General features: G+C 38.2%; 3 protein-coding genes and 1 long non-coding RNA gene across 5 annotated transcripts; 1 reads left to right on the forward strand and 3 right to left on the reverse strand.

Moving 5' to 3' along the window:
• Positions 1 to 25,770: 25,770 nt before the first annotated feature.
• Positions 25,771 to 29,204, reverse strand: LOC132644588 (uncharacterized). Of its 2 annotated transcripts, none has more exons than XM_060361186.1 (5): positions 28,819 to 29,204; positions 27,704 to 28,344; positions 26,703 to 27,568; positions 26,211 to 26,617; positions 25,771 to 26,136 (listed from the first exon to the last, which is right to left on the reverse strand). In XM_060361186.1, exons 3-4 carry the CDS (start codon positions 27,285 to 27,287, stop codon positions 26,219 to 26,221), a joined length of 984 nt encoding a protein of 327 aa, XP_060217169.1. In that variant the 5' UTR covers positions 27,288 to 27,568; positions 27,704 to 28,344; positions 28,819 to 29,204; the 3' UTR covers positions 25,771 to 26,136; positions 26,211 to 26,218. The 2 variants fall into 2 exon arrangements, with proteins under 2 accessions (XP_060217169.1, XP_060217170.1); XM_060361187.1 differs by having other exon boundaries at positions 27,669 to 28,344.
• A 258-nt stretch (positions 29,205 to 29,462) lies between these two features.
• Positions 29,463 to 30,384, forward strand: LOC132644589 (thylakoid lumenal 19 kDa protein, chloroplastic). Its single transcript, XM_060361188.1, has one exon. It carries the CDS (start codon positions 29,518 to 29,520, stop codon positions 30,259 to 30,261), a length of 744 nt encoding a protein of 247 aa, XP_060217171.1. The 5' UTR covers positions 29,463 to 29,517; the 3' UTR covers positions 30,262 to 30,384.
• Positions 30,385 to 34,164: 3,780 nt separating this feature from the next.
• On the reverse strand, positions 34,165 to 34,917 carry LOC132599781 (uncharacterized). Its single transcript, XR_009567010.1, has 3 exons — positions 34,646 to 34,917; positions 34,455 to 34,489; positions 34,165 to 34,304 (listed from the first exon to the last, which is right to left on the reverse strand). It is a non-coding gene; the product is annotated as an uncharacterized LOC132599781 (long non-coding RNA).
• Positions 34,918 to 50,518: 15,601 nt separating this feature from the next.
• Positions 50,519 to 51,660, reverse strand: LOC132644152 (uncharacterized). The gene is made up of 2 exons (XM_060360729.1): positions 51,515 to 51,660; positions 50,519 to 51,095 (listed from the first exon to the last, which is right to left on the reverse strand). Exons 1-2 carry the CDS (start codon positions 51,658 to 51,660, stop codon positions 50,519 to 50,521), a joined length of 723 nt encoding a protein of 240 aa, XP_060216712.1.
• Between the last annotated feature and the right edge of the window lie 20,429 nt (positions 51,661 to 72,089).

Here is a 72,089-nt window from a genome sequence, read left to right on the forward strand (position 1 = left end):
GAGAATTATAGACGTTACAAGTTTGGCTGACAGAGCAGAAACGCGTGCTACAGTAACCGACATGCTACAGTAAACTGCTACAGTGAACCCGACCCGAATTTGACCCTTATATAAAGGGTAATAACTCCTTTTTTAATCAGATTTCCCCAAAAAATTCCAGAAATTTAAAGAGAGAGAGAGAGAGGGAATAAAAAAGTGAGCAATTTTCAAGTAGCGGAGTAGTAGTTTAGGTCCGGGTAACGCATGGTTGTGATTCTAGTGTTGTTTTGCGGTGAATTTTAGTGTGGATACTGAGGATATTGCGGTCTTAACAAGAAATAATGTATGAATCTTTCTCTTTTGGTATTATTTAAGACTTAATTACGGAGATAAAGTCATTAAATAATTGTGTAGTAAGTTGGTTAGTTATGGAAGTTGGAAAACAGCGTGTGAGCTGTTTATGGTACATATTGGTGTTGGAAATGATGTTATTGATGTTGGTATTGTTGTTGTTGTTGTTGGTTGCTGAACTGAGATTCCGGGCTAGGCATATAAACAGGGGAAATGCTGCCCGATTTTTAGCAGGATATAAAATAGTTTGACTTGAGAGCTTAGCACAAATATACTACGATGAGTCTAACGATTGTGTGAATCCTCTTAAATGTAGACTTGCGAGCTCGGACGAATAAGTGTAGATAATTGGAGGCTGAACAGGTATGATAAGGCTCGTCCCTTTCTTTCAAAGACATGATTCCTATGGTATGATTTCATAAATGTTTCCGTAACCTTCTTGTTTTCAAAAACTAAAAGTCCATGGTTCTTAAAGCTTCTCATGATGTGGAGGATAAGAATGAATCTATGATGGTGACAACGATAATGATGATTTCGTGTTTTAAGAACTCAAATTTATGATTTCAAAGCGAATATGAGAATGTGGAGCTACTTCTAGATTTTCTCAATTTTACTCATTGATGATGACTCTACTTCTAAAGGCTCCAAAGTGTATGTAAATCTATCCCTTCTTTCTTTATGGCATGAACTACATAAAGTGAGCGAACGACGAATATACATGACTCCAATGAACTCTAATTCTCAGTGGTACTTAACATGATAATTGTCTTTGATTCTCAAGTGTTGGTTTATTCTAATTATTCTATTGAGTCTCAGATGATGATTTAGTTTGCATATGGTTGCTCATGATATTCTACTCGTGCATACCGTTAATATATCATTCACCGAGTCCCAGACCGGGTACGTAATCGTGCACAGTTTCATTGCATTGTTCACCGAGTCCCTCACTAGAGGGCCGGGTATGTATATTATATATTTCACCGAGTCCCTCACTAGAGGGCCGGACACGTATTACATTTCACCGAGTCCCTCACTATAGGGCCGGGTACGTATTACATTTCACCGAGTCCCTCACTAGAGGGCCGGGTACGTATTATATTTCACTGAGTCCCTCACTAGAGGGCCGGGTACGGTATATGTATGATTATTTCACCGAGTCCCTCACTAGGGGGCCGGGTACGATATATTATATATGCATGCATGACTCATCTTATAAGGCACAGATGCATTGGTATCTTTGATTATCATACTTGTCTCCTGTCATCTTCTACTCAGACATGATCTTCATTATTGTACTTCATGCTTTACATACTCAGTACATTTTCTGTACTGACCCCCTTTCTTCGGGGGCTGCGTTTCATGCCCGTTGGTACAAACACTCAGTTTGGTGATGCTCCGGCTTCGGACTTCTGCCCAGCTGCTTGGAGAGCTCCGTTGTTCTGGAGCTTGAGTTATTTTGGTACAGACCCTTTTGACGTAGACTTTGTTACACTCTTAGAGGTCTGTAGACATATGTGGGTTGTGTATATACGGTTTGGTCAGCTATATTGATGTAGTTCGTCTTGGACGTCCCCGTGTATAGCGGCAGCCTTGTCGGCTTGCATATTTGTTATGTTTTGGTTAACTGTGACTTCTGAGGAGACAGGTTCTTTCTGATGTATGATATGATGAGTTCACAGCATGCTTTTACAGAGTGCCATATTGTTTTCAGTTTCAATCTGATTATATCTAGCGGGTCGTATATGGGTGCCCAGCTCGGGCACTAGTCATGGCCCATCGGTTTGGGTCGTGACAGCTTGATCCCTCCAGAATTCTTCGGGTCAAAGCCGGATGAGGACTCTCAGAATTTTATTGATGGGATGTTGAGGACACTTCGGTTAATGCATGCTTCGGACATTGAATCGGTGGAGCTAGCGTCCTATAGATTACGAGATGTCGCGGTTCATTGGTAAACGGTTTGGATGGCTTCAAGGGGAGTTAATGCACCTCACCCGATATGGTAAAAATTTGTGGATGCCTTCCTCCGACATTACTTGCCTCCAGAGGTTCGGCGGGATAGAGCCGATAAATTCTTAAATCTTAGGCAAGGAAGTATGAGTGCCTTAGAGTATAGTCTCCGCTTCAACTCTTTGGCTAGGTATGCTCCAGCCATAGTAACAGACATGGATGGCCGAGTGCACCGATTTGTGAGAGGCCTAGGGCCACATTTGATGGATAGGTGCTTGACTGCGTCCCTTCAGGACAACATGGATATTTCACACGTTCAAGACCATGCCCAGAATTTAGAGGAAATCCAACAACTGCAAAAAAGTGAGTGTGAGCATGACAAAGGGTATAGCAAGAGGGCTAGATCTTCAGGTCTGACGAGTGAGTTTAGAGGAGGGCAAAGAGAGCAGTTTTCTAGGCATTCAGGCCATTCTATGACTAGTGCGCCTCCACAGTTTACAGGCCAGAGATTTGATAGATTTACTCATTCTGGGCCGAGTCAAAGTTTCAGGGCTTCATGTTTTCAATTCAGAGGCGATTTGGGTCAGGAAAGTCCACCCGTGCCATGATGTTCCCAGTGCGGAAAGTTACATTGGGGCCAGTATCGACTAGGTTCAGAGGTTTGCTATGCATGCGGTCGGCCAGGCCATATCATGCGTGACTGCCCCTCGGTTGGTGGAAGGGGTAGAGTCCAGCCTTCAGGATCGGCAGTCGGGTCTTCATCATCTATACGCCTTATGGTGCCAGGTTCACATGCGCCAGTCAGCCATGGTAGTGGCAGAGGGAGAGCCCCCAGTTCTAGTGGCCCTCAGCACCGTATTTATGCTTTGGCTGGATGCCAAGATCTTGAGTCTTCCCCCGATGTCATCACAGGTATATTATCGGTATTTTCTCATGATGTATATGCTTTGATAGATCCGGGCTCCACATTGTCATATGTTACTCCATATATTGCGGGTCGGTTAGGGATCAAACCGGAGTCGATCAAACCTTTTGAGGTATCTACACCCATTGGTGAGCCGGTAATAGCTAGCCGTGTCTATAAGAATTGTGTAGTTGTGATTTGTAACCATCGTACTATGGTTGATTTAAATGAGTTAAAGATGGTGTACTTTGATGTTATCATGGGCATGGATTGGTTGGCTTCTTTTTATGCCAATGTTGATTATACAATGAAAATGGTTCGCTTCCAGTTTCCGGGAGAACCAGTTTTAGAATGGAAAGGAAATAATGCGTCCCCGAAAGGTAGGTTTATTTCCTATCTCAAGGCATGTAAAATGATCACAAAAGTTTGTATTTACCATCTAGTTCGGGTTCAAGATGTAGAGGCTGAACCACCAAATTTTCAGTTTGTCCCCGTGGTGAATGAGTTTCTGGATATATTCCCGGAAGAGCTTCCAGGCCTCCCTCCAGAGCGGGAGATTGATTTCTCTATTGATGTCCTACCGGATACCAAGCCCATATCTATTCCTCCCTATTGGATGGCTCCCGCAGAGTTGAAAGAGTTGAAGGAGCAATTGAAGGACTTGCTTGAAAAAGGTTTTATTAGGCCTAGTTCTTCGCCGTGGGGAGCACCCGTGTTGTTTGTGGGAAAGAAAGATGGCTCCTTACGAATGTGTATTGACTATCGACAACTGAATAAAGTAACGATCAAGAATAAATACCCTCTCCCAAGGATTGATGACTTATTTGATCAATTACAAGGCACCAAATGGTTTTCAAAGATAGATTTGAGATCCGGATACCATCAGGTGAGAGTTAAGGAGAAAGATATTCCTAAGACGGCCTTCAGAACCAGGTATGGCCATTTCGAGTTTCGGGTAATGTCATTTGGGCTAACCTATGTGCCGACAATATTTATGGAATTGATGAACAATGTGTTCAGATCTTTCCTAGATTTGTTTGTGATCTTGTTCATTGACAATATCCTGGTATATTCTAGGTCTGAGGTGGAACATGCGGATCATTTACGTACCGTTCTTAGAGTTCTTCAAACTCGAGAGTTATTTGCCAAATTTTCTAAGTGTGAATTTTGGTTAAATTTAGTGACCTTTTTGGGGCATATCATTTCAGTCGATGGTATTCGGGCAGATACCCAAAAGATTGAGGCCGTGAAGACTTGGCCAAGGCCTACAACACCTACGGAGGTTCGTAGTTTTCTGGGCTTAGCAGGTTGTTACAAGATATTTGTAGAAGGTTTTTCTTCTATTTCTGCACCACTCACGAAGCTGACCCAGAAATCAGCTAAATTTCAATGGGCGGATGCTTGAGAACGTAGTTTCCAAGAGCTAAAGGATAGATTAACTTCTGCCCCAGTCCTGACACTTCCAGAAGGATCGAAAGGTTATGTTGCCTATTGCGATGCTTCAGGCGTTGGGTTAGGCTGTGTGTTAATGCAATATGGTAAGGTGATTGCGTATGCTTCAAAACAGTTACGAAAACATGAGAAAAATTATCCAACCCATGATCTTGAATTGGTTGCAATGATTCATGCATTGAAGATGTGGAGACATTATTTGTATGGTGTTCACATTGATATTTATACAGATCATAAGAGCCTCCAGTATATTTTCAAGCAGAAGGAATTGAATTTACCGCAACGGCGATGGTGGAGTTGTTGAAAGATTATGAAGTTAACATCCTATATCATCCCGGGAAAGCAAACGTTGTGGCTAGGGGTGGGCGTTTGGTTCTTCGGTTTGGTTTTATCAAACTTCGATTTGGCTATTTCGGTTTTGGTTTTTTGAAGATGGACACCGAACACCAAACCAAACTAGTTCAGTTCGGTTTTTTCGGTTTCGGTTTTTTGAAGTTTGGTTCGGTTTGGTTTCGGTTTTTTCAATTCGATTTTTTGATATGATATTAGAAGCGATTCCATTTATACTAATTCATATTCTCAAAAGCAACAAAACATAAAACTAACAAATTAAAATCAAAATCAAACAAACAGGATACACAAGAACAGAAAATCATAACCATAATATAGGATTACTAGGTGATACTGTAAGAATAATTAAGAAAACACATAAAGGACATACATTAATCCTAAAGACACATCCTAGTCACCTTTCTTTGTTAAGGATATTTGATTTTCTCAACTGAAGTAGAAAATTAGGGATACAAAAGCAAAAGAGAGCTTATTACAATTGGGTTTCTTTGGGGCTTAAACTTAATGGGTCTGGATTATTTTAATTTTTTTGGGTAATGTATAAATTTCTGTTTAAATTTCGATTCTTCGGTTCAGTTTCATCAAAGTTCGGTTCGGCTATTTCAGTTTTGGTTTTTTAAAGATGAACACCAAACACCGAACCAAACTAGTTCGGTTCGGTCCGGTTTTCGGTATTTATGCCCAGCCCTAGTTGTGGCTGATGCTCTTAGCCGTAGATCCATGGAAAGTTTATGCAATGTTCAGCCAGAGAAAAGAGAGATAGCTCGTGAGCTCCAACAGTTAGCTAGCCTAGGAGTTCGAGTAGTGGAATCAGGTAGTGCGGGAGCAACCATTCAAAATTTAGCGGTCTCGTCGCTAGTAGTTGAAGTGAAACAACATCAATACGAAGATCCCATGCTAGTTCATTACAGAAATACACTCGTTCAAAAGGAGAAGTCATCATTTGAGATTTTTGGAGATGGAGTTCTCCGATGCCAAAACAGGTTATGTGTTCCTGATGTTGCAAGTTTACGCCACCAAATATTGAGAGAAGCCCATTGTTCCCATTATTCCGTTCACCCCGGAGCAACGAAAATGTATCGTGATCTTAAATCTATCTATTGGTGGAATGGAATGAAGAAGGATATAGCGGAATTTGTAGCTCAATGTCCTAACTGTCAGCAAGTGAAAATTGAACATCAAAATCCTGGCGGATTAATGCAGCCTATAGAAATTCCAACTTGGAAATGGGAAGTAATTAACATGTACTTCATTACAGGCTTACCCCGTTGTCGACGTAAGTATGATTCTATATGGGTGACTGTAGATAGACTTACGAACTCAGCTCATTTCTTATCGGTCAGAACTACGTATGTAGCAGAAGATTACACAAAGCTTTATGTTAAAGAGATAGTGCGACTTCATGGTGTTCCAGTTCTATTATGTCCGATAGAGGGACTCAATTTACACCCAATTTTTGGAAAACTTTCTAGGAAGGTTTGAGGACTCAGGTGAATCTGAGCACGACATTTCACCCACAGACAGATGGGTAAGCTGAGCGTACCATTCAGACCCTTGAGGATATGCTACGGGCATGTATATTGGATTTTGGGGGTAGCTGGGATGATCACTTACCACTTATTGAATTTGCCTATAACAACTGTTATCATTCTAGTATCCAAATGGCCCCGTATGAGGCTTTATATGGGCGAAAGTGCAGATCGCTAATTACTGTCACGACCCAGCTAGGGGCCGCAACGGGTACCCGGGGCTAGCCACCGAGCACCACTCGTTCTTCTACTCACCTTACCCATTTAATGCTCTTTTATCAATTCATGCTTAGGACATAAGAAAATCATCTTTTCATTTGAGAACATAAAAATTCTTTTATATACATAAGCCTCTCGGCCATCAAAATAATATATACATATACATAAAAGCCTCTCGTGAGACCATCTACCCCATCTACCCACACTGCGCATCTACGAGCCTCTACTGACATACTATACATATAGGTGGAACAAGACTCCACCATGCCCAAAATATACATATACCAAGAGAATAATCATGAGCACCTCCGGACAATGGAGTGATCGCAATCAGCTGGCAGCTACTAAGAATCTGGATCGAGCTCACCTCCTTGTCTACCTGTGGGCATGAACACAACGTCCAAAGAAAACGGACGTCAGTAAGAATATTGTACTGAGTATGAGAGGCATGAACAATAATAATACATCAAGGAAACAAAAGACATCAAGTATGAAGCAACTGTACCTGACTGGGGATTACATGCAAAGTAATGCATGCTGACTTACTTTTAAGCTTATCATCATCTCATGTATGCATATCATATATATATAATCTGCTCGACCATATAGGTGCGGTGTGATAATCAGTAACATTAGCCCGCGTCCGGGGTACCATCTCATGCCGCCCACTAGTGGTGTCTGCCCATGCTAACTGGCCATAGTGTATAAGCTGCCCGCCTTAGCAGTGACTGCCCGGCCAACTAGGCGCGGTGTAATATCATCATACATGCTCATTATAATATTCTCATTATAATATGCTCATCATAACATATGCATAAAGACTCTAAGACAATCATACTTTATCGAGGTGACGTAAGGTCGTGAACCCTCGATTTCATTATGAACATTTATAAACATTCTGCCTCACCTTCAAGGAATTAGTATGTAAGGTGAGTGTAAGCAAGGAATTCCATCATATCACTACTAAACTTATGACATTGCTCTTATCTCATATCATTATTCATGATCTTACACTCTTAGCTTTTAGGAGCATAGGAGAGTCGTGAAGAAGAAAGAAGAATCATGTCATAGGATTCATGCCATAGAAAGAAAGGACTAGCCTCACATACCTTTGTCGTTTAGCTAAGCTATCGTTCACGTTTTCTCCTCCAATATCACGTCGCTACCTTCACGAGAGAGTTCGCATTAACGTTAGTTAATCGATTACGAGAACGTATCGTTATTTCGAGGAAAAATTGGGCAGCATTTCCTTTGTTTTTACTACTTTTCCCACGTTCTATTTGAACTCCTAAACATTTACAACAACATTTCACAATATCGTATCAACAATCGTCATTCATATACGTTGAGCAAAATCCACCATTTTTCTCCATTTTCTCCACATTTATGGTTATAGTTCGTTATCGCGTTTTCTCATATATAATGCTTATTTCCTGGTCTAAACATCATTTACAACATATTCATAATCATGGCACATCACGTTTATGGTTCCATTCGACTACCATTCAATTATGACACTATTCTTCCATTTAAGACCCATTTTCCATGTCTTTCTACAATTCAAGCATCTTAGCTTTCCAATACCTTAAACAACATGATAAATTCATGAAACTTACCTTAGATGGTGGTGGAACAAGCCTAGAGTGGAGTTCTTCCTTTAGCACTAAAACCCTACTTCACCTCTTTTGGAATTTCTTGGTTTGGATGAACTTCACTTGAGTTTCACACACTTTGTTTCATGGATTTAATGTGGTTGATCTTGATATCCCTTTGATTCTCTTAAATTCTTGTGGATGAAGTGTTTTGGATTACTCTAGAGAGTTCTTGAACCGTGAAGGTGAGAAATGAAATAAAATGAGCTTAGGGTCCCTTTTTAATGACTCAAAATCTGATTTTTAATGAACAGCAGTCGGGGTGTACAGTGGTCGTAAACCCCACTTTACGGGCCGTATACTGGTTTACGGTCCGTCCTCCACGACCGTATTTCAGCATATCAAAACCAGAAAGGTAGGCTGAAGATCATGGCAGTTTACGGGCCGTATTTCAATTTACGGTCCGTATTCCAAGTCGTGTTTAACCATTTGATGCATTTGACAGAAAGTTGAAATTTTGGAATGTTGAAGGACGATGGCACTTTACGGTCCGTAAATCACTTTACGGGCCGTATTCCATTTTACGACCACTGGGCTGAAATGAAATTCTGCAACTTTCTTATTTCTAAAGTTCATAAATAGTCACCCCCTACTTAGTAAAACATCGCACACTCATGCCCTTCATTGGTCTATTCATTGTTGGCTCACGAAATATTTCTGAGGTGTAACAATTACGTGGTTCAAAGTTGGAGAGACCAAATTGATAGGGCCAGACTTGGTCCAGCAAGCTATAGAGAAAGTCAAGCTTATACAGGATCGACTATTAACAGCTCGGAGCCGTAAGAAGTCCTATGCAAATAATCATCGAAGGGACTTAGAGTTCCAAGTGAAAGATTGGGTATTCTTGAAGGTGTGTCTCCAATGAAGGGCGTCATGAGATTTGGCAAGAAGGGCAAGCTCCTCCGTACATTGGACCTTATGAGATTATACGCAAGGTAGGCCCAGTGGCTTACGAATTAGATCTACCTCCTGACTTGGAGTCAGTTCACCCAGTTGTTCATGTATCGATGCTTCATAAGTGCATTGGAGATCCTTCTAGAATTGTACCAATAGATGATTTCCAAGTTACTAAACAATTATCTTATGAAAAAGTACCCATTGCCATTTTAGATAGGCAAGTACGGAAGCTCGGAACCAAAAAGGTAGCTTCAGTAAAAGTTTTATGGAGAAATAATAATAGAGAGGAAATGACTTGGGAAGACGAAGCAGACATGATGTTAAGGTACCCGCATTTATTTTCACCCCCAGAGGAGACTAAGGCTGAGACGCCATTATCGTCAGGTATGTAGTGCTTTCCTTGATGCTTTCCTGGTCGTGTGTGGCCATGGTTATTGATGTTGTTGTTGTAGCCCTGTGAGGCGATGTATTTTGGCTTGCTGTTGCAGGATGGTAGTGTCATATTATAGGGGAAAATCTGGTGAAATTTTTATAGAACCCCACGGACCTAATATTCGAGGACGAATGTTCCTAAGGGGGGAAGAATGTTACCCCTCGGAAATTCCGGATTTGTTGCCTTGTGAATAGGATAATGTGAGCTTAAGGTGATTATGAAATCCTTACAAGATTAAGGGAAGTATTAGATAGCTTAAAGTGCACACTATAAGATTTTGAAGTCATGTGAATATGTTAAGTTTAGTTTGTTGAAGGAAGTGAAATGTAAGTCGTGTTCGGAAAGGTTTCTGCTATGATTGAACTAATGTTTATTTGGTGATGTCTTGAGGGGTTGCTATAGGGCCTATTGTACGGCTAATGAAGTGTTATGTAAGTGCCAAGAAGGTTCCACAAGGATTGGAAGTCAAACGAATCAACGAGAGAAAGTTTCGCATAACTGAAGTTATACGACCACTTATACGGTCCGTATAACTTTATACGGTCCGTATAAAGGGGTCTGTAAAACTTGACATTTACATAAAGGGTCTTTTTCTTGGAGGTGTTATACGGTCCACTTATACTGACCGTATAAGTGGTCCGTATAAGTCCATCGGGCTGATTTTTATAATTTTGTATAAATAGAGGGCTCTTGTTCTTTTATTTCATTTTTCATTTTCCACAAGTCTTGAGAGCTCCAAACCCTTCTCCAATCATATTCCACTCCAACCCAAGAGAAAAAAAAGATCAAGAGGCAAGAATCAAAGTGTTCAAGTGTTAGAAGGCTTCCTAGGGTTAGTAGACTACAAGAGATTCTTGAGCATTGAAGCTAGGGTTTTCACATAAGTTGGTAGCTGCTCCAAAGCTCATTCCCATGAGATAAAAGGTTAGTTTTCATGATCATTTCATGTTATCATGGATGCTTGGTTGTTGAGCAACTTGGGTAGAAGAAGAAAGTAGAAAATGAGGGCTAAATGTAACTTTTATGATGTTTTTGAGTAGTAAGCTGACTCGAGTCATGATTCTTAAAATGATATGGGTATGATATTGTTATGGAAAGTAGTAATAGTAATAAGGAAGCATTGTATGAAAATGAGCTAAGGTTGGGTGTGAAGTTGTTAGTATAAGTTGAACATAAGGATGAATTTTGAAGGCTTAATGGAATGTGATTACTTGATTATGATATTGTGGATGTTATTGTGGTTTTTAGGAGTAGTTTTTTAATATGGTGGGAGTTGACAAAATAGGGGAAATGCTGCCCAATTTTCATTAGGTCATGCATTATTCTAGTTTGAATTTAAGAGTATCATTGAGGCTTAACTATGGTATGAATCCTTCTAAATGTAGATTGTCCAAGCTCCGACGGTGAACGTTAAGTAGTTAAGAAGACAAAGAGGTATGTAAGGCTAACTCTTCTTTCATTAAGGCATGATTCCTTTGCTATATACCATCTCATGAGTTAAATAATGTCTTCCAAAGAACTCTATTTCCAAAATTACTAAAGCTCATGATTCTCGATACTTTCACGATGCTATTACCTCCCCTATATGATAGTTAATCTTCTGAGGATAGATGTAGCGAAAGCGATGATGGTAATGATGTTGATGATTTTTATGGACTCTTCTGTAGACGTGTCTAAGTATGTATGACTATTATGTAATCACCGAGCTTATATGGCCGGGTATGATATTTATCGCGCACGCACCTCTGCAGTTAGGTACAGATAACCCTAAGCCTTGGTAGGGCCAGGTTTGTATAACACTAAGCCTTGACATGGTCGGGTACGTGAAACACCGAACCTTCATGGTCGGGTATGATATAAGTAATTATATGTATATGTACATGAGTAAGCATTAGAAATGGAATATCCCTATGAAAGACAAGTAAGTAAATATGATGATGGCCACTAGAAGTACAAATGGCTATATTACCTCCCGATTCTTCTATCTTATGCTATTTCTTATGCTCCCACTACGATGTTGATTATGCTTTACGTACTCAGTACATTATTCGTACTGACGTCCTTTTATTTGTGGACGCTGCGTCATGCCCGCAGGTGGACAGGGAGACAGGCTTGATCCATAGATTTCTTGTTCAGAGACTGCATAGAGGAGATCCATTTCATCCGAACCTATAGCTGTTGGTATCATTTATTTGTGTACATACACATGGGCATGGCGGGGTCCTGTCCCGTCTATATGATGTTACTTACTCTTTTTAGAGGCTCATAGACAGTTGTGTATAGTTATATGTCTTGTAGCCTTGTCGGCTCATATTTTGCATATTATTTTGTTAGCCTCGTCGGCTTGTGTCAATGGACATGGGCATTTTTATTGATGATGATAGAAATATGTCATTTCCCGATGTGATTAGTATTATTGATGTTTAGAAATTATGAATAAGCTATGTGGCTCACCTAGAATAGAGGATATGCTATCAAGAGTGTTGAAAAAGGTGGAGTCAATCGATTCCTTTTGCAAAGAGACAAGGGATGAAATGAAAAGTTTGGGGCAAATTGTAGGTTCTCACTTTACTTCCATCAAGCAATTAGAATCGCAACTTTACCAAATCTCGGCTACTCTCAGCCAAAGACAAAAGGGCACATTCCTAGTGATTCGGTTACAAATCCAAAGAATGATGGTGATCATAAATGCCATGCAATCACTACTAGGAGTGGCAAGCCAATTGGGGAAGAGACATGGGTGGAAGACAATGTGGTGGTTGATGATGAGAAAATTGTTGAAGAGCCCATTGTCGATGAGGAAGAAGTGACTCCAAAGAAGAAGCAGGCTAGTATTGAAAAACCCATTATTATTGAAGACGTGCCAAAAAATGATGAAGCTTCAAAAGGAAAGGAAGCGGCAGAGGAGGTGTCAAGGGCTTTACCGCTCGTTCCAAAGCCTCCTCCTCCATTTCCTCAATGATTGACTAAGAAAATGGAAGATGGTAAATTTCTCAAGTTTATCGATAGATTGAAAGGACTTTCAATCAACATCCCTTTCGTGGAAGCACTTGAACAAATGCCCAGTTATGTAAAATTCATGAAAGACCTTGTGACCAAGAGAAGACATGCTAGTTTTGAAACGGTTGGAGTTACACATCATTGTAGCTCTATTGTGACAAAAGCCTTGGTTCAAAAGAAGGAAGATCTGGGAGCTTTCACCATTCCTTGCACTATTGGGATGTACAAATTTGAAAATGCCTTATGTGATCTTGGAGCCTTATGTGATCTTGGAGAAAGCATCAACTTGATACCGCTTGATATCTTTAACAAGTTGGGTTTGGGCACTCCCCGACCCACAATAATGAGGTTGCTAATAGCAGATAGAACCGTGAAAAAACCGGTTGGTATCCTCTATGATATGCTTGTGAGAGTTGATTGGTTCATTTTCCTAGTCGACTTTGTGATTTTGGATTGTGAAGTTGAATTCGAGGTGCCCATAATCTTGGAAAGACCTTTCTTGGCTATGGGACGATGCTCTTGTAGATGTGGAGAGGGGTGACCTAAAGTTTAGAATGAATGATGAAGAGATCACTTTCCATATTTGCAAGTCAATGAAATAACTTGCGGGTATGAGTGTTGTATCAGTTATTGATACAATTGATGAGCCATGGAGACAACCGTTGAGCATGAACATATGGGTGATATGTTGGCGGCGGTGATAATGAACTATAAGGGGAAAAATGAAAAAGAGTTAGAGGAGACGGTTAATGCATTGATTGGGTTGGGGTCATAACATTACAATCCAAAGAAGCTTGATCTTGGTTTAGAGAACTGATAAACTCCTCCCGCAAGGCCTTCCATTATTGACCCCCATACCTTTGAACTCAAACCTCTTCCTTCACTTTTGAGGTATGGATTCCTTGGCCCTAACAATACATTGCCCGTAATTATTTCCGCCCGGTTGACGGATGAGCAAAGAGAAAGGTTGTTGGTGATTTTGAGAAAATACAAGAAAGCTATTGGTTGGTGTATTACGAATATCCAAGGGATTCCACCCGATATTTGTACTCATAAGATTCAGCTTGATGAAGAGTGTGAATCAAGTGTTTAACATCAAAGAAGGTTGAATCCTCATATACAATAGGTTATGAAGACCGAGATCATCAAGTGGTTAGACGCCGGTGTTGTGTATCCTATATCGGATAGCTGTTGGATTAGTTCGGTTCAATGCGTTCCCAAAAGGGTTGGAACCACCGTGGTTGCAAATGTTAAAAATGAATTGATTCCCACTCGCACGGTCACCGGATGACGGGTTTGCATGGACTATACAAAGTTGAACAAATGGACCAAAAAGGACCACTTTCCAATGCCATTCATTGATCGAATGCTTGATAGGCTTACGGGAAGGGATTATTATTGCTTTCTTGATGGCTATCCGGGCACAACCAAATCATCATTGCCCCCGAGGACCAAGAGAAAACCACTTCCACTTGTCCTTATGAGACCTTAGCTTTTAAGAGGATGCCCTTTGCGCTATGTAATGCACTCGCAGCTTTTCAACATTGCATGATGTCCATTTTATCCAACATGGTTGAGGAGTCCATTGAAATCTTCATGGATGACTTTTCCGTGATTGGGGATTCCTTTAATGAGTGCTTGGAGAATCTTGCCCAAGTATTGAAAAGATGTGAAGAGACGAACTTGGTTCTAAATTGGGAGAAGTGTCACTTTATGGTTAGAGCAGGAATCGTCTTGGGACACAAGATTTAGGAAAAGGAGCTTGACGTTGATCAAGCTAAAATTGAGGTTATTGTCAAGCTTCCTCCCCCAATCTCCGCCAAAGGTGTTCGTAGCTTCCTTGGGCATGCCGGATTTTATAGAAGATTCATTAAGGATTTCTCAAAAATATCCAACCCTCTATGCATATTGTTAGAGAAGGAGTCGAAGTTTGTAATTGATGATACTTGTTTGAAGGCATTTGAGGGCTTGAAAGAGAGACTCACATCGGCTCCTATCATCATTGCCCTAGATTGGTCTCAACCCTTTGAGTTGATATGTGATGCAAGTGGATTTGCCCTGGGGGCCGTTCTTGGCCAAAAGCGTGATAAGATTTTCCATCCCATCTACTATGCAAGCAAGACTCTAAATGGTGCTCAAGTGAATTACACAGTCACCGAGCAAGAGTTGCTTGCTATTGTGTTTGCTTTCGAGAAGTTCCAGGCTTACTTGTTGGGAACTCATGTGGTTGTTCAAACCGACCATGCGGCTCTTCGTTACCTCATGATCAAGAAAGATTCCAAGCTGAGGTTGATACGTTGGGTCCTTTTGTTGCAAGAATTTTGACTTTGAAGTCAAGGATAGAAAGAGTTATGAAAACTAAGTGGTGGTCCATTTGTCTCGTCTTGAAGAGGGTGGGAATCCATTGGATGGCCTAGAAATAAATGAGTCATTTCCAGATGAGCAAGTAATGGTGGGGTCACATGACATGATCCCTTGGTATGCCAATTTTTCTAACTTTCATGCTAGTGACATTATGCCAGATGATTTGAACTTCCATCAAAAGAAGAAGTTCTTAAGTGATGTCCGAAAATTTTATTGGGATGAGCCCTATTTATTTTTGGTTTGCACCGACAACATCATAAGGCAGTGCATTCCCGAAGTAGAGATGATTCCTATTATTGAGGCTTTTCATTCATCACCCGTGGGAGGGCATCATAGTAGCTCAAGAACGGTGGCAAAAGTGCTCCAAAGTGGCTTTTATTGGCCAACCATCCACCAAGATACTCATGACTTCATGAAAGTGTATGACCAATTTCAAAGGAAAGGGAGAATTTCAAAGAGGCATGAGCTTCCAATGAAGCTAATTCTTGAAATAGAATTGTTTGATGTTTAGGGAATCGATTTTATGGGTCTCTTTGTGAGTTCCTATGGTAAAAGGTATATCCTTCTGGCAGTGGACTATGTGTCTAAATGGGTGGAGGTCATTGCGCTTCCTAATAATGAAGGAAAGAGTGTCACCGCGTTTTTTGAAAAAGCACCTATTCTCAAGGTTTGGGACTCCAAGGGCAATCATTAGTGATGGGGGATCTCATTTTTGCAACCGTATGTTCAAAACACTTCTTGAAAAGTATGGAGTTAAGTATAGAGTTTCCACCCCTTATCATCCCCAAACAAGTGGTCAAGTTAAAGTGTCAAATAGGAAAATCAAGAGCATTCTCTCCAGAACGGTAAATGCAAATAGGATCGATTGGTCAAGGAAGTTGGATGATGCTCTATGGGCCTATCAAAACACATACAATACACCAATTGGCATGTCCCCTTGTCAATTGGTATTTGGAAAATCTTGTCACCTTCCGGTAGAACTCAAACATAAGGCATTGTCGGCCTTGAAAAAGTTGAATCTTGAATGGGGTGATGCCTCACAATTGAGGATGGATCAACTTAATGAGCTGGATGAATTCCAATTTAGAGCCTATGTGAGCTCTTCCATTTACAAGGCCTTCATCAAGCATTTCAATGACAACAAGATCTTGAAAAGGGAGTTTAGCCCCTGAGACCGTGTGTTATTGTTCAATTCAAGACTCCGGTTGATTCCAGGTAAATTGAAGTCTAAGTGGTCCGGTCCCTTTGAAGTAACACAAGTGTTCCCACATGGAGCAATTGAACTTGTTGGTCCGGATGGAGAGCATTTCAAGGTGAATGGGCAAAAGGTTAAGTATTACTTTGGCTTACCTAATGAAGTAAAGACAATTAAGATCACCTACCTCAATGAACCATGAAAAGGGTAAAATCGTCGTGCCATGACGTTAACTCAAGCGCTTCTTGGGAGGTAACCTAAGTCTTTTGTTTAATGTTTGTTTATGTGTGTAGGATGCAAGGAAATGAAAGGGAAAACAACTGCAAAAATGGACTCTTGGAAAAGGAAACAAGAATCAAAGGCAGGGGTGAATTTATGGCCATGATGCAGTACCGCATCTCTAAATGCGGTGAAACGTTGCGGTCGTATCTTCACCCCAGAAAAAAGGCAGTGACCAAAGTAAAATATGAAGTTTGCGAGCAAGTTGCGGCTCCACATCTTGAGTTTGCGGCCGCAAATTTGCTCTACCCTATCAGCCAGTGCCACCTCCGGTAAGTGGAATTTGCGGAGGGAATGCGAGGTCGCAAACTTGATATGCGACCGCATTTCCTATGCAAACTCGAAAGGTATATAAGGTTTGTGAGAAAATCCTTTTTCATTTTTTCCCTCTAACTCTCAAAACGCGACTCTTCTTCCCTTTTTACCTCTAATCCCAATTTCAAGCATTCATCCCTTAAATCCGACCCAATCCCCTCTCCATCCTCGTGTTTGGTGCTTCATTTGGATCATAATCAACAATTTCACAGTTGCCACTCTTTACTTTCGATCTATTAGGTATGTTATATGGCTTATGACTTTCATTCTTTCAAATCTTGCAATCTAAGCATGGTATCAGCCTATAACATGACCTTGTAGCATTAGTGTGATGTGCGAACCGTTATCCCCATTTTCCTAAATTGATTTGCAATGGCTTAGCGGGATTTGAATGTTTATATGTTGAATTTGTTCGATTAGGGGAGGGGATTGCTTGTTGGTAGCTTAATTGTGTTGGTACTGCTTATTGTGATTGGGAGGTGGGGCCTAATAGTGTGAAAATCAATAGAAATCGCAAGTTGTGGCTTAGGTTTGGAGTTTGGGGACGACGATGGAGTTTGCGACCTCAAACCAAGTTTGCGGAGTCACATCTCCATCGCATCTTGAATTATTATTGACCGTGGCCAAGCCAAAATCCTTGAGTTTACGAGCAAGATACAGCTCCGCATCTTGAGTTTGCGGCTGCAACTTTGTAGTTGCGGCGTCGCAAACTCATTTTTGCGGGCGTATTTTGTCTTTTTTTCTCTTGATTTTTTTTCTATTTCCTTTGCATCATTGTTAGTTTATTGATTTCTTTATACCATGAAAACATCAAAAAGATTTTCTTTTTTGTTCTTCTTAGGACCTAATATTTGTTGACTGTACAGGATGACTGGACGAAAGAATTTGGCACAAAAGAGCCCAACAAGCCTGACTGGGAAGAAAAAGAAGCGTCCAGCTGTGATTGAGGGGCTATTCACCACACCCTCTGCACCTCAGCTGACCTCTACAGCCCAAGGAACCCCGACCACTACTGATGACTTGATCCACAAGAGGTTTGAGGCCTAGGTTAAAAGAGAAGAGGGCCTTAGATGGGCAATTCCAGGGGTGAAGAAGCGTTATGACCATACACACTCCTTCAACCTTGAAAAACAAATCAGTCTCACTAGGCTTGAAGAATCATTCCCTCAGATTATGGAGTAGCTGAACCAATGAAACTGGATGGTTTTCACTAAGCCTTCCGAAAAATTTGTCCCCAAGATCGTCAAAGAATTCTATGCCAGCCTTGGTGTGGAAATGGGCAAGAAAAAGCAGGCTGTGAGGGGATGCACTGTGAGAGGGGAGGTTGTGCCCTTGTTCCATGAGGGAATCAACATTAAATATTTCGGGATCAAGGGCACACCTCATAGTGAATATGAGGAGATGATTCACCAAAATATGGTTGAAACCAAACGAGCATGGTTGGCAGAGGTCATAGCGGCTCCGGGCACTACTCCTCTGTGGCAAAAGCCCAAGACTGATATCATGAAGGTGGCTCTCAACATTGAAGCTAAATTTTGGTTATCCTTCATCAGCTCCCGGTTCTGGCCATCACATAATGAGACATTAGTAGGGATTCTCAAGGCCATTCTCATCGCGTACATCATAATGGGGTACATATTAATGTGGATCACATTATGTACCCCCACATTATTGATAGAGCATGGCGGACTTCTCGTTCCATACCTTACCCATTCTTGATTACTTCTTTATGCAAGAGGCACAACGTGCCTATGTTTACGAAGGTCGATCGAGAATGTTCCACAGTCAGGGTCGTGGATATTTTATGGACTGAAGAGGATAATAACCCCGAGAGGAGGAAAAAGAAGGCCCAGGCTCAAACCATTGACCTCACAGCCGGCTTGGAGGACCTTGCCAGGCCAGCCACTTCCACCATCCCGACACCTTCGGGTACTGCTTCTGCTGAAGCCTCCACTAACACAGCTGCGGGGTCCACTACTAGTGACACCCCACCACCTGCTACAGGGGCCTCACCTCGGAGCACGCTCCCTCCATCTGTTGATGATTTTTGGAACATGGCTCAGACCGTAGAGGCTGTGGATTCCAAAGTGACTCGCTTCATCTACACTCTTCCTAACATGATAAAAAAGGCGATAGAGGAGTCCAATAGACAGCGGGAAGAGCGAGTGGTTAGTTTAGGAAGAGGGTGGACAAGATCTAGGCTGGTGAGATAGAGAGTTTAAAGGCGATGAAGACTGACCTTGCTCAGTTGCGCTCCGATTTCACAGCTTCCCGGACCCCACTATTTGAGCCATGGGTACAGGGTTTTTATGGATACTGAGAAGGTCGACAAGGCCCAGACTGAGGCAGAGGCATCAGCGAGTTCTTCACATCACCTCATGGCTAGAGACGACCCATTAGATTTGGGGGATGATGAGAACGAGGAGCTGGGTGAGTTTGAGACGTTGCCAAATGCTTCAGAGGAGCAGATACAGGCTGCATATATAGCCTCTGTTCAGTATGGTCACCACGTTGCTCGTACATACCGGGATCTTGAGCGAGACGTGCAGAGAACGAGAGGGCACTCGCTTATGGCCTTGATGCCCCCCGTGGGGAAGAGTCCTATTGCTACACCCACACCTCCACCTGCTGGTGGCACTTCATCGCAGGCTGTACTTTCAGAGCCCACACCATCCATCATTGCTACTACTGAGCACATCGACGCTTGATGCGTCACAGGGAGTGCTCATTTCATTTTGAGTGATACTTGTTTATTGCATTGGGGACAATGCAATGTTTTTAGTGGCGGGTGGGTATTCCTAGTTCTTTTGAGTTGATACTGAGTTTTTGATATGATGTACCAGAAATGTTGTATGTATTACCTTTGTTTTGACGGATAGTATGTATGTTTGTTGTTTTAAATATTGTAGTATTTTTATTATTACATATGTGTTGTTGCCCTTGTTGTTGTTGTTTTGTGGTATTAGCTATATCCTTGGCTTTTCTTAGCCGTGGTTCTTTTCCTGAAGATGCTAACGGTATTTTGAACCCGATATTTTTAGGAAGTTTTGAGTCGGCTTGTCCCAATGATAGATATTTGGACGCTTTCTTAAGGGAACTAAGCCTTGTAGGGTCGAGATGTGACCATGACTTGTTTGGCATCAATACAGTTAGAATATTACATGATATTACATACCCCTCCAAAAAATTTGAGCTTTAATGAGAATTGATGATCATGACAAACAGATGCTTCACCTTGTTATTCTTGACTATTCTTTTGGGTAATGCATGAATTGATCTTGTCTTAAAATTTATTGACTCATTTTGAACAATGCACGTGCCATGAGTGGTCACGTCTTGTACTAAACTTGTGTGATTGCTTGTGTCAACTAGAACTTGCCCGGTTTGTCCATCTAAACTAATCTTGAATGATCGGTTGAAGAAAGGATCTTAGGAAATCTTTGAATTTCCTTATGAAACACCTTGTGCATATATGTATCACTAGTTATCCCTTTTGAGCCTTTAAGCCTCTTTCTTGTTGCCATGTTACAAGCCATACCACTTCTTACTTGTATCTCTTTTGAATCCATCCTTCCTTGAACTCTAAATCCCAACATAGGCTTTTAGCCTAAGTTGGGGGTGAGAGGCCATGTGAGTAAGGTTGACGAAAATGAGAGGTGAATTGATGGTTGATAGAAATTGAGAGGTTGCCCTTGCACGAAAAATAAAAGAAAAAGAAAAAAAGAAGATGTAGTTTTTCAAGAGAAATAATTTAAATAAGTGCAAAAAGGGGTTGACAATAAATAATGCAATATAAAGATGTGACTAAGGAGAAAAAGGTGGGAAAGAGAGTGAAATCACGGTGAATCAAAGAAAAGGCCTCAACCACGTCAAATGTAGTGCTCAAGGAAGGGAAAGTCACTTTTGTATCCAAATATGTATCATATCCAACCCAAAGCCGTCATTACAACCCAGAAAGTCCTTTGTGATCTACAATTGATTGTTCTTGACCTAGTATGGAAAGAAAGTAAGGGCAAGCATATGGTTTGATACTTGTGACACGTGAGATTCTTTTTTAGTGCGAGTGTTCTCCTTTTTCCCCTTTATATTGATTGATATTTGTGTGAAAGAGACTTTCTTTCTCGTGGGGGCACATGTGCTGTAATATTAGATGAGCAATGACACCATTCAAGCGAGTCAATGGAATGTGAATGCGAATTGAGTAATCTCTAGAAACTATGTGAGGCTTTTGAGTGTCATAAGGTTATTGTTAGTGCATTTTTGAAATAACAAGAAGGGGTGGATATAGTAGAATGATTATGTGTGTTTTCTAATTATTGATACCAACCGATAGTCATGTGCATCTCATGTAAGCCAGTTGGCAAGTCGTAAGTCGTGAGTCTTGAGTTGTTTGCTTGAGGACAAGCAAAAGGTTAAGTTGGGGTGTTGATAAGTCATGGATTTTAGGGCTTTTTACATCCACTACTTATACTTTTTGAGTAGTCATTTCAAGTGTTTGTTCGTGTTTTCATAGTGTTTTGTGTGTTTTCAGATTTTGTGAGTCAAGGACAAAAGCGGGACAAAATGGAACAAAAGGAGAAAAATAGCAAAAAGTTGCGGCAAATATGCGGCACCGCAAGTTGGACTAGAGGCCACATCTTTTGCCTAGAAAAACAACAGTGAGCTGAAAAAAATACCTCAACTTGCGGTGAGAATGCGGCACCGCAACTTCATAGATGCGGCCGCATTTTTGAGGCATGAACATCCAGTGAGCCAAGAAAAAATGCACGAATATGTGGAAGCAGATGCGGCACCGCAAACTTTGTTTGCGGCCGCATCTTCAGGAGGACTGGAAAGAAATGCTGAGTGATTTGCGGTCGCAAACTCGTGTTGCGACTGCTAACTTGGGACGCAAGTCGTCAATTTATTCCGAGATTTGACATTTTGTCCTTCTATAAATATTTTTACCTAGTGCTCTGTGCAAAGCATTGAATATTCCCCACTTTTACTTTCTAGTTGTCTTTTAGCATTGAGAGAGCTTTGAATATCATTTATTGTGGAAGCTTTTAAGAATATTCTTCCTCTTTTTGTCATCTTCTCCATTAACATTATTGTAAGATTTATGAATAATCTCTTTGCTGCTACTTTCTATTTAATGAATATGAGTAGCTAAACCATTTAGCTAAGGTTGTGCGACCAAATGTGTTAGTTATGTGATTCGATTTTTTATTCAACCTCCATTTATGTGCAAAGATGTTTTTCTATTTACCCTTCAACATTTAATGTCATTTAATGGTGTACAACATTATTTGTGCCTAGTTCTTTTCCTTTGCTTGAGAAAGAAAGGAAAAGTTAGGAAAAGGGTAAATAGCAAGAATTTGAGGCTTATAAACCTCATTTAATAACTTGAGCTAGAAATAGGAAAGTTACTTGCAATAAAATGGGTGTTCATATTTTCCACATTCTAAGGTTTGAGAAAGCTTAGAAATGATATTTATCAATTTGGTTGAGAAACTTTTGATAAACTCAAGTAACCTATATTTAATTACATCTACGCATATAAAGGAGTTAGATTGATACTCATCCGCATTACTTTCCATTAGAACCGCAACCTTAGTCCCTTAACCAATAGTTTACATTTCATAAGAAAACTCTTAGACGTTAATGATCAAACTTCCAACCAATTATTATTATACTCCCTTCTCCCCCGAAATATAAACTAATAGTCGAGCGTTACACTTAACTAGTATATTTCTTCATTGTATTCTCTGTGGGATTCAACCCCAACCTTGTTGGGTTCTATATTTGACAACGACCGCTTACTTCTAATATTGAAGTGTAATTTGGGCATATCACTCATGACACTCCACAAGAGTTGAATTTTGCTCTTAACCATTTTCGCGAAGAGAACAAATGGATGAAAATACGTTGCCTAAGGGTAGAATATGGACAACATGGTTACGTAAGATTCAGATTCAAGTGGAATTCGGACTGTGAGATGTCCGATGAAGATTAATATTTTCTTATAATAAAGTGAGTAGGTAGGGTCATAATGACCACCCCCCGAGGGTACTTATAAAAGTAGCCTTTTATTTGTTATTAGACTACAACATATTCATGTCGAGTAGTAGAAATGTAGATTGGTTTTATTCCTTCCAAATGATTCAAATAGCAGTGGTGATGATAGTTGAAATCATAGCAGCTATTCCAGTGAAACGAGTTTTCTTGATAACAATAATTTCAAACTAGACGATTTGAAACCCCACCTTCTTATAGAGCGTAATGATGATTTTTGCAGCGTGAAATATTCAGATTCATGAGAATATTATTGCGGGTTATGCCGAGAATGGGCATAGCGGCATGCCGAAACAGAACGTCTTGTTCGTGACTTGAAAAATCTCAACACTCAAATCCCAACAAGGTACTCAATAACCATGCCTCGAGTAGGTCCAGAAACATGCGAGCTTGTCGTACAAAGGATTAGAAAAGAAAACAACAGAATGCTAGCAAGACGTTGTAGATTTTACATGCTAAAGTTGGCCGAAGAACAAGCATCATCAACAAGTAGAGAATTAACATCTACAGAAAAAAAAATATCGTAAGAAATCCAAAATATTGTTCTGAAGACGATATTGAGGACTTTTATTCTGATATGATTACGGGTTATTTTGGTTCACTCTCTTAGATTTTGGGTCATTTAAGTTTCGGACTCATGCGGTTAATTTGTATTTTTAGTTTACGATGAAGTCATCAATTTGAATATTTTTAGTATGTTTTTAATTTGCTTTGATTTTTATAGTCTATTATTAATTTATATAATCTTCTTAGAGTTAACAATACATAAAAATTTCAACAATTCACAATATAAAAAAAAACACAAATAAATTAGTACATAAAGGGTGCGGATTACATAATAAATGAAAACGTGCAACTAGTAAAAACAAAGTACATAAAAATAACAAACTAAATAGAAAATACATAGGAAAAATATACATAGAAATATTAAACTTAATAAACAAAATACATAGAAATAATAAACAACAACAACATAACAGAAATAATCTTCCAAAATTTCAATTTTTCTTTCAAAGCATTTTTCTCACGTTGAGTATCTTTAAGGTTAGCCTTGAAAAAACTTTGTTTTTTCTTTGGATTCTTTTAGCAAGACCTCCGATGGTCAATTTTTTCTTGAGCTTCCATAAGCTTAAACTGCAAATCAAACTTCACGGTATCTCTAGTGATTGAGGTCGGGGTATCTCTATCAACAGGAGACTTTTTAAACTTTGCCACCACCGTTTTATCCACGGGAATGCTATCTTCCCAACGAAAATGTTTGCAACCGCCCATATCCATAAACATTACAAGAAAATCAGTTTTTAAAGTAAAACATGTAGATAATGTGAAAAAATTTAAACCTTAAAATTTTATAAAAACACTTACTTTGGGCCCTTTACAACGCCAAAAATGACGCCCTGGATTATCTGGGGTCCTTGATGTTCTTAGCTTACAATAATGATCACATTCACAAACATCAGGTTCTATAGCAAAGTTTGACGTTTCAGAGCTTTGAGACATGATTTGGGGGGGGGGGGGGGGTCTAAAGTATGTTGAAAGAATGAAAATGGAGGAGGTGAAGAAGAGTAACTTGAAAAAATGAAGCTGGTAGGGTTTTGATTAATCTCTATTGCACACTAAATTAGTGCATAATAGGACTTAACTGTAAAAGTTCAGTTTAGTCCTATTTAGTGCGCAAAGGGTAGTTTGGTTACTTTTAATTTTAATGGGTTGTTTTGGTCTCAAACCCCACTTTTTGGGTCATTTAAGTTGCAGACTCCTCTTTAATTAGTAACGGGGCTGGGTCGGTCTTATTTGGACTGGGCCTGGTTTGGTTTTAAAAAGGAAATAAGGGGTCTATGTATAGGTAAACACAAATATACATGATATACATGTATATTTGTGTATACCTGTGTATATACGTCAACACAAGTTTAATAAATGGCCATAATTAAGTAAACCCATTAATTAAACCCCCTTAATTACGGTCAACAAATAACTTTAATAACCACTTAAACAATTAACAAAACTGTTAGTTATGCAAAATAGATTCAAATTGCAAATATGGCCTTAATTGACTCTAAACCATGAAGTAAGTTATTTCAATTACAGTCATAACTTGCACAATAAAACAATTAAAGACTAGTTTTACACCAATAGCCTTAATTAGACTTAAACCATGAAATTGGTAGTTCCAATTATTGCCATATTTATCTTAATCAAACAATCAAGGGCTAGTTTTGGAATATTGACCTTAATTGACTTGAACCATCGAATTGGCTTTTCAATTAGGGCCAGAATTAAACAATAATTTATCATTTCAATTGTAGCCACTATTAATTACATAATAAACAATTTTATGGAATTAATCACAATAAAACACTCAATTAATTATGATACATTCTAATAAATTGAATATGAAAAACTAAGAATTGAGGGGTAAAATGATTAATTCATTTAATTAATCAAATTCTTTGAATAAACTGAGTAAAATACTTGCTAATTAATTTTTCATAATTATTTAAATTATTCCCTTGGTTAAATTTAGCAAATATATCATAATTGTTGCAAAAAATATGTAAATTAATTTCTAAATGATTTATAATATTATAGAAATTGTTTTACCAAATAATAATGGTAAAACATTATCTAAATAATTTTATAAAATCATTTGACTTCTAAAAAATACATATTTCACTCTGTTTAATATCCAAGGACTCTAGGTAATCAAAATAAATTGTGGGAGGTTAAAAATTAGGTGTCAACAATTAGTAGTATCTAAGATTAGTAGCATGCCAAGAACATGTGCCTAGGATTATCATGGAATGTAGTTTTTTGTTGTTCATGAATGTAATGAAAATGACAATGTCTAGTCTGAAACATAAACCTTGAAATTAAGCATTACAACTGTCTTAGCCGTTACAACTATCTGATATCAGCCCACAAATTCATGTACAAAGATAAATATTGTCTGGAAAAGTTAATCAACAAAACAGTTGGCTCCTAAAATTAGCAAGTTTAATATCTTCTTTCAAACACTATTAATTGTTGCCCGGTGTGGTTTGAGTGCTTGTAGAAAAGTGTGCTCTTTTGTAACTTTGTTCTTGTAGCTGCCTTTGAGTAACTGCAGCTCCACCATTCCACTTCAGTCCATGTGGTTTGTAACCAAGATCAATGTTAGTGGAAACTGAACTAATCAATCCATCACTATGTATCACTCTATCAGTTGTTCCGGTCTGAAATAAAAAGGACTGAGTTAGAGATGTTCAAAAATTTCAAAAAAATGATGCCTTTAAATTGAAATGCTTACCCTCTCAATCACACTGACACCTTTTCCAAATAGCACATCATAACCAGCTGCCCTTGGCCTCTTATACCTAGTTTGTGGTGGCTTCTTATAACCAGGATTTGCCTCACTACTTCTAACTGAATAAGTCGTGCAGTAGTAGTTGACTGTTGAGTGCTTGATTGAGTTGGTTGAGAATTTGTTGTAGCATTTGTTGGAGTTCTTCTTGTGGCACCACTTGCACCAGCTCTTCCACCACTTCTTGCACCAGCTCTTGCACCATCTCTTCCACCACTTCTTGCACCACCTCTTGCACTAGAACCAACAATTAATGCACCACCAATAGTTGTAGCAGTTGCAGCAGGACCAGCAGTTGCTACTGCATTGGTTGCACCAGCAGCAACAATCGATGAAGAAGCACCACCACTTTTCTGCATACACAATATTAAAATTCAAGCACTAATAATGAATTTTAAATGACAAAATCCTAAAGGCATAAAATAGAATAACACTTACAGCAAGTGGGCATCCTTTCTTGTTATGTCCCATAGTGTTGCATATTGAACATGTCATTTTCCTGCCCTTCCTTGTAGCTTTCCCAATTTTTTTCTTTGGTTCATCAGCATCCCTATTCCTCTTTTTCTTTGGCCTACTTGGCATTTCAGCAATTTTAGGTGGCTCAATGGGTGGTCTTGTGCTCTTTGGCCACATCTTCATATTTGTCATAGGTTGAATGAATTTGTTGTAGGCCTTCAAATATGTCGCCTTTTTATACCAGGGCTCAACAAATGCCTCAACCTCCAAGCTCTTATATTGAATTGCAGTAATGGCATGTGCACAAATAATTCCTTTCAATTGCCATGACCTACAACTACACGCCTTCTTTTTTAGGTTAACAACATGTTTATATGGTGGATCTTTCACCTCAACATTCTCTTTAAGAGTTTTCATGGCCATGGGTGATACCTCACCTACCCATTTTTCAGCAAATTCTCTCATTTGATTCATCCTCTCCATAACTTTGATTTTGATTTCTTCCAGCATAGTTATGATTGATTTGAACCTAGGTATCAAAATCCAGCTGTTGAATGTCTCATACATGTTGTTCTCAACTATGTCACATTTGCTGTGTTATTTAAAGTATGCCCTACACCATGTCTCCTTGTTGTATTGAAACAAGGCTTCATTAATGCCTTCCCTAACTCATCCACTTCATCAAGTTTTATATTTAAAAGAACTTCAAATGATGCTCTTGCTACCTGCTAGAATTTTCTTCTTCTTGCCTCATCCCTCCATTCCTTCTTCCAGTTGGCCCATATATGCCTAGCATACCATCTGTGCTCAGCATTTGGCAGTAAATCATGAAGTGCCATAAGAAGACCCTATTAAACAAATAGTCAAGCAACAGGGTACAAACAATAAATAATAAGGCTAAATGAAAAAAATACAAATCAATGGAAGTGCATAGTGTTAAAGTCATACTTTCTGCATATCAGACATAATTGTCAATCCTTTACCTTCAGTTAATGTCAACTCCAAATCATGCTTGATACACCTAATGAACCATGATCATATATCCTTGGATTCTTTATCAACTACAGCCCAAGCAACATGGTACATTTGATTATTGCCATCCTTGGAAATGCAAGACAGCAACTCACCCTTACAAACCTCTTTGAGAAATGCTCCATCAAAACCAATGATGTTTCTACACCCATCTAACTACCCACTTTTAAGTTCTCCAAGACATAAATAAAATCCCATAAACACCTCTTTTCTAGGAATTGTATTCTTGGAAGTCCTTACCACTACAGTAGTGCCAGGATTGGTAGACTTCAACTCCTCAGCATAATCATAAAGCCTAGCGAATTCCTCTTTGTAATCACCCAAATGATCCTGCATAACTATCATTTTTTCCCTTCTACAACTTGTTTTATCTCATCTACATTTATTTTCTCTAATGTTTGCTTGTCTAGCTTCAATAAACTTTTCATCCAAGTCACTTAAATCATTAATGTTTTCATCAACATCATATAGTGACTCAGAATCCCCAGATTCTTCTACATCAGAATCATACCTTAGCTCAGGTTTTGATAAAAAGCAACCACCATAATGCATTTGAAGTGTCACTATTGTTGAAGCCATTTTCTTACCATGCCTACAAAGTGACAAAAAAATAACAGGGTCAGTTAATAATGGACTAATACTAACTTTACCCAAATCAATAAAGAATATAGCAAAAATCACTATTTTTTTTAGTGAAAAAGCTTCCAAGATTCATTCTTTTTCCAAAAAAAAAAACACACTACAATAATGTGGTATACCAGGTGGACCACTAACAGAACAATACCCAACGTATTCACACAAAAAATGGGTAATGTCAAACCAATTTTGGATTTCACGAAAAAAAATTCTAGAATCTAATCGAAATAACAAAAAATGCCATTGCATGCATTACACTGCATATGATGCATATTACACTTTTAGTCAACAAACAACACAAAAAATGAAAATATTCAAGCAAAAAATATGCTCCAAGCACTAAAATCGGTCAAATAACACCAAAAAAAAAAAAACAAAGAAATAAGAGAAGCCTAACAAGAATAAACCAAGAAGAGGTCAAGAAACTTACCACAATATCCAGGAAATAAGTGTGGAATCGAGGGAAAAGATAGAGAAGAGAAGATGAAAAATCGGGGGTTTGGTTGAAAAAAGAGAAATGGGAATGAAAAAAAATAAAAAGATAAGATGGGGTTATACGCGGGAATCCGATGTGGCATATTTTTTTACACGTGGAAATCTATGTGTACGCGATTGTTTCACATGCTTCATGGGCTCAGCAAAAAAGTGTTTAAAATGCTCAGTTTTGATGGGTAGAGGAGTTCAGTTGGCAAACATGTAAATACAAATATCGGGATGACAAAAAGTTTAAGTACAGGGATTTTCCACAATATCCGCTTATAAAATATAATTTATTTATTTTTTACAAGTGGAGGTGCGTGTAGAACACCTCCCACCACAAGTGTGGTTCTATATTTTTAAATATGTACTAAATTCAGTTAAAAGTTGTTTCGGGGATAAAAAAATCATCCGTAAAGTTAAATTGGTAAAATGGGTTTTGGGACAAGGGAGATTTTTATGTATTTTTTCTTAAAAATCTACCAGGACAAAGAAGCAAATATGATGTGGCACCATGGACCATTGATGATTGGCTACAATCGGCCAGTTTCACCAAGTATCCCCTTACTAAATGGATAAGATATATTTTTATCATGACAAACCCACAAATACTAGCCTATCCCCTAACCCAAAGAATTCACAAACAATCCACATGGCAAGCATTCTCCACCCTTCATCCTTGCTTTCCTCCTCTTCCACTTCCTCTGCCACCACAACCACCACAAAACCACCAGTTCCACCACCCTTTTCCAGACCCCAAGCCACCTTATCACCACCTTCTAAACCACTTTTAACTAAACTAACCACCACTCTAACAGCCACAGCATTAGCCACCACAATACTAACAACCACTCCCCCTTCTCTTGCAGATTCTCCCACAACATACAACATTTACTATGGCACAGCTGCTAGTGCCGCCAACTATGGCGGCTACGGTGGAAACTCCGATAAAAAAGCGTCGGCGGAGTACATTTACGACGTCCCGGATGGATGGAAAGAGAGGTTGGTGTCAAAAGTTGAGAAGGGAACAAATGGGACAGACAGTGAGTTTTATAATCCAAAGAAGAAGTCTGAGAAAGAGTACCTTACTTTTCTTGCAGGGTTTAGGCAGTTAGCACCTAAAGATGTAATCTTGAATAACTTGGCTTTATCTGATGTGAATTTGCAAGACTTAATTGCTAATGCTGATGGTGTTACATCAGTAGAGAGGAAAGATGAGAATGGGCAGTTGTATTATGATTATGAGATTGATGGAGTTTCTGGTCATAGCTTGATTTCTGTTACTTGTACTAAGAACAAACTGTATGCTCATTTTGTCATTTCGCCAGCGCCAGAATGGAAGAAGGATGAAAATACCTTGAGGCACATTCATCAGTCTTTTAAAACTGTTGGGTAATATAGGATTAGTTTGTTGCACTATGTACTTGAATTTGACATTTTGTCTATAGAGGAAGAGTTTGGAATGTTTATTAAGTGGAGAAAACCAAAAACCAATGAAGAGATTTTCATGTTCATAGCTTTTCTGGGATGTGTGTTTGACAAGGGTAAGATTGAGACTCTCAATATGATCACTATCTCTTCAAACTGATGTATTATCAAGCTGTCTCTTTTGAAGAATTAACTTAAATAGCCTTCCACCTGAACGCTTAAACTAAAACTGATCGGAGAATATATAATATATGTATAACCTTGTATAATCTATGTATACCAACTAGGAAAAGTAAACAATGAACCCGGCCTACTATTTGTGTAATGATCGCGTATTTGTGTGTATTGGTATAAGGCATAGACCCCTACCCACATATTAAAATTGAAAAATGAAACACACGGAGACGGGAAATAATGCTATGCCTTTACCTCTTCATAATCTATGGAGGAATTGAACTTGCTCAATTTCTTACAACAATTTAGATGGAAAAATATAGTGATGATGAGTGTGATAATGTGTCAGCATTGACAAATAAATGAGGGGATCACCTCCTTTACGGTGAGCTTAAAAAGTTGCATCATCTATACATCTTGTATAAGTTATTGACTTGCCTGCGTGAATATCATAGAACCGTCATGGTTGTTCCATCTTAGCTTCCAAGTTAGCGATAATGTTTGCTGCATGATTAGCTTCCCTTTAGCAATGAGATATTTGCACTTCTTCAAAGTTCTCAATCAGTAATTTAATCTCTTCCACCAGAGATTCAAATGCATGGTGGATTAGATTTGCCTGATATCCAGTTATAAAAAGCATAGAGTCAGCCTTAATACTAACTCTGAGATATCTATCTCGACTGCACCAGTCAATTCCTGTGTGAATAGCAAGAGTTTCAGCAGCATTATTGCTCTTGTAACCAAAAAATGACTGCAAAAGCTGCAATTAAGTTCCCAGTTTCAGCTCTAATAACTCACAGGGTTCCTTTTCGAACAGCAATCAGAATTGAGCTTAACAAATCCACTTCTTGGCTTACTCCGTAATTTTGTCTAGTTCTTGCAGATTCTGTCCGAGTATACAGAGTGTCCTGGAGCCCAGTCTTGTTATTACACCTCATTTTCCAGAGCTGCCAGCAAATCAAAATAGGAACACATTGATCAATCATCCTCTGCAGTGAAGTTTTTGAGCCTTTAGTCCAGCGTCACATTAGTTGCTCTCTGATTCCACCTTGCATAAAAATAACTCCAAGCTGGTTTGGGTAGTGTTTCCAGATAGCTTGACTGATTTTGCTTCTAATGAATATGCTTCATAGCTTATGCTTTTGGCCTCACACAACAAAAACATCTAGATAGCAATCCTATTTCTGTACTGCAACACACATAATTGTAGCCTATAATGTAGATGCATTCTCACTAATTCACATCTGTATCTACTAAAACATGTTTTTGTTTCACACTACACCATGTTAGGGCTAAGATGCATCTACTTATTTGCAAGGTGTTGCATTTTCATCACATTCAACTCTCCCTGGCCGATAACTCTATTTTCCTCAATTCCTTGACGGGGCTAGAGGAATAGCCCTTTGTCTCTTGCAGAGCTGAAAAACACAAGGCATCCATATGGATGATGATTAAATTTGATTAGCAAGTAAACACATAGAACTAGAAATCAAATGATTTGACAATTGCCACATCAATGACACAGCTAACGCTATTTTGTCACATAAACAACTACTTGGAACTTTCTTTTCTGTTTGATCCAACATATGTGATGGTTGGTTTAAGTAAACCTTAAATCTGATTCTCCAAGAAGATGATTCAGCAGGGATTTCAAACGTAAAACAATGATTATGGGAGGGAAGGAAGGGTTCTCAGCCAGGGCCAGAGCCGGAGCTAGAGACGCAAGGGAGTTCATCGGAATCCCCTTCACCGAAATAAGGTCAAAGTTAATTTTGATGTATACAGAGGCAGATCTACGATTTGAAGCTGGCCGGTGCCACAATTTTCTTGAATGTACATCTTATTAGGAACGTGTATTTGGGTCGGGTCCATCTCTTTTTAGTTTATTCGGGTCAACTTAATAGGCTTTTTTTAATTTGCAAATATGCAAATTACATCTCAAAATCAAGAAACGAACATAATTAGCATCTTAAACAAGGAATCACACCCATTAACAACAAGATAAAATCAACATTTTCACCAAGGGACTTGTATCTTTTATGTATATTAAAAAATGAACTTGCATAAGTAAAATAACATGTTCAATAAGGGAATTATACCAATCAAAATAAGAAAAATAATAGAAAAACTCTTCAATAGGTAATTACACCCCATAAGTAAATGTAGAATTAGATAAACTACATGTTCTCAAAAATAAATCATAAATTTCATTTTTTTTTCTAAGCAGTGCTTACGAAATTTCCATCACAATTTAAGTAGTAAAATGATTTAAATTGAATTTAACAATTATAGAATAACACAAATTTTTATAATACACTCCCTCCGTCCATTTTTATTTGTTCACTATACTAAAAATGTATGTCCACTTTTACTTTTAAGTTGTATAGTTTGAAAAACCAAGACATAATTTACCATTTTATACCTATTTTACCCTTATTATTAAGTACGCCAGTTCATTTCTCATTTTATTTATTGCTTATTAAGAGTGTCCCAAGTCAAATATATACAAGTAAACATGGATAGAGGGAGTAATAAACAAAAGAAATTATAAAAAAAATGAATTTTGATCTCAATCCAAAATTCCCATTGAGACCCAAGTTTTTCGATTTAAATACTCACAGATTTAAAATTAAGAGAAATGCTTAATTTAAGGGATTTTGAAGTTTCTATTTGTGTGTTCTCGCTAGAGATCACAGAAAAAATAATAGAATAGAGGAAAGACAATATAAATAATAAAAAGATAAATAAAAAATTAGGAGAACCGAAAAGGCACTACAACACAAGGCATATATTGCTACAAAATACGTTGTAGCTAAATATGAAATTTTCCGTGGCTAAACTCTTTAGACACAATTTTTTTTTTCCGTAGCATTCGTAGCAAAATGTAGCGTAGCTAAAAGTTAGCTACAAACTTTACATAGTTCGTGGCTAAGGACTTATACTTATTGCTACAAAAAAAAAAAAAAAAAAAAAAAAAAAAAAACTGTTGTAGCTACCATGGTAGAAAATTCTTGCCACGAAAAATATACTTATAGCAAGTGATTTTATTCTTTTGCCACGACGAACAAAATTTGTAGCTATCTTGATGTTGTAGCCACAAGTTGTTGTATCGTAGCAAAATATTTAATTTATCTGCTAAGCAAGCACAAATTTTATGGCTATTTCTATAGCATAGTCTCGTGGCAATAATACTCATGTTTAGTCACGAATTAAAAAAATCCATAGCTATGAATTAAAGTATTTGCCACAAATATTTTCTTATGTTGCTAAGAATCCAAACCTTTAGCCATGAAATAAATAGCTTTATAGCTAAAAAGAATTTTTATTTGCTACGGAAAGTGAAAATCCTTAGCCATGTTCTTGATACGTGGCAATTATAGGAGTATATATGTCTAGCTACGAATTCAAAAACTCATAGCTAAACTTCCATACTTTTTTGTCACGGGGGATAAATTGTAGCAAAATATTTTTTTCATTTGCTATGGAAATAAAAATGTGTGTCCATGTTCTCATTTGCGTGGCAATTATATTTATGTTTAGCTACGAATTCAAAAATTTCATAGCTGCTAATTAAAAATTTTACCATAATTATTGTCAGCCATGATAATTGTAGCTGAGAATTCATATTTGGCATAAAATATATAAACAATTATAGCAGAATATCCTTAATTATGTAATAAAAGTAATATATTAGAAAACAGACTTAATAAAGGTTCAGCAATATTATTTAAAATAGTGAAACATCATTCTATTCAAACATATCGATATATTTACGAGAAAAAAGAATGATTATTCATGTTCCCGTCGATTTTGATGCTGTCATCACTCATTCAAAAGCTGCAACAACAATTGAAAAAACAAATAAGAAAATGTTACAATAAAGTATTTTCGTTCAAAAACTAAACTTTATTTGTTTATATGAATATTTTTCTAGAAAAATCACATATTACTAGATTAATAATAAGAAAATATAAATAAATTACTTACTGTTGGATTTGCGTCATTTGATTGTTGACCTTGAGCTGCAAGCATAATTTGAATTATAAAATAATTCTAAGAGACATAAAATTATACAAAATATAAACATAGAATTCCAGAACAAAAGTTAATACTATGAGTTAACAAAATTGTGCATTGGACAAGAAGTAAAAAAAAATATACAAGAACGAGAATATTACCTCTTCCTGATCAGCAACTCCATGTCCATGGCTAAACAAAAAATCTGTCCACATTTCCTAACCCATGTGGGTCATAAAAGATGAAACAAGTTTTTGGGTACAAATATTCATAGGCAGGCGTATTCAATTCTGGATCATAAAAGAGATTAGTAGAAGTTGAGGCTAAAAGGCCTAGTTATGGAGTCGAGAAATTTGAAGATTGGTGACGACACCTTTCTTTTTCTTTCTTTTGAGTGATTTGTTTTTTAGGGTTTTGGCTCTTTAATAGCAAAAGAAAGCTTTGATTTAGGCATAAAATAATTAGAGGGAAATAATTTGGAGGGAACTCTTTTTATCTTTGTTTTTGTGTTGTTAATTTAGTGTTCTTTTCAAAGTTAGGCACAACTTTTTTTTATTTTTTATTATTATTAATTTCATAATTTAAAGGGGAACTGTTATGAATTCATCATGTTTCCCTCCTAAATCTTAATAATTAGAACAATAAAAAAAAGTTAGCTAAAATTTTTCTTAATAAAAATACATTGTAATTTGATGTAAACTAATTAAATTTATCCGTTTTAGTTTATAATTTATTAATCATGGAACATTGTTTGGAGTTAACACTTATTAATTTGATATAATTACTTAATCATAGGTTACATCTAACCATTATGTATTCAACTTATACTGTACAAGGAAGATTTATTCTAATCAAACGCTAAATACCTATAATTACTCTAAAATATATTGTTTCGATAGAATAGGTTCGAGTTAAATAACAATTCTCGAAGCACTTGATCGAGATGAAGCTTGATTTGGATTAGTAAAGATGATTTTGTTTAAATTCGATATTAATAATTAATCAAATTTAATTAGATATAACCTCCTATTTACTTAAATTATTTGAAATTTACAATTAAGAGCTTGTAAAATTGAATCGAATAGAAAGATGAACACCTCTAACTACACTAGCTCGATAAAGGTATCATTCGATAGAAGAGGTCCGAGTCATGGGGCATATACTATTTATTTCTCATGTTGTGTGATTTTATCATAAAATTGCCTCTTTAATTTACTTTGTGCACTAATTCTATGAATTGGTCTTCGATTTAGATACTGATTTAATCGAATATTTGATTTTAGCTAAAATCATTTACACCCCAACTTTGCTTTAAAAATTAAACTACTCCTCAATTTTGAACAATAAACATTCTCCCTCCTTATTCAATACATTTTACTCTTGACATTTTCACTTGTATAAATAGATAAGAGTTTGATTATTACTAATAAAATTATCTTTTTATTCTGCTCATTTATTTCATTATAGAACGTTACTAACTTATATGCTCAATCAGTATTTCTCACTTTTCTTCTTTGGTCTGAAAATAACATTGATTTTTCTCATAGAAAATTTGATACATAGATTAAAAAAAAAACAGTTTTTTAAAGAAGTAAAAAAAAGATAAAGGTTGATAATGTAAGGGTATTTAGAAAGGTCAATCATGAGAGTGTGTGTGTGTGTGTGGGGGGGGGGGGGGGGGGGGGAGATTGTCTATTATTCAAAATTGAGGGAGAGTTTGATTTTTAAAGCAAAGTTGGGTGATGTAATTTTTATTAAACGTTAATGTTACAATTACAATAATCCTGGAAAATCTAATGTTATTTTGGTATTACATGCAGTAGGCATGTATATAAATGTTTCAATTATTTCTTTTCTCTATTGTCTATATAGATAGACGAATTTTGGTTGTCAATAATGAAATATTTTTTAAATTATAAACTTGAAATTTATTTACCACATAAATAGATAATTTTTTAGCAATTTATTATAAAATATATTCCTATTTTTATATTACTTGCATTAAATATATTTGTAAATTTGTTATTACTTATTATTTTCACTTGTATAAATAGATAAGAGTTTGATTATTATTAATAAAATTATATTTTTATTCTGCTTATTTATTTCATTATAAAACGTCACTAACTTATATACGCAATCAGTATTTCTCACTTTTCTTTTTTGGTCTGAAAATAATATTTATTTTTCTCATAGAAAATTTGATACATAGATTAAAAAACCCAGTTTTTGAAAGAAGTAAAAAAAAAGTTGATAATGTAAGGGTAAAATAGGCATTTAGAAAGTTCAATTAGGAGTGTGAGGTCGGGGTGGTGAGGGGGGGGGGGGGGGGAGTTTGATTTTTAAAGCAACATTGGGTGACGTAATTTTTACTAAATTTATTAATATTAAGTAGAATAATCCTGGAAAATCTAATGTTATATATATATATAGATGCATGTTTCAATTCTTTCTTTTCTCTATTGTCTATATAGATAGACAAATTTTGGTTGTCAATAATGAAATATTTTCTAAATCATATCTTGAAATTTATTTACAACATAAATAGATAATTTTTTAGAAATTTATTATAAAATATATTCTCATTTTTATATTACCTGCATTAAATATGTTTGTAAAGTTGTTATTACTTATTATTTTCACTTGTATAATAGATAAGAGTTTTTTAATTATTATTAATAAAATTATCTTTTTATTCTGCTCATTTATTTCATTATAAAACGTCACTAACTTATATACTCAATTAGTATTTCTCAGTTTTTTTTTTGTCTGAAAATAATATTTATTTTTCTCATAGAAAATTTGATACATAGATTAAAAAAACCAATTTTTTAAAGAAGGAAAAAAGAAAAAAAGATAAAAGTTGATAAAGTAAGGGTAAAATAGGCATTTAGAAAGGTCAATTAGGAGTGTATGGGGAGGGTGGTGGGTGGTGAGGGGGGGGGGGGGGGTGAGGAATGTCTATTGTTCAAAGTTGAGGGGGAGTTTGATTTTTAAAACAAAGTTGGATAACGTAATTTTATTAAGTTCATTAATATTATAAGTAGAATAATCCCGAAAAATCTAATGTTATTTTTTATAATTGTTATTTTGGTATTACATGCAGTAGGCATGTATGTATATATATATATATATATATATATATATATATGCATGTTTCAATTATTTCTTTTCTCTATTGTCTATATAGATAGACAAATTTTGGTTGTCAATAATGAAACATTATCTAAATTATAACTTGAAATTTATTTACAACATAAATAGGCAATTTTTTAAAAATTTATTATAAAATATATTCCTATTGTTATATTAGCTGCATTAAATATGTTTGCAAAGCTGTTATTACTTTATTATTTTCAATTGCATAAATAGATAAGAGTTTGATTATTATTACTAAAATTGTCTTTTCATTCTGCTCATTTATTTCATTATAAAATGTCACTAACTTATATACTCAATCAATATTTCTCACTTTTCTTTTTTTGGTCTGAAATAATATTTATTTTTCTCATAGAAAATTTGATACATAGATTAAAAACACTAGTTTTTTAAATAAGTAAAAAAAGATAAAGGTTAATAATGTAAGGGTAAAATAGGCATTTAGAAAGTTCAATTAGGAGTCGGGGGAGAGAAATGTCTTTTGTTCAAAGTTGAGTCGGGGGATAGGAATGTCTATTGTTCAAAGTTGAGTCGGGGGATATGAATGTCTATTGGTCAAAGTTGAGTCGGGGGATAGGAATGTCTATTGTTCAAAGTTGAGGGGGAGTTTAATTTTTAAAGCAAAATTGGGTGGCGTAAATGATTTTTCACCCTTTAAATTTAGGATATCATGTAAGAACTTGTTTATGTTAGCAATTATACCTATCAAAATGTAGAAAACTCTCCACATATACATACATATTTCTATAACTATTCATCTAGCTATTCAAAATTGTTACAATTAATTTGTTGTGATTGTATTAATACTATTTTTATTGTACTTCAATTTCACAAAAAAAATATTTAATATAGCTAAAAGATTACCATTGCAGCAACAAATTTGAATTCGTGATAAAAAATAATAATTAGCTATGAATTTTAGCATAATAATAAATCTGTGGCTTTATCATTTCACCATGAAAATAATTGTAGCTATTAAGTAGGATTTGTGGAGAAAGTATTGTGTGGGATGGTGATGTATATTCTAGAGTCATACGAGAATAAGCCTATCTCTTTCATTCTCTTTATACTCGATGGATCATTTGAAAAATAAATATATTAGTTCGTTCTGTACTATTGGAAATGATAGTTGGGCCTTGACATGTGGACAATCAATTCGCGCTTATGCAGGTGGAATGCCAGCATCTTGTAATCCAGCATATCCTTGTTTTACAGTTGCAAGATTTTCATTGGAATTCATTCCGGGAATTTGTGCATTTGGTGCAGTCATTCATTGTTACATGTTTTGCAAACTTCACGATATCTCATCCAAAGCCCTTGACAGAACCCTTGTTGGAATAGCTTTGCAGATGGACAGAAAATAATACTCCCTCCGTCTCAAAATATTTATCGCATTTCTCATTTACACGTCATTTAAGAAATTTTTCCCTCTTAACACATTTCATGTAATCTCTCCTCAATGAATATCTACTCCATCAATGATGAGAACCTCTTAAATGTTCTAATTTATACAAGGGTAAAATTGAAAAAAGTTACTTAATTTTGTCTTGATTAAATATAACGACAAATATTTTGAGACAAGAATTTTTAATAAGGACGATAAATATTTTGAGACGGAGGGAGAGCTAAATATACATTTTTAAGTTTCAGGTTTACAATTTAGGTTTGAGGCGCTGTTGATTGGTTGTAAAGAAAATGTTCCCAAAAATATTCAGTCTTGAAGTTAGGTCTCCTGCCTTTCCAATTACCATCTAGATCCTATTACTCCTTCCATCCTAAAAGTGTCACTTTAGCTCTTTTTACGCCTATTAAGAAAATAATAAATATAACGTACTCCCTCCATTTTATATTAAGTGACCTTTTAGGCTTTTTATTTTGTTTTAAAATAAGTGACGTTTTAGAATTTCAAGAATATTTTGGATAGATTCTTCCAAAATTACCCTTGTTTAAATAATCAAGATTATTAATTACTACTCAATACCCAATGTTAACTTAAAATATAATTAGGGGTAAGTTGGTAAAAATACTCTTAATTTTCTAGGAGTGAACAATTTTTTAAGGGGTGTGCATGAGCTAAAAGAGTCACTTATTATGGAATGGAGGGAGTATAATTTATTAAGTCACCCATATTTATTAGATGTTTCTTGAGAATTGAACATTATTAAGAAGAAGTGGTTCTTTAATACAAGGATATAGCTCGAAATAATTATTAGTTTTCGTCTTGAATTCCTAAATTGACTGTTATTTAGGGACAATTTCTTTTTTTTTTGTTGCTAAAACGACACTGATTTTGGACGGAGGGAGTATCTGTATTTTAAAGTTTTAGCACATCCCTTACGAAAAACATTGGGCAATTAGCAGGAATGCCCTTATTACGGGGTGGTCTTTAAGTGTTGCCCTTCAAAATGATGGTCTTTAAAATTTGCCCTTCGCTAGGAACCGCTTGGTCACGGATTCAAACCCCCACTCAGGCGAAAATTAAAAAAATTCCGCAAGGCATAAGTTCAGAAAAAAAGGCAGAGCTAAACTCTGCTTTAGGCAGAATTTGCAAATTCTGCCCCTGCAAAATTCTACCTAAGGGCAGAATTTTCAAATTCTGCCCATTTTTGCCTTAAGGCAGAATTTGCAGAAATGGGCAGAATCCATGCAAGTTCTGCCTTTTTTTTACAACTTCTGCTTTGCAAAAAAAAATTTAAATTTTCACTGAGTGGGGGTTCGAACCCGTAACCAAAGGGTCCCTAGCGAAGAGTAAACCTTAAAGACCACCAATTTGAAGGGCAAAACCCAAATGAAGGGCCATCCAAGCCAAAAAAAGAAAAAGAAAAAAGTTTAGTAGTAATAATTGTAGTCGTAAGAGTACTTGTCTAATATGTCCTTGATCTTAGTCTTAAACATCTTACTTAATCAACGCTCCACTAATTTGACCAATAAGGTTGAATTTGAAACATAGAAAGTAATAACTTCTTTTTTTTATTTCTTAAAATGTGAAATTTTTTGAAACAAATTTCAGTTTTGCCAAATGAGTAATATTTGGGATCCAAGAGAATACAATGCTATACGTCCAGAGACGCACTCCTTTTTCTAAAATAAAAATCTTAGCAAGAAATTGTGAACATGCGATGGTACTCTATGCAATTTCTTGATCGGTAAATATTTGAAAAGAAAATGTTCCCTAAATTTTCTTTCAAAAAGTTAGTCCCCTGTCTTTTCAACATCTATGCTATATATATATATATACCTTAAAAAGACACTAAATCTAAGCAAGAATATAATATCACCTCAAGGTTTGAATATTACTTTAACCCCGTTCTTTTGAGAACTCAATCTATGGAGCACCTTCAATTTGGCTATTTAATTTTGTCACGTTTATCCTGTTTGTTCTCTCTCTGTTCTGGACAGGAAGACCTATCTACGGCCCTAAATATTTTTTTCCTTTAAAGCAATGGTTGATTGAATTTTGCTTGATATTAGAGCAGTAGAAATAGTGTTTACTGGTCATTTTTTTTAATCCTAATTAATTTTAAAATAATTCTTATCATAAAATTTTAAATTTTACAATTGAAATTTTATGAGAATATCATAAAGTAACACTAGTAAAATTAAACCACATGATAGTGACTATATTTTAATCACTCTAGGTTAAAATGTGGCAATTTGTGAAGTTTAGCTGTTACCATATTGCGACTTAACAATGGTCAAATTAGCTGGACATTAGATGCTCTAGGCTCAAGTCATACTGATCGTGTCCTGATTCGTTTTCTTTCATTTTATCACAAGGATGAGATGTCCAATAGGGGCAAAGCTAGTAGCCCGAATACGGGTTTAGCCTATAAAATAGCTTTTACTCAAATAATATATTTATGTTAATAAATTTATTAAATGTGCACAAAATAAATTTAGAATCAGATATTATCACTTTAAATTGTCATTTTAAAATCTAACACCCATAAAGTTAGAATCCCTGCTCCGCCTCTGATGTCCAATATGATACTATAATCTTTTATTTGCCAATAAGAAAACTTCATTCAAATTCTTTTTTTCGTTCTAAACATACAGGAAATAATAATAAAAAAAAAAGTGTAAGGATTTTGCTCTTATTTTCTTATCATATTTGAATTTTATCTTTTCTTGAAGGAAGGGCAAAGAGTTTATCATGAAGGGCAAAGAGTTTATCATAATTAGTTTTACTTTTCCTAAAAGAAAAATTTTAATATTCCATATTTAGGTAACCTCTTTCTTGGAGGAAAAAGTTTTAGACCTCTATAAATTGAAGAATCTCTCATACAAATACACATACACATACAATAGCATCCACGATGTAGTCGTTTAACGAGTCTTGTTTAGGGGGAGATGTTCACCAAATAGTTTTTATATTTTAATTAGTTTCTCATATGTAGGCCAGTTGGCCAAATCATATCAATATATTATGCCTCTTATAGTATAGTTTATGTTGTTCGATTTATCGTGTTCAAGGTTTACAATTATTAGCTTCCGTATGAAGCTCTGATTATTTCGATCCCAACAAGAGGGTGGAGTGATATCACCGATAAAACCTAAGTCTAGAAGCTACATAAAGTGATACATTCACTAAGCTTTCAAATGCATTAGCTCCCCATTTTTACGATGGAAAATACGGCTTATAAATTAATTATCTTGTACTACTTTTTAGCACTTTTAGAATATTTGTACTTAATTTCGGAAATGTACATTATTTTCATTTATTTAAATTAGAAATTGGTCAGTAGATTATTTGTCACGAACCCAAATCGAATAAGTCGCGCGGGCACCTACCTTTCCCAACTCGGTAGGCGAACCCTCAACCCAACATTAGTAAAAACACAAAGAATTAATTAAATCAGCAGAAGAAATAAAATCACATAAGTCTGACAATAATAATATAGAAAGTATGCGGAAGTAAGGAAAATAAACCCCAGAGTCTGATCTAATCCATACAAGAGCATCTAACTAGAATATACAAGTCTGGAATATCAATAATACATCAAGTCTGAATATGTCTCGGAATAGAAAATAAGACATAAATAAAGAAGAATCTTCAAGGCGGCGAACGTCTCTTGCTCACCTTGTAGACTCTAAGCAACTCTCGGAGCGCCTATCATCCACGAGAAATGGAAGTAGATCCCACCTGGAATTTCGCATTCATAAAAGAATGCAGCAACTGCAGGTCAGTACAAAACCACAGTACTAGTAGGTATCATAGGCCGACTAAGTTTAGCTAACATAATCCAGACAATAGAGTAAGATAAACAGGTAAGCAACAAGCATAAGTCAAGCACAAATCAGAAACCAAGTACACGTCGTCACCTAGGTTATAACATCTAAACCCAAGTGTGCCAAGTCTCAATATAATCAATCTGAATCCAAATAACATCAGTATATCAACAGATCATCAACATAAAGCCGTAATGCAATGCAATGCAATAATGTATGATATGCGAATGCAATGCAATGCTGTGTACACATATACTCCGGACGTAAGTATCGGCGTCACGGTAGCACAACCCATAGGGGACCCGTGGAGTCCATGTACCTCACGGTCCGGCGACAACATGGATACTGCTACCTCACTTTCCCGGCACAAACCTCGGGAATCGCTACCACACAACCACGATTCCGGGACAACTATCGGATATCGGACCTCACGTCACTCTCATCCAACTGAGCCCAGCTCATCACAGTGTTTCCTCAAGTATCATCAATGTATCAACAATATATCATGAAGGATGAGAATGCGTGCAACGTATGAGTACAACATCAATGATCAGATCAAAGTCACAAGTACCAAGCATGGGTACACGAACAATATGAAGAGGCTACACAAGCCATATAGAACGCTATCCTCGTATCAAACATCAACAAGTGAGGTATCACAATATCATGAACAAGATGTATCAATAGTCTCCAATATCTACAATCACAACGCGACATTAAACCAAAAACGATAGAACAATTCAGACACAACACACCAGGGTGGCTAGCTCCAATCACACAACAGGGCCCAACATAAGACAATATCCAACCCAACTTCATACCCGAAGGTTTACATATTGTCTCCGAAAATATTATCTAAATATATACTTCGCTAAACGAAGTCTCACCATAGGGTAAACCGTAACCTACCTAGAAGGCCGAACAACAAAACACCAACAATCACTCCTTAGCCTTTCATTTCCTCTGAGCCTCGAGATCAAGAAAGTCTAAGCATATTCGAATCATGGAATTAGAATCAAGGAGAACATCAAAACAAACCCTACTTCTATCAAGACCCAAATCCCCAACCTATGGAATAGGGTTTATGAACTAGAAGGGTGAAATTAGGGATCTAAAGGCCCCAACATGAAATTAAACCTCTAGGTAATCAATTTCCATCATTAGCAAGCTAGAATAATCAACAAAATCACTCTAATTCGGATTCTAGGCAAAACCCTCAAATTTGGGTATAAACCCTAACTTCCAATTCCATCAATTAGCCTCTAATTAGGAAGAAATTATGAAATAAAGGATTCTAATCATCAATTCAATGCTTAAGGAAGCTAACCCAACCAACAATTCATGATTTAGAAGCCTAGAAGGAAAATTCATTAAACCCACTTTTAATTTTCCATCACTTAATGAACTAACAAAGTAAAAAAATTCTAAGAAAATTATGGGTAATGGAATAGCAAAGAGATTAGAAGGACTTACCACCAAGGATCTTCTCTAAGAATACTCTAGATTTGCTCCCAAAAGCTCAATTTTTGGAACAGTAATGAATGAGGAACTTAGGGCATGTAACATTTAATTTAATGAACTTACTGCCCGTCACTCGCTTCCGCGATGATATTACCGCTCCTGCAGCGCCACCCCAGTGGTCCCTTAACCGCTACAGCGGTCATGCCCAAATGGCATAAGTCGCTTCAGCGGCAGGGTGACTGCTATAACGGTATCGCTGTCGTGGTGCTGGTGCAGCCAAAACGGGCACCAGACACCAGAAAATTCCCAAGTGTTACAATTCAACCTGAATTTTTGACTAACTTCTGAGGCCATCTGCTCATAAACCACATACACAAACACACAAAACAAAACACGCTACGGATGCACTCGTGGCCTCAAAATTCTCAACGGAGGACTCGTTGACCAAGTCAACCCCCGATACCTCCTCAATTCTAATTTTCTAACCCAAGTCCCAAAATGCACCCGAGTGCATTGGGAACCGAACCAGATATGCACACAAGTTCTAAATGACCATCCAGACCTCTCGGAATCGACGGATTTCTGAAGAAGGTCCGTTTACCCAAAAGTCAACTTTGAGTCAACTCTTTTTCGCTTAAAGCCAATTTTCCTCAAAAAGTCACCAAAATCAATCCTGAACACCTCGAGAAGCGTATCAATAGTCTTCTCAGGTCAAAAGCACTGAAGGAACTATAACGACCAAGCGGGTCGTTACATCAAATACCAATTGAACCATCGCTCGTCCTCGAGCGACGAAGGGAAAAGACTCAGTCTCCCAAGTAGCCTCCTTAACAGGACGATGCTTCAATTACATCTTTACAGAAGCAATCTCCTTGGACCTCAACTTCCGAACCTGCCTATCCAAAATCGCAATAGGATCCTCCTCATAGGTCAAATTCTCATCAAGCAATATCGATTCCCAACGAACAATATAAGCACCATTGGCATGGTACTTCTTCAGCATAGACACATGAAAAATCGGATGAACTCCCGCCAATCCCGGTGGCAAGGCCAACTCATAAGCAACATCGCCCACACGGTCAAGAATCTCAAAAGGCCCAATATACCTCGGACTCAACTTTCCTCTCTTCCCGAACCTCATAACACCCTTCATGGGTAAAATATTCAATAGAACCTAGTCACCAACAGCGAACTCTAAATCTCAGACCTTCGGGTTCGCATACATCTTCTGTCGATTCTGAGCTGCCAAAAGCTTGGTGTCACGCCCCAAAACCCACCCTAGACGTGACCGTCATCCTACATCATGAACAACATCGGAAGAACCTAAACAATGCAATAATAACACTTGAACCCGCCAGGTTCAACATTCGCCTCCAACAGTTTATAAAATAAATGTAACATCAAGTTCCCTTTTAATAATCTTTCCTTATTGAATTAAACAAAGTTATAAGTAACTGCATATGTCAGGATCACAATTATGAAATAAGATCAGTGGAAGTCTAATATAAGTAAATAGTCATAAACGTGGCAAACACCAATTAAGTCATACGAGACTTTGACAATCTACCCACAATTCTGATAACTATCTATGGAGCTTCTAAGAGACACAACAATCATCTAACTTCGGGACGCAGCCCAAAAATCTAGAATAATAAATGAAACAGGAAGTGTCCCACGAACAAGGATGTGGGCTCACCAAATCAACAACAACAGCAAGTTCTCCTAAGCGTCGAGAGTATCACGAACCTGCTCTTCTCCGTTACCTAACATACCATAAAAAAACAATGGTATGCCTGAGTACTTTCGTACTCAGTGAGTGCCTCGGGGACAACAAGTATTATAAAAATAAAGTACAATAATACATAAAGAAATCACTTCTGAAAAGATAGTATAAAAATAGTCACTCCACTTTATGATTCTTAATATCATTTGTTAAACAGTTTACAAAGCCATTAATCAATATAAAAATAGGTATTCAGCATGTGTATCTCAATAAGCATTATCAAAACCGATTATAAAGTCTTTTGCCAAGTTACAACTTTCAATTATGCCTTTCGAATTGATCATGATTGTCAACAATAGTTCCATGAGAGAATAAAAATATCACACATGCCAATATAGGCCCAAGAATCAATCACATCGAAGGGATGACCGTAGGGTTCCCTTGTCACAGCGCACCACACCGGAATATGAAATTATCGGTGGCTATCCTTCCTCCCGAATAGCTAGGCATTAACCACACTCCGGGTAGCGAACCTGGTAGTGGCCACTCTTCCTCCCGAATGGCTAGGCAATTACCACACTAGGATCCATAGTGACTACCCTTCCTCCCGAGTAGCTAGGCATATATACACCGGAATATGAAATCCTCGGTGACACTCATCCTCCCGAATGGCTAGGCATAAACACACCGGAATATGAAATCCTCGGTGACCACTCATCCTCCCGAATGGCTAGGCAAAATCACATCAACAGAGTTCATAGCATAAAAGCCGAATTACAATTCATCTCAAGGTAGTCACATCACCATTTACCATTAAGGTTCATTATTCCATATCGTAAAGATAAATCATTTCAAAGAATGTTTTGAAAACGTATAACTTCTTTACGAAAGATTTCCATGTCCCAATTCATCAATGAGAATTTCGTCACCAACTCTTAACCATCATTATTCATCATCTCTCATACAGGAAAACATTCATAATATCTTATACATATATAGGGTTTGTTACAATCTAGGTTTAATGCGGGTTTGTCCCCTCACACACATTAACCATCATTTAGACATGAATTGGAGTTCAAGAAACATGAAAAGATTACTTTTCCTTTCATTCATTAAAGAATCTTGAATAAAATTTATACTTCCAACAATAGTTTCAAAAGTGATTTTCATTCAAAATAAGTTTCCAAAAGAGAGACATACAAATCACCTTTATAGTCAAAAAGGATTTTTAAAAGAGACATACCTTAATATGTTAAACAAAGTTTAACAATTCACTTTTCTAATGAAGAACACCCAAACCCTAGGTTGAATCACTTTGGGAAGAATTATGTTGCAAACCCTAGGTTTTGGTCACAAGAATCATGGGTTTGATGTTAGAATGGATTAGTAATGTTAGGGATGTTCATACCTTAGATTTGGAGACTTGGATGAATGATTTTCGTCCTTAGGTTTGTTCATAAAGTGGAGGAATAAACAAAACAAGTGTCTTATTTATATTTTTCTGGTGAAAACGGGCCAAAGGACGGACCGTCTTTCGTGTTACGGACCGTTCTTTAGTGGAAATTTCCAGAGCGTTCTGGTGATTTTTGAGGCATTACGGTGCCATGTTACGGCCCCTAACTCGTGTTACGGTCCGTAACTTCTCACCGTAACACATGCCAAATTTTCAGCGTAGACAAGCTTCAGTAACACAGGCATAACTTTTTGTACATAACATTTCTGGGGCTGGGCGACCTACCATTGGAAAGCTATTTCAAAGATCTACAACTTTCATTGACTAAGTTTTTCCAAATTCCCAACACATTTTCATGAAACTCTCCCAGAAGATAGACCTATGAAAACTTAGGCGAATTTAAGAGCCCTTGAGAACTTCAATTGTTGGTTTGACTTCAAAACGACCATCTTCCACCCGAATTCATCAAGAATGGATTCATATAGATAAAATATCATCTTAACACTAGAATTTTACACAGTCACACCTAGTTCAAGTTTACGGGGTGTTATACCTGGCCTAAATCATCCTCACTCTCTCAAGAGACTCTCAACAAATCCGTACCCCAAGGTCGAACCTCAAAAGCATCAAACCAGCCAACCGGAGATCTGTATCTCCTACCATAAAAAGCCTCAAAAGGCGCCATGTCGATACCCGAGTGATAACTGTTGTTGTACGCAAACTCTGCCAAAGGCAAGTGCTGATCCTAACGACCACTAGCATCAATAACTCAAGCTTCAACATATCCTCGAGCACCTGAATGGTCCGCTCGGACTGCCCATCGTTCCGGGGGTGGAACTCAGTACTAAAATCCAATTGGGTACCCAACTCCTCATGAAAAGCCCTCCAGAAACGGGAAGTGAAGATAGTACCCAAATCAGATACTATAGAAATAGGAACCCCATACAATCTCATAACATCCCGAATGTACAACTTGGCTAACTTCTCCACGATATAGGAAACCTGAACAGGAATGAAATACGTAGACTTAGTCAACTGATCAACTATCACCCAAATCGAGTCAAACTTACCCAGGGTCTTTGGGAGACCCACAACAAAATCCATGACACTCATCTCCTACTTCCACTCGGGAATGGACATCTTCTGAAGTACACCACCGGGTCGCTGGTGCTCATACTTAACTTGCTGATAATAACCACAGTTAGCCACGAAATCAACTATATCTCGCTTCATCCAACACCACCAATAGTGATGCCTCAAATCACAATACATCTTAGTCGCCCCCGGGTGAATGGAATATCGAGAGCTATGAGCCTCCGTCAAGATCAACTAAATCAAATCACCAGCACGAGGAATGCACACGTGCCCTTTAATCTTCAAAATGACCTCAGAATCAATCGTGGCCTCCTTAGCCTCACCCCTCAGAACCCTATCTCGAATCTTGCTCAATTGAGCATCGTTAAACTGATGAGTCTTGATCTGATCTAATAAAACTCTGCCTGGGGATGAAATATCAAGACGAACGAAACTGTTGGCCAGAGTCTGAACCTCCATGGCCAACGGGTGCTCGGAAACAATCAATCGAGCTAAACTCCCCATACTCATTGCCTTGTGACTCAAGGCATCAACAATAACATTGGCTTCCCCTAGGTGATATAAAATAGAGATGTCATAGTCCTTTAGGAGCTCCATCAATCGACGCTGCCTGAAATTAAGATCTCCCTGGGTAAACACATGCTGAAGGCTATGGTGATCGGTGAAAACCTCACAATGGACACTATACAAGTAATGCCTCCAAATCTTCAAAGCAAAGACTGCGGACAACAACTCCAAATCATAGGTCGGATAATTCTTCTTATGGATCTTCAATTGATGGGAAGCATAGGCTATCAATCTGCCCTCCTGCATCAACACAACACCCAAACCTATATAGGATGCATCACAATAGACCGTGAAATCCTTACCTTTCACGGGTAATGCTAGAATCGGGGCTGAAGTCAAAAAAGTCTTGAGCTTTTGAAAGCTCTCCTCACAATCATCGGACCACTGGAAGGGAACATCCTTCTGAGTCAATCTGGTCAAAGATGAAGCAATACAAGCAAAAACCTTCATAAATTGGCAGTAGTAGCTGGCCAAACCCACAAAACTACGAATCTCGGTCATAATAGTGGGCCTCTCCTAATCTCTCACAGCCTTAATCTTCTATAGATCAACCATAATCCCATCCTTAGACACCACATGGCCCAAGAATGCCACAGACTCCAACCAAAACTCGCACTTTGAAAACTTAGCAAACAAGCTATTCTTCTTCAACAACCCAAAAACAGTGCAAAGATGGATCTCATGCTCCTCTCAACTCTTAGAATACACCATGATATCATCAATAAACACAATCACAAAGGAATCAAGGAATGACCTAAAGATGCTATTCATCAAAGTCATAAATGTAGCCGGGGCATTGGTAGGCCCAAATGGCATCACCAGAAACTCATAATGACCATATCTCGTCCGAAAGGCTGCCTTCGGAATATCCTCAGCCCTGATCCTCAACTGGTGGTAGCCTGAACCCAAGTCAATCTTCAAAAACACTGAAGCACCCTGAAGCTGGTCAAATAAATCATCAATATGAGGCATAGTACACTTGTTCCGAATGGTAACCTTGTTCAACTGGCGATAATCAATGCATATCCTCATGGGCCTATCTTTCTTCTTCACAAACAACACAGGAGCACTCCAAGGGGAGACACTCGGTCTAATGAACCCCTTGCTCAATAAATCCTGCAACTACTGTTGACACTTAAATTTTGACCTCCCGTAATTTATTTTGATTGCTAAGAGTCCTTAGATAATAAATAAAATAAGCTCTGCACCTTAAAGGGTCTAAGTAGATTTTATAAAATTATTCAGGTCAATGTTTTACTCTTTTACGTCAATAAAAAAGATTTTCATAATCATATAAATTATTTAGAAATTAATTGATAGTTTGTGATAGTAGTATCTTTAATCCTCCTAGCACTTGCATAAATAATTGATAGTAGTATCTTCAATCCTCCTAGCACTTACATAAATAAAATCACCATCATGATTTCTAACACAGAAAGCAGTAGTACTAGGACCAGGATTGCCTTTGGAGGCCCCATCACTGTTACATTTATACCACCCCTGATCAGGACTACACCATTGCACCATCGTATATGTAATGTGTGGTCTGTAACCTTCCAACTGTTGCACAAGATGAGGCAAAGAGTTGGCCATGTTCTTCAACCACGGATATCTTGTCTTGGCAAGCTGAATTAGATTCAAGTTAATCTCATACAAGACCTTGTGTCTGGACATCTTTTCCACATGAACCACTGCATTTCTTCTCTTCCACAATTGCCACATAATAATAGCTGGAGCTTCTGGATATAGTGGTTTCAACTTGGTTGAACATGCAGTATCCCACCATTTCTTAACAGTTTGCTTGATTTGAACAAATGGACCTTGCACACCAACTGCATCTGCAAATACTTTCCACACACTAGTTGCATAGTCACTTGTAAGAAATACATGTTCCATTGTTTCTTGCGGTGGTTTTGAGCAACACCTGCATATTGAAACAATAGAGATTTCTAATATAGTTAGCACATCATCCATAGGAAGTTTCTGTTTCCATACTCTCCATAAGAAGAAGGAAATATTGAATTATAACACCTTTGTCCACATTTGCTCATAAAACCCGTTGTACTCTCCTCTTTGCCTTAGCTTCTCCCATGCACTCTCTACTGTAAACAGCCACTATTTGTAGGTAACCACCAATCCTTGTATATGGTGGTATAACCTTCATATCTCCAATATTTTCTTGTAATATGCTCCATTACATTTGCAGGTACAATTTATTGTAGCTTCTGAACATTCCATTTATCATTAATCATAACATCCTTCACCTATTGAACACTGTCATCTAAAGGGAAGTTTGAAGGCATGAGATCAGCCAATGGACCTAGTTTTGTCCAATTATCATACCAAAAGTTGGCTGAACCATCTCTTGGCTCCCACTTTATATCCTGCTCAATTGCATCTGTAGCCTCCAACATGTTTTTCCAAAGCTGGGAACCACCTTTCCATTGTACCAGCATTGGAATCTTTCTTTTACAATACTTATTCCACATATAAGTGGCCCAAATAGTCCCTCTTATTCTAAATCAACACCATAACTTTGCAAACAAGGCCTTAGATACATCAAATAAAGATCTGAACTGCAGGCCACCTTCTTGTTTAGGAACACATAATTTCAGCCAAGCAGACCAGTGCCTACTTCTTCCTTCCTCTTTGTTGCTCCAATAAAATCTAGCAAAGATCTTATGTAGCTCATTGAGGGTATACTTGGTAGGTGCCATAGCAGAAAAAAGATACGGTGGCATGCTTTGCAATAAACTATTAATGAGTACTGCCTTTCCTTCAAAAGTAAGCAATCTTCCTTTTAAAGTTTGCTGCTTGTCTTTCACATTTTTTATAAGATCATTATAATACACCTTCTTTTTCCTTGAGTGAAAGATAGGACACCCAATGTATTTAAAAGGAAATACACCTTTAGAAAATCCAGTAATGTTTTCAACCTCTTGAAACTAAGAAGTTACTTTATTCTGATGCATATAGAAAGGGCTTTTGTCCCTATTGATCAACTGCCCTGATACCTTCTCATATTCCTTTAATACAGATATAATCATCCCCAAAGAGACCTTATCAGCAGAAGAAAAAATGATTGTATCATTAGCATAAGCCAAGTGGTGGTTCAAATTGGCACTCCACTTTGGCATTCCATAACTTCTGTATTGCTCCTCTTCAAATAACTGATTAAGGCTTCTTGACAAAACTTTTGCAGCTAGAACAAATAAAGCAGGTGATAGTGGATCACCTAGCTTTAATCCTTTAGTAGAGTAAAAGAATTCAAAACACTGACTATTCAACAGTACAGAATACCAGTTGTTGGCCAACAATCTCCAAATCTGATCCACAAATTCTCCTGCAAAGCCCATTTTCTCCAGCACCTTGGTCAAAAATATCCATGACACTCTAGCATATGCCTTGGCCATATCTAACTTTATAACAACATTTGCAGTTCTTTCTCTCTTCCTAATATCGGTCACTATTTCCTGTGTAAGCAATACATTTTCAATGATACTTCTTCTTTTCACAAAGAAGAGTGATTACTGGATATAAGTTGTGGTAACCTACTATCAAGCCTCCCATGTATCACTCTTGAAATCACCTTGTTGATAAAATTCTCAAGCTGATAGGCCTGAGATCAGTAAAACTTTGAACAAATGGTTTCTTTGGGAGAAGTACAAGATTAGTATGAGTAACTGATTTAGGAAGTGTATGCCCTTCATAAAAGGCCTTGACCAGCCTAAGAACATCCACCCTTACTATCTCCCAATATGCATGATAGAATGTAACTGAAAATCTATCAGGACCACAAGCACTGTCACCTTTAAGCTCAAATGCTGCTCTTATTACTTCTTCAAATGTAGGCAAAGCACACAACTGATCATTGCATTCATCAGACACCACTCTAGGAATGTGCTTAAGCATACTAAAATCAGAGTTAGAACCCTCTTGTGCAAGCTGATTATGAAAGAAGTTGACTACCCCATTTGCAATATTTTCTTCAGTCTCTAGCCATACTCCATCTGATTGCTGAATTCTCTTAACTTGCAGCCTCTTTCTCCTTCCATTGACAATACCATGGAAGAACCTTGTATTCCTTTCTCCTTCTGTGAACCATGTATAACCAGGTTTTGGTCTCCAAAATTCCTCTTTATAATGCAGGTACCTCTTCATTTCAGCTTGTGCCACTTGTAGGACAGTTCTATTCTCCCTTGTAGGATTTTCTTCAAATAATTGCTCTTTAATTCTCACAATATCCTCCATGATTATTAGCTTCTTGAAAATGTCACCAAAAGGTTCCTTACTTCATACTAATAAAGCTCCTTTTATCTGCTCGATCTTCTTTTTAAAGCTTAAAAAAGGATTACTATCATTCTCTTCAGGCTAATTTGTTCTAACAGTATCCAAGAAGGAAGGGTGTTCTATCCAAAATTTGAAGAACCTAAAAGGTTTTGAAAAGTTTGGAGCCTCAGTTCCAAGAGTAATGAGGAGTGAGGCATGATCAGAGCCAGTTTTGGCCAAATGCTCCACTTCTATATTACCAAACCATTGCTGCAAGTGTGAATTAGCGAAAACTCTATCCAACCTTTCAAATATGCAATAATCTCCCGCCCTTCCATTCCACCAGGTAAAAGGGCTCCCTTTAAAAGCAGTTTCCACTAACTCACATGAATTGATTCAAAATGCAAAGTCCTCATAATCTTGTGGAATCGATTTCCACCTCTCTTCTCATCTTCATTCAAAACAAACATTAAAATCTCCTCCAACCAATGAAGGTGCATCTATATTACCAGCAAATTGGTATATACTGTCCCACAACTGCAATCTCTCAGTTTTATCACACTTAGCATACACCAAGTTGTTACCAAGAATTTGTTTTCCTCATGAATAACTAACTTCAGTGTGATTTCCTGAGGAGTATCTGAAATAATTTCCACATCTGTTCCCTCATTCACAAAGAACCAAATCTTCCTATTACAATTTGCTTCTGCTGTCTTTATTCCTAACCACCTTTGATATTTCTGTATATACCTAGCTTGTTGAAAAGGTTCCAATAAAGTTATAAATAAGAACCTGTGATGCCTATCTAACATTTAAAGCCTATGTAAAGCTTGTTGTGTCCTCACTGATCTTATATTCCAACTAAAGGCTTAAATAATCATTTAAAAGAGACCTTATTTGTTGCAGCTCTCTTTTGTACAACCCTGGTTGGTTGTTGTAACTCAACAACATTAGCCTTTTTGCCTTTCTTCATACTTTTACCCCTTAATTTAGGAGAAACACTAGCCTCAATGCTCACTTGTTCAAGATTAAGATCCACAGATTCTTCCAAGTCTTCCATGTTACTCAAGGCATTCTCCTTTCCTGTATTAGACCTACTGCCTGCAACCACCAGTTTATGAGCCATTATATCATTAAGTCTCTTCACAAGTGACTCATTGCTAAGGATAGCCAAAGGTTGAATTGTACAAGAACTAATAACAATATCAGTAGATGCTGTCATTTGTAGATCAGATAAGGTAGAAGGTTGTATAGCCTTGCCATCATCACTACTCTGCATACCACCTCGTGGATCATTTGTGCCACCCCTAGCTCCTTCAAAATCATTCTCCTCATCTCTTATTTCCTTCTTCTCTACAACATCTTCCACAAGACCCTCCTCCCTTTCTATCTCCTCATCTACTCGATAACCCAATTTTGAAGGAGATTCCGTAGTCAAAGCAACACCATCTACAACATGTTCAAGGTACTCATATCCTTCTCCCCATCATCATCTGACCCCTCTTCATTTTGGACCACCTTTGAATCCATGTTGTTGTTATCAGAATCAGCATCACTCACCATATTAACCATGTTATAAATAGTTATATCATCCTCACTACTTCCCTCTAAAAGCTAAATCCTTAATACTCTTCTCTTGTTTGTTCACCTGATCCTTAATAATTGAAGGATCATCTCCTTTACTCAGTTCTGTCTCCCCAATTGTGCTAGGAGAATCCATTACCACCTCCCTATTACCTCCTCGAATCTCCCTCTCAACAATCTCATTAATCTCCCCATCCTCAGAAAGAGCCTTAAAGGCATTGGCCACCTTAACATCAGTTACATTCCCATTTATAGGCTTACCATATACAAATTTGTTAGGATTCTTTTCCATAGAAAAAAATCTCTTATCCTTCACAGTATTCCAATTGCTTGGGTCTCTAACTACTTTCCCAATAGACAACATAAATGTTGGCCTCCTATAATTCCTATTTCTGAAGTTTCCAGTTTCAGCTGGTTTTTGAGCCTCAGTTTCACCTTCCACTTCTGTCTCCTCAACTATACTTCTTCTGAGTTCAGGATGTAGAATTCTACATCCCTCTTCGTTATGACCTTGAAGCTTGCACTTTTTACAATACTTTGGAAGAACATCATATTAGATTTGCACCTTAACCAATCAAGACTTCCCATTCTTGTCATCTGTAATATTCATATTTAGAACCTTTGGCAATTTAGTACTAAGATCAACTAAGACTTTCACCCTAGCACAATTAGGCCTGGTCTTGTTGATAGTAGCCATATCTAAATGCAAAGGCTTGCCCACAGCTAAAGCAAGTGAAAACAAAGCATTCTTGACAAAGAATATTGGGAGTAAATTCGGGAAAGCAATCCAGGCCATGGCCATTGTTGTCTCCTCATCAACTTTAAACTTTGTATCATACAACAATGTCCTCATCTGATACACCCCACCATCTTTTGATTTTATATAATAGGCAGATTTTGCCATAATCTTTAACCAATCTTCAAACAATTCAATTCTTATTAGGATATGTCTATTGCGAAATAAACCAATACAACACCCTCTCTTCAATCCACATTGTAATGGGATCTGCGTACGTAGTTCCTCCAAATCAGGCCATCCATCGGAGAACTTACCAACAACCGCATATTGAAGTTTCTCTAAAATGTTCATACGTTGCACTTCATCTTCTATCCATTCAACCATATATTCGCCATCCACAATCTCCACTGGCTTTAGTGGATTGGGTTCTACGTCTGAGACTCCTTGTTCAGCCATATCATCTTTGTTCTTGATTAAATCTATGTTGTTCTTTAGATTTTCATTATCTGCACGGCTAGGGTTTGAAGGGTTAGGGTTTTGTGTAGTTTCATGGTTTTGTTGTCGAAAGGAATAGAGGATAAAGGGTGGTGTAGTGGTTGGAACTGAGAACTAAAGGCAAGAGATAATGGTTGGCCAGCCACTGTCGGCAGTTGACCAATAGCCGTCGCCGTCATTGGAAAGTTAGGTTAGGGTTTGCATGGTATTTTAGGAGAGAGAAGAGATTTCTTTGGAGCGGGTGAGCTGCTTTGGTTCAGTTCAAGCTTGAACATTTTTTTACAAAACTACCACTATCCTTATTTATAAAGGGAACTAGTCGTATCCGGATTTTATAAATCCGAACCTAAATATCCTGCATATAAAGGGGATATACTCAATTTATTTTAAAAAATTGATATACAAAAATGACAGTTTTTTATAATGCGGGGAATAAACACCAAATAAATAGTTCATGCAAATACTCATACATTGGAATTCGAAGCTCAACTGCATTGTACAAATCCTTAATACTAGGGTGCCGAACACCTTTCCTAGGGGATCACCAGAACCCTAACCTAGAACTTTGGATTTTGAAGGATTTTTCACAGTGTATGAATAAACCATTCAAAAACTGGTTTTCCTTATTTCCAAAAAATTAGCTGGCGACTTTTTAAAACAAATTCCGAAACAACACCAACGAGTTTGAAGTAGGTTTTCAAGTGCTAACCCCGCCCGCGAAGTGTGAACCGTTACAACTGATCCTAAAGCTCCCTCAACTCAACCGGTGCCATCCGATATGGCAGAATTGAAATAGGGCGAATGCTAATGTGTCGCGAAATTCCGACACATTTGATGCTTTTTGATGGCGAGTTTTACTTGTTTTTTAAGCAAGTTTGGGTCTTTTGATGTGTTTGTGTTATATTGTAGGTATTTATCATGTTTGTGGTGCAAGTCATGTAAAGGGCTTAAAGAGATGTTCAAAAAAAGAGAAATAACTAAAGCTTGGATTTTACGGAGCAAAACACGGACCATATAATATTTACGGATCGTTAATTCAACCATAGATCAGTGACAGAGAAGTCTCGTACCTGAAGAAGGAATTCATGGAAGAAAGTACGGACCGTACATTATTTACAGTCCGTAAATCCAACCGAAGATCAGTTACAGAAAAATCTCAAATGAAAGAAGAATGTACGGGCCAGTTATACAGACTGTAAAATATTTACGATCCGTAAAAAGGGAGCGTAGATCTGGGCGACAGAAGGAGATTTTACGGACAAGAACTGCATATTTTGCGGACTGTATAATATTTACGGTCCGTATATTGATCTGTCGGGGGCAATTTTGTCAATATGTTTTTCACGACTTAGACTCTTATAAATACCTGATGCAGGTTTCCTGTAGGCTACAATTCACCAGATTTCTTGTTTGGGATTACAAACAATAGCAATTATTTTCTCTTCAATTCCAAGCGATCATTCATAAGCATTATGATCTCAATTATTTATTATTGTTCTTCTTCTTCTTCTTCTATGAGTAGCTAAACACGTTTACTAAGGTTGTGAACCCAAGGATGAGTGTTTTGTGATTAGGGCATAATGGATTGTTAGGGTTTATTTGTTCTTCATTTTCATCATATAATTAGTGGTTACAAACATTAGCTAACGCCATAATTTTGGACTATTTGGGAAAATAACTAGGGTTTGGTAAGAACAAATAACAAGAACTCAAGGCTTTAAACCTTGTTTAATAAATTTACTTAGGAATAAGAGGAATTTACTTGGCATAATTAAGCGTTCTTGATGCATACTTTCTTATCTTTGGGAAAAGCATGGAAAGAAATAATCTTTTCTTATTGGGAAATAGTCTAGATTCACATAGAGGTTAAATGTATTCATACAACGATCCATTAGAAGTATATCAAGATCGATACCCATGATCATACACTTTATCTGACGGGGACACAACCTTGGTTATTTTTACCCATATATTTACAACCCTAAATTACTAGTCGCTTTAAATTAGTCCACAAACCAAAACTCTTATAAAAACCCTTTTTCTGGAATACACCAGGACTGCAAGATTAGTATAATACTTATTTAGTAAACTTTTCACACCATATTCTCTGTGGAATTTGACCATAACCTTGTTGGGTTACTATATTTGACATCATACGCTTTACACTATTAAAACGTGTAATTTGAGCGTATCAAATGTTGACGCCGTTGATGGGGAATACAATTTTGAAATTACTAAATAGTGTTTACTCTTCTTAAAGTCTTTGTCCTATTCCAACACACCTTGTTTGCTACCTTGTAAACCATGTGATCATGGACAACAACTTACTTCCAGTTGATAATGTTTTTTATGATGAGTCAGATGTGGAGGAATACTTTGCATCTGCAATAATTCATCCCAGGGTGACTGCTGCTACTATTAAGTTTAACCAATCCCTCTATCATATGCTCAAACAAGAGGGATACTTTCGGAATGCAGTCGATGATGATCCTCACCTATACATAACAAACTTTCTGGAGGTATGCTCCCATTATATCCAAAGGGGCGTGACTCAAGAATCTATTCGGTTGAAACTCTTCAAATATTCATTAGCCGGAGAGGCAAGAAAATGGTGTACAAAGCTGCCCCGAATCTCTAATGCTACATGGGAAGAGATGGTCATAGTGTTTCTCAGGAAGTGGTATCCCCCCCAGTAAAAGAGCTGAGATTTGTGATCAAATTTACGAGTTCAAATAACGTAATGGGGAGAAACTTTTTAAAGCTTGGGAGAGATACAAAGAATATTTGGACAGGAGTCCGAACCATGGTTTCCCAGATCATATTCTGAAGGAGAAGTTCTACAGAGGTTTGGATCCTATGACTCAAGCAATGCCCAATAATGCTGCTAGTGGGTGTTTTATGAATAAGTCCTATGCTGCTATTACTAATATACTTAATCAATTGAATACACATAGTTAAGCATGGCACTCGAGTAATTCGGATGGTTTATCACTTGGGACACCATTGATCCAACATATCATGAAGGATAATCAGGAGACACAATAAGTATTGGCACAACTGGCCACGAATATCTCTTTACTGATGAAAAAGATTGATGAGATGGAGTCGAAGAAGGTAAACGTTTGTGAAGATATCTCAGACATGCTGCCTGGAATGTACCAAGTCCAAGAGGGTCCATACAAAAAAAGGGTCCCCCTTCGCCAGTTGAGAATGTTCAATATGCAGACTACGTCACGAAAGGGAATATTCCTGGACCAATTCAGAGATACTGGAGACCTCAACAAGGGCAGGGTGCATACAACAACAACCAAGGGAACTACAACAACAACTATGGTAGAGCGAACCTGTCACGCCCCGACTAGGGGCCATGACGGGTACCCGAGGGTAACCACCGAGCACCGCTCATACCAGTACCCATCGTACACATCAAGCGTCCATTCACTAATATTATACTCAAATCATAGGAAAATCATTTTTCACTTTGAAACATAATTACCTTTATGTACGTAAGCCCTTCGGCTATCAAAATAATATACACACAATAAGGACATCGTGAGACCATACTACCCACACATACGTATCTACGAGCCTCTACTAGAGTGCTAGACATAGGAACGGGACAGGACCCCGCCGTGCCCAAAATACATATACACGAAACAATAAGCAATGGCACCTCCGGAATAATGGAGTGCTCTCAAGGTCTGCTAACAGCTCCTACGAGTCTGGATCTCCTTCCTGTTTACCTGTAGGCATGAACACAGCGTCCAAAGAAGACAGATGTCAGTACGAACATTGTACTGAGTATGTAAGGCATGAATGAAATGAACATAATAGAGAAATCATAAGACATAAGATGAAGACATAACCAGCTTAACCTTTAAGAGTGGATGCATTTCATACATATAACATATATAATCGCAGTACATATATCGTCATAGCACATACATCACCATATCGTATATATACCATCATTGTTAACCCGCGTCCGGGTAACCATCATATGCCGCCCACTAGTGGTGATCATGTCCGGCCTTCTAGGCGCGGTGGAATCATAAGCAGCCCGCCTTAGCGGTGACATGTCCGGCCTTTTGGGCACGGTGGAATCACAAGCAGCTCGCCTTTGTGGTGACATGTCCGGCCATTTGGGCACGGTGGAATCACAAGCAGCCCAACTTTGCGGTAAAATGTCTGGCCATTTAGGCACGGTGGAATTGTATCATCGTGAGCACATCATAGACACATCATGACATTATCAAGATTATCATAAACTTAGCTTTATCATACATTTATCGTTAAAAACATACATTAGAACTTGAAGGCAACTATAGCTATGTCGGGGTGACGTAAAGTCGTGAACCCCCGATTACATTATGGAGTGATCATAATCATCATATCTCACCTTGAGAGGACTAACATTTTAAGGTGAGTGTAAACTAGGAAAAGCATCAATGGAACCATACTTAGGATCATTAACCTCATGGACATCGTACCTCACTTTAAGATTCTTTATACTTCCTCATCGTCATGATTATCATCGTATTCATGACATATTTCTCATCTTTATCTCATAAGAAACTCTTTATCAACGTTGACTCATAGTTCCCGGAATGTAAGAAAGTCATGGAGAGCTAGGGAAAATAATACAATAGGAATCATATAAGGATCATTAACTTCGTAGGAATGTCATATCATGAGCTTTAGGACTTCTAGACTTATATTTATCATCAGTATTGTCATGCTCGTAACGTATCTCTTTTCTTATCTTGTATGAAGCTCTTTATGTAGACTCATAATTTTCGATATGTAGGAAAATCATGGAAATATAGGAGGATTCATGCCATAGGAGTCATGCCTTAGAAAGAAGGGACTAGCCTTACATATCTCTTTCGTTTAACAATTCCATCGCTTGATTGTTCTCCTTCAATGCCCACATTTCTACCTTCAAGAGAATTCGCATTAACATTAGCTAATCGATTATAAGAATGTGCTTACTAAAGCTAGAGAAAATTGGGCAGCATTTCCTTAGTTTATACAACTTTCCTCATATCATATATCAATTCCCAAACGTCTGTAATAATATTCACAACATTATAACCAACAATCTTCATTCATCTACATTACCCACATTCCACAATTTCACTTCAATTCATCCATAATCATAGTCGTAGTATACTAGTACGTTTTCTCATATATAATGCATATCCCATGTGTCACGACCTAACCCCGTAGGCCGCGACTAGTGTCCGTGCTGGACACCTAAACATACCCTGTAACCCAAACCAGCATATTGGCCGAATATATCAATATAGACGTAAGTTGGCGTTACTAATTATCACAAATGAATAGATATAGCACATGGAAGCCGATAAGGCTATCACAGATCATAGCAACCCAAAACATATACAGAACCCACATGTAGGTCTACAGACCTCTACAGAACACATTAGAATCATAAAACAGGACAGGGCCCCGTCGTACCCCTGAATAGCATACATATGTACAATGGCAGAAGCTGTACCAAAATATAGGCTCCGGACAAAAGAGCGCTCCAAAATAGCAGAATATAGTCCTAAGCAGGCGGGTCGGCAAACCTGTCGTCTGTACCTGCGCGGCATGAAAACGCAGCCCCCGAAGAAAGGGGGTCAGTACGGAACATGTACTGAATATGTAAAGCCTGAAGTACAGAAATAAATCATAGTCGAAACAGAATTGGCAAAAATGAGTGTAGTATCCAGATTATTAAATGCGTATTTTCAGAACATAAAGAGTGTATGCAGAAACATATGCCATATCATATCCGGTCCCGCCAAGGGACTCGGTGAGCAGAACGTGGTCGCCACCCCGACACTGGCGCCACAACACATCATGCTCCAGAGTAGGGAATAACCCCGTAATATAACATATCATATCAGATGGCCATATCAAATCATGTCATGTCATATCAGAATGTGTGTACATGGCACAACATACTCCACAACCCATGTACAAGTAAACCTGCCCCCTCACATCGAGGCACAACGAACAATGCAGTGGAATACACTTGACAACATATCCTGGCACGGGCTCAGTGGAGGAAACATTGAGGCATCCACGAGTGGAGTAGTGAGAAACTAAATGCAATGTAAAATACCATATATTTCCAAAGACTCAATAAGACATAACGAATGACAAATCGGAATAATGAAATCAGACAGAATCATAGTAAGTGTATTTCGGATGTCATAAATAAGTACGGAGAAATAATCTTTCTGAGGTCGTTTCCATATTCCAAAATAGTTTACAAGACTCACGGGAACTATTAAAACAATTTCCCTTTTATAGCTAGAAGGATAGATAAAACGTTTCATTTTACATGGCTTGAAAATAAGACATTAGTACAATAGAGACAAGTCGGGAACAGGGGGCCCGCCTCGGCTCAACTAAAGCGATGGGCGCCAATTACGTATATTAAGTCTATGGAGTCACCTATGGAGGTTCTAGGGACATTCCCTCACTTTCAAGGAAATTTGAGAAAGCTTGCACAATTCTTTCAACAAAACATACCATTAGTATTCAATTCTATTGAATGAAAAAGGGGCATTTTCAAACGCGGATTCCGATGAACAGAATACTTTCCGAGGCTCAAATCCGATCCTAGTACACCTAGGACATGCCAAGAGAAGGAAAGGGATAGCTTTACATACCTTATTCGCTCTTAGCGCCTTTCCAAATTCAATTCCCGTTTCGTCCAAAATCTACAATTGGTCACAATTACCAATTATCAATTTCAAGTCTTTAAGAATTCATTCTTAATTCATATTTGTCTACAGAAATTTGGGCAGCATCTCCCCTATACATATAGCATCCCTGAGAATTTTACTCGGCCAAAACAATCAACAACAACCCAACAACAACACCAACAACAACCATAACTACAAAACACAATATATCATCACTAGTCCTCTTCCAACATAGTGCAATAACTTTCATTCCAACTTCCCATTTCCAAACCAATTTCAATGTTCTCATATTCATTTACTAATCAAGATCATTACAATACAATTTGGAAAGATTTCATATCGTTTCTACAATATATTCACAAGATATACAAAATGTACAAACTTTCCACCAAAAGCATAATCTATCAAAAACTTCTAATCTTCAACACACATATTCATAACATATTTCCACCTTCCAATTTCATCAACAATCATCATAATATGCACCTTAACAACTTCATTTCCATAATATCATAAAATCATACTAAAATGTCATAATCTTCTACATTCCATCTCAATGCCAACTTAAACCATTTTTCCTTCCTTTACACTATAAGGATCACAACAACACAACTAACATATTAAACAAAATTAATTCATTCCCATTCCCTCAAGGAGTACCACACGGCCAACACCACATTACCAACCTCAATTAAATTCATTCAACTTTCATTTTCCAATATAAAGTCCACCACAACTGCAACTAGAATACATCATAAAATTCAACTCATCTCATCCATACAACATTACACACACACGACTACATATATATATACACACCCACTTTGTAATCTTCCATATTTTCATAATTTCTACTTATTTCTACATGCTACAACACATATATATATTCCAAAGTACAAGGAGCAAGATCTTACCTTCTTTTCTTCCAAGCTTCTTCACCAAATCCACTTGCTAATTTGAAGAAACAAGCTCCCTATCTTCCAAATTAGCTACACCAAGTTGTAAAGGACCCTTAATTTAGTAGGAAAACCACAAGATAAATATTTTTGGATCAAGATTTTTGAGGGGTGAAAAACCTAGCCTTGGCCGAATGGCCTTCTAATATTTGCTCTTCTTTGTTTTGTTTTTCTCTCTCTTGGTTTCTTGAATGTTGTACTAGATAATGATCCACTTCTATTAAATTGGCACATGGGAATTAATTAAGATCATGGGTTGGGCCTTGGGTTGGCCGGCCACCCCTTAGCATTGGGCCTAAATTTTTCCATCATTTAATTTGAGCCCAATGACTTATGGATCACATTTTGTAATTCCCGAAACTAATTTCCGAAATTCCAATTTTGCCCTTAGCCTTCCTCGACACTTCCACATTAATATTCTTTCATAAGCAACTCATGTGTTAAATAAAATCAATTATTACCTTATCTCTTACAAGTCAAAATTATTTCCAGTTTTTCCAAATGCGCGAAAATACGGGATATAACATCCTCCCCCCCTTAAGAACATTCATCCTCGAATGTTAGATTAGCCCTATAGGGTGTGTAAGCACTTCGGGGGATTTTCTTTTATGGTCAGCAAAATTGATACACATTTATTATTGAATATAACCAAGTAAGGAATTTAGATTACCTGTGGGCGTAGGAAACAAGTGAGGATGTTTCTTTTTCATTTCCTCTTTAGCTTCCCAGGTCATCTCCTCCCTGTTATTATTCCGCCACAGCACCTTAACGGAAGCTACCTCTTTATTCCGTAATCTCCTTTCCTGGCGGTCCAGAATGGCTACCGGCTGCTCCTCGTAAGATAGTCCCTCCGTCACCTGAATATCATCTGCTGGAAATATTCTGGAAGGATCACCGACACATTTACGGAGCATGGATACATGAAATACCGGATGTACCGCTTCCAGGTCAGATGGTAGATCTAACTCATAGGCGACATTCCCAATTTTTCGAACAATCTGGTAAGGACCAATATACCGCGGACTGAGCTTCCCCTTTATACTGAATCGCATTACGCCCTTCATAGGCGATACCTTCAGGAATACCCAATCACCAACCTGGAACTCCAAAGGTCGACGTCGTTTATCAACATATGATTTCTGTCGACTCTGGGCTGCTAATAACCGCTCTCGAATAAGTTTCACCTTATCAACTGCCTGTTGGATCATATCTGGGCCAATTAATTCAGTTTCGCCAACATCAAACCAGCCGATCGGTGACCTGCACTTTCTGCCATACAAAGCTTCGTAAGGTGCCATCTGGATGCTGGAATGGTAGCTATTATTATAAGCAAATTCAATCAGTGGTAAGTGATCATCCCAGCTACCCCTGAAATCACTAACACAGGCCCGCAACATATCTTCTAGCGTCTGTATAGTGCGCTCGGCCTGTCCGTCGCTCTGAGGATGGAATGCTGTGCTCAGACTCACCTGAGTCCCTAATCCTTCCTGGAAAGATCTCCAGAAGTTTGTTGTAAACTGGGCACCTCTGTCAGTGATAATAGATATAGGAACTCCATGAAGTCTCACTATTTCTTTAATATATAGCCTGGCATAATCCTCAGCGGCATAAGTAGTTCTGACGGGGAGAAAATGGGCTGATTTTGTCAGCCTATCAACAATAACCCAGATGGAGTCATACTTCCGTGGACTGCGAGGCAAACCTGTAACGAAGTCCATATTAATTACCTCCCACTTCCAAGTCAGAATTTTCATTTCCTGCAACAGTCCACCCGGCTTCTGATGCTCAATTTTTACCTGCTGACAATTTGGGCACTGGGCGACGAACTCTGCGATATCCCGTTTCATGACATCCCACCAGTATAGGCATCTGAGATCATGGTACATTTTTGTCGATCCAGGATGAACAGAATAGCGAGCATAATGCGCCTCGCTCATAACCTGCTGCCGTAGCCCTGCAATATCAGGTACACACAACCTGTCTCTGTACAATAATGTCCCGTCCAGTGCAAACTCGAACGGAGTCTTCTCCTTTTCATGGGCTGTGTCTCTGTACCGTGCTAAAACAAGATCTTCATATTGGTGCCGCTTAATATCTTCCTTTATAGATGATTCAGAAACCCCTCGGACAGAAATCCGCGTAACTCCAGAATCGGCCAGGCGAACCCCAAGATTAGCCAGCTGGTGAATATCACGTACTATCTCTTTCCTGTCTGGTTGCAAATCTGCCAAGCTACCCATAGACTTGTGGCTGAGTGCATCTGTAACAACATTAGCTTTGCCCGGATGATACAGAATATCTATTTCATAATCTTTCAGAAGTTCCAGCCACCTCCTCGGCCGCAAATTCAATTCATTCTGCTTAAAAATATATTGGAGGCTCTTGTGATCTGTATATATATCAACATGAATGCCATATAGATAATGTCCCCATATCTTCAGGGCATGGATAACCGCTGCTAGCTCCAGGTCATGGGTAGGATAATTCCTTTCATGCTTTTTGAGCAGCCGGGAAGCGTAGGCTATAACTCTGTCGTGCTGCATTAATACACAGCCTAACCCCACGCCCGACGCATCACAATAAATAACATACCCATCTGGTCCTTCTGGAAGAGTCAGAACTGGAGCTGTAGTCAACTTCTCTTTCAGCAACTGGAAGCTTCGTTCACAAGCATCAGTCCACTGGAACTTGGCTCCCTTCTGAGTTAGCCTTGTCAAAGGCGCTGAAATTGAAGCAAACTTTTCCACAAATCTTCTGTAATAGCCTGCTAATCCCAGAAAACTACGTACCTCTGTGGGCGTCGTAGGTCTAGGCCAATTCTTTATGGCATCAATCTTCTGCGTGTCCACCCGGACACCATCAGCTGCAATAATATGTCCCAAGAATGCCACTGAAGCCAGCTAGAATTCACATTTTGAGAATTTAGCATATAATTTCTGATGCCGAAGTACCCCAAGTACCGCTCTCAGATGATCTGCGTGCTCCTCCTCTGACCGTGAATAAACCAGAATATCGTCAATAAACACAACCACGAACATATCCAAGAACGGCCTGAACACCCGGTTCATCAGATCCATAAATACCGCTGGAGAATTAGTCAGCCCAAAAGACATCACTCTGAATTCATAATGCCCATAGCGGGTCCGGAATGCTGTCTTAGGAATATCAGCCTCTCGCACCCGTACCTGGTGATAGCCCAACCGCAGATCTATCTTCGAAAAACACTTAGCGCCCTGCAACTGATCAAACAAATCATCAATTCTGGGGAGGGGGGTATTTATTCTTTATGGTTACCTTATTTAGCTGCCGATAATCAATACACATACGCAGCGACCCGTCATTCTTTCGTACAAATAATACCGGAGCTCCCAGAGGCGAGGTGCTGGGTCTGATGAAGCCTTTTTCTAACAGATCCTTCAGCTGCTCTTTCAATTCTTTTAATTCTGCAGGTGCCATTCTGTACGGGGGAATAGATATAGGCTACTTCAAACGTCTCTTAGGTTCACGCATTATACCAATTTTACTAGCGACGAGAGGGGAAATATATGGCAATGTAGAACCTGGATCAATCAATGCATACACAGATCGAGAGAAGACCAATAATATACCTGTGACAACATTTGGCGAAGCCTCCTTATCCTGGCGGCTGGCCAAAGCATAAATGCGGTTCGAAGGACCGCTAGTACTGGAAACTCCACCACGGCCTCTGCCGTGACCTGCTGGTACTGAGGTACTCAGCCTCGTAGGGCGCATAGCCACCGAAGAAGATGATGACCCAGCGGCTGATCCGGTAGGTTGCGCTGCACCACCCAAATTACCCTTATACAGGCAATCTCTCACAGAATGTCCCTGGCAGCCACAAGAAAAACAAGCGCCTGTGGCTCGGTAGCACTCTCCAGGATGGTATCTCCCACAATAAGAACACTGAGGCCTGGGTGGCCTCATCTGGCCGGAACTCCTGTCTACTGGCGAACCTGAAGCCCTGGAGCTCTGGCCAGCTCCTGAATACCCTGGGCTATCAAATCTCCGGCCTGTAAACTGTGGAGGTGTACTCTGTGCCGGCTGGGAAGACTGTCTGCTAGCCTGCTACTGCTGGGGTGGCTTGCTCTGAAAATCCCCAGAATACCCAGCTGATCTGGCCCGCTTGGGCCGTCTCCGATCCTGGCTCCTGTCGGGCTGATGTCCCCTGTGCTGGTCCTCCATACCCTGGGCATGTGCCTGTATACGGGCAATATCCATACCGGGCTGAGCAGCCAACACCAAACAACTGTCGACCAAATAATCGTCTAGCCCCATAATATACCGGTGCATCCTGTCAGCCATAGTAGCTACCACAGCAGGTGCATATCGAGCCAATGAGTCAAACTCCAAACTATAATCTCGGACGCTGCGACTTCTCTGTCTCAGCAATAAAAATCTGTCAGCCCTAGCCCGCCGTAACTCCGGAGGCAGAAAATGGTCAAAAAAAGCCTCAGCAAACTCATCCCAGACGGCTGGGGGAGCACCGTCTCCTCTGGATAATTCCCAGGACTCGTACCAATTAGCTGCTACATCATACAATCGGTACGAAGCCAACTCAACTGACTCGGTCGCAGAAGCCTTAATCAAGTGTAACGTGCGCCGCATCTTTCTGATAAACTCCTCAGGATCCTCCTCGGGCTTTGTCCCGAAGAACTCTGGAGGACTACAGGTCAGGAACTCACGGGCCCTCGAACTGTCACGTCTGTCTGCACGGTCACCTCCCAATCCGTGCCTCTGAACCTGTCCCGCTACCAATCTGGTCAGCAACTGGACCGCATCTCTCAGGGCTCTATCCTCCGCTCCTGGCTGTGGAGCTGGGGGCTCAGGTGCTGGAGCCTCTGGGGCTACTGGTAAAGCCGCCCCCTGATCCATGGTGGCAGCGGCTGGTGCCCCCGACTCTTCTGATGATGATGATGTAGTAAAGTCTGTTGGCCGGGGTGCAGTATCACGCATAATTTGAGCAAGGGTCCGAGTAACTTTCTGAGCCCGGCTAGTCTCTCCGGCCGCTGCTGACTTGCCCTTCTGAGCAGCTGTCGCCTTTTTCGGAGGCATGGCTAAAAAACAAGACAATTCGTTAGGAATGAGTCATCCTAATAACACAGCTCTATCGCACGATCTAAGATAAGAAAGAAGGGTAACATCCTAAATGCCCTGTAGCCTCCTGTTTATAGGTGTGGTGCACAACACACCGATAAACAAGACTCTACTAGACACGGTCTGTAGACACTCCGAGGACGAACCGCTCTGATACCACTTTTGTCACGACCCAACCCCGTAGGCCGCGACTAGTGTCCGTGCTGGACACCTAAACATACCCTGTAACCCAAACCATCATATTGGCCGAATATATCAATATAGACGTAAGTTGGCGTTACTAATTATCACAAATGAACAGATATAGCACATGGAAGTCGATAAGGCTATCACAGATCATAGCAACCCAAAACATATACAGAACCCACATGTAGGTCTACAGACCTCTACAGAACACATCAGAATCATAAGACGGGACAGGGCCCCGTCGTACCCCTGAATAGCATACATATGTACAATGGCAGAAGCTGTACCAAAATATAGGCTCCGGACAAAAGAGCGCTCCAAAATAGCAGAATATAGTCCTAAGCAGGCGGGTCGGCAAACCTGTCGTCTGTACCTGCGCGGCATGAAAACGCAGCCCCCGAAGAAAGGGGGTCAGTACGGAACATGTACTGAATATGTAAAGCCTGAAGTACAGAAATAAATCATAGTCGAAACAGAACTGGCAAAAATGAGTGTAGTATCCAGATTATTAAATGCGTATTTTCAGAACATAAAGAGTGTATGCAGAAACATATGCCATATCATATCCGGTCCCGCCAAGGGACTCGGTGAGCAGAACGTGGTCGCCACCCCGACACTGGCGCCACAACACATCATGCTCCAGAGTAGGGAATAACCCCGTAATATAACATATCATATCAGATGGCCATATCAAATCATGTCATGTCATATCAGAATGTGTGTACATGGCACAACATACTCCACAACCCATGTACAAGTAAACCTGCCCCCTCACATCGAGGCACAACGAACAATGCAGTGGAATACACTTGACAACATATCCTGGCCCGGGCTCAGTGGAGGAAACATTGAGGCATCCACGAGTGGAGTAGTGAGAAACTAAATGCAATGTAAAATACCATATATTTCCAAAGACTCAATAAGACATAACGAATGACAAATCGGAATAATGAAATCAGACAGAATCATAGTAAGTGTATTTCGGATGTCATAAATAAGTACGGAGAAATAATCTTTCTGAGGTCGTTTCCATATTCCAAAATAGTTTACAAGACTCACGGGAACTATTAAAACAATTTCCCTTTTATAGCTAGAAGGATAGATAAAACGTTTCATTTTACATGGCTTGAAAATAAGACATTAGTACAATAGAGACAAGTCGGGAACAGGGGGCCCGCCTCGGCTCAACTAAAGCGATGGGCGCCAATTACGTATATTAAGTCTATGGAGTCACCTATGGAGGTTCTAGGGACATTCCCTCACTTTCAAGGAAATTTGAGAAAGCTTGCACAATTCTTTCAACAAAACATACCATTAGTATTCAATTCTATTGAATGAAAAAGGGGCATTTTCAAACGCGGATTCCGATGAACAGAATACTTTCCGAGGCTCAAATCCGATCCTAGTACACCTAGGACATGCCAAGAGAAGGAAAGGGATAGCTTTACATACCTTATTCGCTCTTAGCGCCTTTCCAAATTCAATTCCCGTTTCGTCCAAAATCTACAATTGGTCACAATTACCAATTATCAATTTCAAGTCTTTAAGAATTCATTCTTAATTCATATTTGTCTACAGAAATTTGGGCAGCATCTCCCCTATACATATAGCATCCCTGAGAATTTTACTCGGCCAAAACAATCAACAACAACCCAACAACAACACCAACAACAACCATAACTACAAAACACAATATATCATCACTAGTCCTCTTCCAACATAGTGCAATAACTTTCATTCCAACTTCCCATTTCCAAACCAATTTCAATGTTCTCATATTCATTTACTAATCAAGATCATTACAATACAATTTGGAAAGATTTCATATCGTTTCTACAATATATTCACAAGATATACAAAATGTACAAACTTTCCACCAAAAGCATAATCTATCAAAAACTTCTAATCTTCAACACACATATTCATAACATATTTCCACCTTCCAATTTCATCAACAATCATCATAATATGCACCTTAACAACTTCATTTCCATAATATCATAAAATCATACTAAAATGTCATAATCTTCTACATTCCATCTCAATGCCAACTTAAACCATTTTTCCTTCCTTTACACTATAAGGATCACAACAACACAACTAACATATTAAACAAAATTAATTCATTCCCATTCCCTCAAGGAGTACCACACGGCCAACACCACATTACCAACCTCAATTAAATTCATTCAACTTTCATTTTCCAATATAAAGTCCACCACAACTGCAACTAGAATACATCATAAAATTCAACTCATCTCATCCATACAACATTACACACACACGACTACATATATATATACACACCCACTTTGTAATCTTCCATATTTTCATAATTTCTACTTATTTCTACATGCTACAACACATATATATATTCCAAAGTACAAGGAGCAAGATCTTACCTTCTTTTCTTCCAAGCTTCTTCACCAAATCCACTTGCTAATTTGAAGAAACAAGCTCCCTATCTTCCAAATTAGCTACACCAAGTTGTAAAGGACCCTTAATTTAGTAGGAAAACCACAAGATAAATATTTTTGGATCAAGATTTTTGAGGGGTGAAAAACCTAGCCTTGGCCGAATGGCCTTCTAATTTTTGCTCTTCTTTGTTTTGTTTTTCTCTCTCTTGGTTTCTTGAATGTTCTACTAGATAATGATCCACTTCTATTAAATTGGCACATAGGAATTAATTAAGATCATGGGTTGGCCGGCCACCCCTTAGCATTGGGCCTAAATTTTTCCATCATTTAATTTGAGCCCAATGACTTATGGATCACATTTTGTAATTCCCGAAACTAATTTCCGAAATTCCAATTTTTCCCTTAGTCTTCCTCGACACTTCCACATTAATATTCTTT

The sequence above is a fragment of the Lycium barbarum genome, chromosome 6, assembly GCF_019175385.1.
Source record: "Lycium barbarum isolate Lr01 chromosome 6, ASM1917538v2, whole genome shotgun sequence".
Lineage (NCBI taxonomy): Eukaryota > Viridiplantae > Streptophyta > Magnoliopsida > Solanales > Solanaceae > Lycium > Lycium barbarum.

Excerpts from the sequence above, each read along its gene's own strand:
- LOC132644589 (XM_060361188.1), top strand. The coding sequence starts at position 29,518 with ATGGCAAGCATTCTCCACCCTTCATCCTTGCTTTCCTCCTCTTCCACT.
- LOC132644152 (XM_060360729.1), bottom strand. The coding sequence starts at position 51,660 with ATGTGGAATAAGTATTGTAAAAGAAAGATTCCAATGCTGGTACAATGG. Across the intron at positions 51,096-51,514 it reads GATGGTTCAGCCAACTTTTG|GTGTTGCTCAAAACCACCGC; the intron begins GTATGATAATTG and ends TTCAATATGCAG.
- LOC132644588 (XM_060361186.1), bottom strand. The coding sequence starts at position 27,287 with ATGTATGAGACATTCAACAGCTGGATTTTGATACCTAGGTTCAAATCA. Across the intron at positions 26,618-26,702 it reads AGAAAGGATGCCCACTTGCT|AAAAGTGGTGGTGCTTCTTC; the intron begins GTAAGTGTTATT and ends TTGTGTATGCAG.